This window comes from Phoxinus phoxinus (assembly GCF_949152265.1).
Source record: "Phoxinus phoxinus genome assembly, chromosome: 8".
In the NCBI taxonomy this organism is placed as follows: Eukaryota; Metazoa; Chordata; class Actinopteri; order Cypriniformes; family Leuciscidae; genus Phoxinus; species Phoxinus phoxinus.
In genome coordinates, this window is record NC_136883.1 from 2,186,292 (window position 1) to 2,258,380 (window position 72,089).

At 37.9% G+C, this 72,089-nt stretch overlaps 2 protein-coding genes across 7 annotated transcripts; one reads left to right on the plus strand and one right to left on the minus strand.

Moving 5' to 3' along the window:
• The first annotated feature begins 2,455 nt into the window (after window positions 1–2,455).
• LOC307002879 (uncharacterized protein) lies at window positions 2,456–11,026 on the plus strand. 3 transcript variants are annotated; one of them, XM_079620826.1, is made up of 19 exons: window positions 2,456–2,483; window positions 2,875–3,304; window positions 3,666–3,783; window positions 4,072–4,164; window positions 4,307–4,517; window positions 4,837–5,006; window positions 5,102–5,200; window positions 5,380–5,612; window positions 5,701–5,879; window positions 5,967–6,060; window positions 6,218–6,562; window positions 6,776–6,893; window positions 6,970–7,062; window positions 7,170–7,287; window positions 7,548–7,664; window positions 8,264–8,455; window positions 8,679–8,831; window positions 9,647–9,843; window positions 10,028–11,026. In XM_079620826.1, exons 2-14 carry the CDS (start codon window positions 3,203–3,205, stop codon window positions 7,187–7,189), a joined length of 1,875 nt encoding a protein of 624 aa, XP_079476952.1. In that variant the 5' UTR covers window positions 2,456–2,483; window positions 2,875–3,202; the 3' UTR covers window positions 7,190–7,287; window positions 7,548–7,664; window positions 8,264–8,455; window positions 8,679–8,831; window positions 9,647–9,843; window positions 10,028–11,026. The 3 variants fall into 3 exon arrangements, with proteins under 3 accessions (XP_079476952.1, XP_079476951.1, XP_079476950.1); XM_079620825.1 differs by lacking the exon at window positions 2,456–2,483 and having other exon boundaries at window positions 2,838–3,304; XM_079620824.1 differs by lacking the exon at window positions 2,456–2,483 and having other exon boundaries at window positions 3,061–3,304; window positions 3,666–3,735.
• A 3,161-nt stretch (window positions 11,027–14,187) lies between these two features.
• On the minus strand, window positions 14,188–22,688 carry LOC307003463 (uncharacterized protein). Of its 4 annotated transcripts, none has more exons than XM_079621874.1 (9): window positions 21,117–22,688; window positions 20,249–20,755; window positions 19,525–19,690; window positions 18,089–18,445; window positions 17,191–17,247; window positions 16,284–16,325; window positions 15,568–15,635; window positions 15,266–15,309; window positions 14,188–14,928 (listed from the first exon to the last, which is right to left on the minus strand). In XM_079621874.1, exons 2-9 carry the CDS (start codon window positions 20,459–20,461, stop codon window positions 14,865–14,867), a joined length of 1,011 nt encoding a protein of 336 aa, XP_079478000.1. In that variant the 5' UTR covers window positions 20,462–20,755; window positions 21,117–22,688; the 3' UTR covers window positions 14,188–14,864. The 4 variants fall into 4 exon arrangements, with proteins under 4 accessions (XP_079478000.1, XP_079478003.1, XP_079478002.1 ...); XM_079621875.1 differs by having other exon boundaries at window positions 14,268–14,407; window positions 14,862–14,928; window positions 20,249–22,688; XM_079621877.1 differs by having other exon boundaries at window positions 14,189–14,404; window positions 20,249–22,688.
• Window positions 22,689–72,089: the final 49,401 nt, after the last annotated feature.

Here is a 72,089-nt window from a genome sequence, read left to right on the forward strand (position 1 = left end):
CACATTTGTGTAAACTGATCTCCATTTCAATCCTCTCAAAAGCTCATATGTTGACAGCAGAGCACTCGGAGAGCATCACTGCCCACACACACCAGCTATTGTTGAGTTTGTGGATTTATTGGCTATTGTAGGAAGAGCCTTTGTCTATGTCCATAAGAACTCTGTGAGCTTAGTATTTGTAGCTTTCTGGCTCTAAATTGTGGAATAAACCCGCTTACAGCTTCACTAGTTCTCTCTGTGAGCATGTGTGTGTGTGTGTGTGTGTGTGTGTGTGTTTGTTTGTGTCTCCTCGGCTCTATTGTTTGATACGGGTCAGTACAGAGCTTCTTCTTTGCCTGCAGACACTACAGCACCACTTCTGTAGTATTTATAGCACTAGAGCATTCTGGGATATGAATCATAGATTGCGTATGGGTCCACGAGTATCTCTCTATTTGTGTGTTAAAAAGTAGCGTATATATTTCTCCTTGAAGAAACCATGTCCTGAGGTTGGCACTTGAGTCAAACCCACTTTTTTCCCTTTTTATTGCAAGTTTTTCTTGGTAGTTATGTTGCATTTAAAGATGACAGGATAATGAGTGCATTTTATAAAAGGCCTCAAAAGAATATTTTTGAAAGAATATTTCAAGCATTCTGAAAAAAATAAATAAACATGCACAACCTTTTACCATTTGACATGCAAATAGGTGTGCACTTATAAGTTAAACAGCACCAGTCCAGATTTGTGAAAGTAAAGATATATTTGTTATAGTGCACAGAAATTTGCAAGAAGACTAGAGTTGGAAACCGATTCAGAACAGATTCAGTTTTTTGTAATTTTTTTGTAAAATTGAATGCAGTTCAGTTCATAGTTTTTTTTAAATATATAGTCAATATCAGTTGTTAGATTGCTTTATATGCCACCTCTAAAACCAACCCAGTCTCACGGCAGTTCGTGAAATAGTCACGAAATTTAATCTATTGATTCGTGTTCATGGACACGAATTGCCCCATTTTTTCGTGTCACTCGGCACGACTTTCAATCTAATGTATTTCAATGGGACGTATTTTTCGTGCCTGCACCACGTTTTTCTTTCGAGAGCACAGTATTGTTTTTTCTCAATTGTTATTCATTTTGCAAACTTTAAGAGCTACATTACTCTAATCAAGAGATTTTAATCCTCGTTTTTATTGCTTTATATTCGTTAGGCTACTCAACATTAATCTATTTATTCGTGTCCAAGGGCACAAATATCCTTCTTTTTTTTCGTGTCACTCCGCACGACTTTCAATGTATTTCAATGGGACACGTATTTTTCGTGCCTGGACCATGTCTTTCTTCCGAGAGCACACTATTTTTTTTTACAATTGTTATTCATTTTGTAAACTTTAAGGGCTACATTACTCACTCAACATTTAATCAGGAGATTTGAATCCTTGTTGTATTGCTTTCTAATCGGTAGGCGACTCAACACGAATTGATTCGTGTCCTAGGCACGAATTTCCTTCTTTTTTTTTCGTGCCACACAACACGACTTTCAATATAATGTATTTCAATGGGACGTATTTTCCGTGCCTGCACCACGTTTTTCTTTGCAACATAGGCTATGCCGTTTGGTCATTTCCCCCCTCACGTCCAAAGCCGACGTTGAGGGTACCCCCATTCGTCACTTGACAACGGAGAGGGTCGTCCGATAGATTTGAGAAATCCCTCATCTTTGAATTTTGAACTTTAATTATTTAACACTAACTCTTTTTCCTTTCTTTTTTATATAATTTAATACATTAAAATTACACAATTACAGGACGGTATATTTTCTATATGCTTAAAACATTCATTAATTTAGGTGGGATATTTGATAATTTTCGATCACATATTGTAATTTCCCCCTCACGTCCATAACGTCGAGGGTAGCTAGCTGAAACCCTTTTCTAATTCGGTAATATCACGATTTTTCCTCTCTTTTTAATATAATTTTGGACGACATTAAAACGACATAATTGCAGGACTGCATATTTGCTGTAGGCTTAAAACATGCCTTAATTTATTGTGGGATATTTTATAATTGTCGATGGTATTTCAATTTGCAATGGCTTAATTATAGTGAGCCTACTTTGTTGTTTTTTTTGTTTTTTTTGCGCCAAAAAAAGGAAAAAAAGAATAGCCTACTTTTATAGAACTTTCATCTCAATACTGATTATGAAGTTGTAATAAATTAATTATATAGCCTACTGCAGAAATGTTTATATTACTTTATATGGACATATCCTTTGGCAAAGAGATGGATGCATTCTGGGAAGTGATATGTGTTTAAATGTAATGGCTACATACTCGTGTTTCCTTCACTTGGACATTTGCTGACCCCTTTAAAATTTTGAGCACGGATATAAAATATTAAGACTGTACTTTTTAATTATGATTGATATTTTGGCGCAATATTGTGCAACACGTCACTGTGTGTGCGACCTTCGCAGAAACCATTGCCCAGCGCGATTCCACCACGGTAAGTCGCTTACAACAGTCTAATAAGCAAGATGAATTCATAAGCATTATTTACACATCCAAAATTAATAAAATTACGATGTTATTATAAAAAAACATGTTCTAGTCCTAGATATAGGTTCTATATATATATATATATATATATATATATATATATATATATATATATATATATATATATATATATATATATATATTAATAAAAATGAATTAAAAAAAAAATGTTACGCGACTTTTAACAGTAGCACAGGAAATAGGAACAACGTGATATGTATTTATTTATCCTAAGCATTTATAAGAAAATGGGAATCACTCACTATTAGGGTACACTTTTTAAATCTTATATCAACATAACACTACATAATTAACATTTTCTGTTGTTCTCCCTGCAGATCCTGTAAAACATATCACCTGTCTAACCTATCCGAACCTCATTGTCAAAAACCCAAAGGCACTTTTAAGAGCCAACCTCTATCTCTTCATTTTCTATATCTTACATCCTCTCTGTTCTCACTGTATCTATATTTCTGTCCATCTCTTCAATCTTTATCTATCTCACGGTCTGTATCTATTGCTCTTTCTTTCCTCCCTGTCTGTCTTTGTCTACTTGTCTGTCTTACCCATCTTTGTCAGCCTGTCTGTTTGTATCTGTCTGTCTGTCTGTATCTGACTGTCTGTCTGTCTGTATCTGACTGTCTGTCTGTGTCTGACTGCATTGCAATGGCCACCAAGCACAAACTTGATTCAAAGGATCCCCACTACCAAGAGGGGAGACGCATGGCTCTGGAGCTGAAACATGAACACATTCTAGCTGAAGCCAAGGTTAGAGTTTTTGTACACCTCAATCATTTTATAACAAACATAACAAATTAAAGTAAAACGTGATGAGGAATATGTAAGAATGATGAGTGCAGAAGATTGAATACAGGTATATTGCATGATGCATCCTACCATGCTCTGTGACATGTGTTAATAAGGGAATATAATAATAATAATAATAGTATATGCAGTTCCATCCCTCTGAGTTACGGAGACTTGGAGAATCTATTCCAAGGCTCATTTAAGCTGTTCAACACCTTACTAACACACTATGTTGTGTTTTCCTTTCACAAGTTACCTGCCTTTTGGTTACCGTACTTTTATCAACATCAGTCTTACAAGAAATATTCACTCCAATACACAGAAAGCAGCTGATGAGAGGAAACGTGTACGAGACCCTCCACACACCTCTAAAAGAGACTCTGTAGGACGTGGTAAGCCGAGGGGGAGGCGAGGAGGGCGACGCCAAGCCTCCGCTACAGGTTATATCTGGATTATTTGACATTTGTAGGAATTTACTATGACAATGTTGGACCAACTCAAATTAGAACAATGTAATTGTTTATTTAGAGTTTAAAATATTCAAATATCTAAAAAGACATTAAAAAGTAGATAAACCTTTCAGTGACACTAATGTAGAAGACACTACCAACTACCTAACAAAAATATGTCTGATTTCATAAATTGTTTAGTATATAGTTTGAAAAGAAGAACAAGAATAGAGTGTGATAGCCTAACTTGTTCTAATTCTTCTATGTGCTGTTTTACAGCCACATACCCCACGGTTGAGTGCTCCCTGTCATCCAGTGTGGAGGTTCCACTTACTGCAACCTCAACAAAACTAAATCATCAAGAGGAATTTGGTAATTCACAGTGATGAATTAATTTATGCATGTGTACAGTATAAAAAAAGTGTTCATTCTAATACTGATCAGTTGACTTTTAATTGTTCCTTATCTACAGTAAATGATCCCTTACCGCTTTATTTTTGGATTTTCTTTACAGAAAAAAATATGGAGAGGCTCTCTGATATTTTGGCGTCATGTTCTTCTGCTGCTCAGCCTCAAAGTAGCTCTGCATCATCATGGTCTTTTCGGCAGCAGAAAGCCTCTGAGCGCTGGAAAGAAGCAAGACCATACCACCTAAAATGCCTTATTTCAAAAGAGGCTGTTGGTCATCCCCTGTGTTGCCTTTGCAACGAGCCTGCTGTTATTAGGTTGGTTTTCATTAATACCAAACTTCAATTACCCAGGGTAGGTTTGCTGAGTGCCCTGCTTTATAGGCTAAGATGCATGTCTTTTGGGATGGGAGAAGACTTAGATACCCAGATGAAAAACACATTAATGAGAAAAGTACATCTAGGACCTTCTTGCTGTGAGGTGATAGTGCTAAACACTGAGGCACTATGCAATCCTATACAATAAAATCAAACCTAGTAAAAGTGAAATAGCTTAAATATAGTGTACAGTACTTTATATGAGTTATTCACCTGTAATAATGTATTATATTATAATATTGTTTTATTTTCTCCTTAGGTGCAGAGAGTGTCTTCCTGAGGAGTGGTTCTGTGGGGACTGTGATGTATTGCATCACAAAAAACAGCCACTCCACAACAGGGAATGCGTGATTCGTGGTTTTTTTGAAGCCATTCCTCCGACCACATGCATCATTAAAGGGGAAGATGGATATTGCACCCATGAGCAAGGTACGTTCTCATGAAAGCTTTAATTTTGCTGTTCAATGTGTGTCTGCAGACAGTTATAGATAATCTAAATAATTGGTTTTCCTTCTTTTTGCCAGCTTGCATTTTGCCAACTGTGAAGGTGCCAGACTGCTCCTGTGGAGGCACAAACTTTACTGTGTTACCAGGCAAACCAGTGATTTTAATTACCATCAATGGTAAAATATATATATATATATATATATATATTGTAGATTTTATGTTTTTCACACTAGTGTGCTGTGGAACTTGTGCAATGTCTCTCAACCATTCACAATGTGCATAATGAACTAAGTGTTGTAAAATTAAGTATGTGGTAAATGTGTATTATATTTTTAATAATTTTTTTGGTTCCAAGGGCGTTTTGACTTGCATCAGCCACTGTATGAATGTCAAACATGCCAGCAGCAGTGGACCCCTGACTTTAAAGACCTCCTAAGAAGTGGATATTGGCCAGCCTCCATCACCAATTCCACACTTTATACACTGGACGTCTTGAGCTCCCTCCAGGAACTCAAGATCATCTCTCCGGGATTCTCCAGACAAGCCTTCGCAAAGCTGCTGGAACATCGCACTAAGTGTGGAGGAAGAGTAAGTGTAAATGTTATTACCATTTTATAAAAAAAAATTCCATAAGCAGACAATATCAAAATACTATTTCATTCTATATATTTTCCAGTCTGGACCTATCAACGGCGATGCATTGCAGCGCAGCTTCTTAGAGCTTTCGTATGCATCATTTGAGGAAGACCAGCTCTGCTGTAGTGCTCCTTTCACTTGCCCAGCCTGCACGCCGGAAATGTTGGCTGTTTCAGCAGATGGAAACAGAAAGCTATATCGCTTTCGCCGAAACGGAAGGTGATCTTTCTTCCAGTCTTTTTATTGATTTATTTTTTTACTTCATATATTTCATGAATGGATTTTCTATTTTTCTTTCTTCCTCAGCTCTGATGATCCTGGCTTTTTTGAGGGGCTCTTTGTGGCTGAAGACAGTGCGGTGTCTAGATTTGTTGACACCATACAGAAAGCAGTGAAAAATGCAAGTTGACAAAATAGTTGTTACAATAATAAACGTAACCCCCACTTCAATTACTCTTGCCTACCAATTACAAAATCAAATTGAGAGAATAAATGCCATATATTGAATGCCGCCATTGCTTTTATTTGATTTGTCGTGTTTGTTATGTGTGTCATAGACACAGGGAAGAGGCACATGTGGGGACTCCCAGTGGACAGCAGCGAGGGAAACTTCAAGGAGGGCTTCAAAATTGGATGAAGAGGGGATGGAGGTTGCTGTATGTCGCCATGGGTTCCTTTTGAAAGCCCTTAATATGTACAGGGGGGAGATATTTGCCTACCCTCTGTACCTTCAAAGGGAGCTCATGCCAGCCAAGGCACAATTCTTCGCAATGGACGTGGCATGCAAATACTGGCCATACCTGGAGAAAGTTGCTAGTGTCCTTCCTGCTCTTCAGGAATTGACCACTATGAAACCCTTTCTCAGTGTAATGCATGCTCGAGCCCATGCTACTAAGTGTGAGGTGTGTATAATATTTTGGCATCATATGTACATTTGTAATATTTACAAGCACATTAATGATATGAAATATAAGTTAAGCTACACTATATTATCTTGTCTTTTTGCATAACCATTTCTTGCATGGAATGTAATGCCCTTTGATGCAAATTTTGGTTTGTGATATTGGGCTGTATAAATTAAATTAAATTGAATTTCTTCCACCCTTTACTAACAGATTAATTGGAGTGGCAGGAACCAGGAAGGAGCAGGGACAACCGCTGGTGAGGAGGTGGAGCAAGTGAACAGCTACCTCTCACGTTGTGCCCTGACGACCAAATATATGTCCAAAGCAGGTGATCGGAGTTTGCAATATTCGTGTATACTTTTTTTTAGATTGATCATCATAACCTCATTATTTGCTTTCAACAGCACGGGTGGACATGCTTACATTGCATGCAATGGGGTGGAACGAGAAAAAAAAATCTCTCTTTACATCAGGCACTTTCCACAAGATATGTGAAGGTAAGTCTCATATTAATTGTTTTGTGTGTCCTTTTGTTGTGTTTACTTGGCCTGTTGTTAATCATACAAAGTTTTAATCCTGATTATTGTATAACACTGTTCATCAGACTTGTCAGAGACTCCATGATGAGACTGCAAGGCTAGCTGACCAAAAAACAGAGCTAGATTGCACAGATGAAGTGGTGTCACAGTGGCTATCTGATGTAAAGGAATGGGCAGCTGGTGGTAAGCATGACCAGATAAAAGAAACAACAAACATCCCTTTCTACAATCTAAATTTTATGTTTGATATTAAAGAGCAGCAAAAAATAGTAGGCGGATCATCATCTAATGTGATTCCACATGTATGTCAGGTTTATTAGTATATTCCAGTTCCCTGCAGGAAGTGCACATACAAAGTTTAAATAAGTTGGATTAAAATTCAAACAGAGAAACGGTTCTGTGTTGTTTTAACAGTGAATTTGCTTTCACTATATCTTCTACAGAGACACCTGATACATCTCATGCCAGTCAAGGCACAACACACAGAGGAATGCAGCAATCGATTGAGGGGCTCTACCTTAGTGTGAGGCACCGGAAGCAAACCCTCTACCGTCAGAATGGTATAACTATATAATATTTTAGGTGGATCAATTCAGGCTACTGTATGCATCCTACTCCACCAACATGGAATTAGCAAATAATGTAGTAGCACAGTTCAGCTCAATCATTGAATTCTGTTCTTTAAATGACCAGTCTGTAGGATTTAGTGGTATCTATCAGTAAGGTTTGACGATTGCAACCAGCTTCCCTCACCTCTATCTTTCCAAGCTACGGTAGCCGACGAGAAAATGTGAGAGGTACTATTTAAACCCAGTGTTTTTTTTGTCCGTTGTGGGCTACTGTAGGAACATGGAGGTGCAACATAGCGGCCTCCGTGGAAGGGGAGTGTATTTAGATAAAAAACTGCCCATTCTAAATGAATTAATGCACAATTATTATTTTCAGGCAATCATGAAAAGTGTGTGTTAGTTATTCCTGCAAATAGATTCCCCCAAAAATGCTACACACTGGACAATTTGTTTCCCATGTCAGTCTACATTATAATTTTCACATACTTCAATAACTGAAGCTTTGCTTTTCAATTTTTTGGTGCTATAATTTTTTTCTTGTTGAAGAGTTCTGTCAAAAACCTCTGCCTCTGTACTTCATGTCTTTCTAGACAGCAGCAAGTTTCGCCATCGCCTTCGAAGGAAGCTGGCAGAAGACAAAAAACTCCTTCTTCAGGAGATACAGAAATACAATGATCTTGTACTAGACTCTGCAACAACCATTGACGTAGCTGTGGTGGAGCATTCCCTAACTGGAGAGAGCACTGTGTCTCAAATATGGCCGTGGGAGGTTCATGGCAGTGGTATGTCTGTTTTTAGATGCTTCACAGGAATTTATTTACAGTTCTGCTTTATAGAGTATACTGAACTAAGGCATGCATGTTACATATTGAGTGTTGTAATATTAATTTAGTTTAATGGTGTATTTTCAGTTTTCTTATGTATCAATTTGATAAAAAAAGTCAATGTTTGTAGTGATTATGCAAGATTGTCTCATGTATACATATAACTGTTATTGATTCTTAGCAAACATTTCAATCAAGAAACGAGTGCACGACCAAGTGATGTTAACAAGGCGACTGCATGAGGAAACAAGAGTTTTGGTTTTGGAGATGGCACAACACTGCACGTGGTTGCAGAGCCTGGCAATGCTTCTCAAGAACAAGTTGGCTGAGGAGGGTAAGTTTAATTAAAACCCTGTCCATCTAATGTGTTAAAAACATACAACAAAACACATCAGTCACAGAACTTGGATGGAGTAGTACGGTTATGGCTCTCTTTGCCGTGGTCCTTTGGGATATACATAAAAGTTGTTTTATACAGAAGCTAGCCTGGTCCCATGTCAGCGGTACACATAAAAATGCCAATCATCCTGCTTTGATTTGAAGATTTGAATTGGTGATATCTTTTTTACTCCATTTAAGTTATTTGGCCTTATGAAGCAATCTTAAAGGTTGTATCAGTGATTTCAGGTCCAAACATAAATTATCACATTCATCTAATCTTTCCTAACGATCCGCTAACTGACCGCCCCATAAGCAAGCCGTCAAAAAAACGCGTCTCTATAGGCAGCCTCTGAGATCTGCACACAAAAACAATTGCGCTTACCACAACTCAAAACCAAAATACATAGTGTTCCAACCAATCATGGCGGGTGTTGTGAGGTTTTGCGCTCGTGCACGGCTGCCTATGACGGCTGCACGCGAAAACCTCACAACACCCACCCCTGTCGGTGATTGGTTGGAACACTATTTATTTTGGTTTTGAGTTGTGGTAAGCGCAATTGTTTTTGTGTGCAGATCTCAGAGCCTAGGCTGCCTACAGAGACACGTTTTTTGACGGGGCGTTTTTTTTTTACTTATGGGGCGGTCAGCTAGCGGATCGTTAGGAAAGATTAGATGAATGTGATAATTTATGTTTGGGCCTGAAATCACTGATGCAACCTTTAATATAGTTTGTCTTTAATGTAATCTCGTTTGTATTTTGAGACGTAGACCAGGGAAATGAGGGACTTTGCTGTCTCTTAAGAAGAAGACTGTCAGAGGTGTCAGAAAGGTTCCAAGTGGTCCTCCAACAGTACAAGACTGCCTTAGGTCCTGAGGCCTCTGTCCTTCTACATGTTGAAGAGGAAGATCAAAGTGGCCTCAGTAGTCCAGACACCAGTGAGGATGAAGAGGAAAACACAATTTAGGTAATTTATTTATTATTATGTATGTTTGTTTGTTTGTTTTTTGGAATAACCCCCTCTTACTGTTATTCTTAATAATTCATTTGTGTATTTTATTAATGCTTTACACACCTTACTTATTCTAAAACAGCTGAAATTCATCCTCTTATCCTAATTCTTGCTTTCTTGTTTTTCTGTATTTCCCCAGATGGAAGCTGCACGAAGGACTATGTTGAAGGAAATGGACTTGCCCTATATCTGTGTATTATTAGTATGCTGATTGATGAACCACATCAAAATCTTGTTGAAAATTCAAACTGTGTCTTTAGATTTTACAAGCAATTTAGTAAGCACATTGCACAGTTCATTGAAAATGCACAAACCTCTCAGTATAGGTGCACCAATATTATCCAAAAATGTAAACTTTGCATGTATGATATTTCCAGATGTAATTACTGGGCTTAAATGATATTAGGGTAGTGTATACTCTTTTAAGAGAGACTCCCCTTAATTGTGGTGACCCTGTGACCTTTCCTTTTGCACCAACGTTAGGCTAAACTTTTGACTTGCATACAACAAATGTTATGAACCGATTTCTGTAATTTGCTGAGCAATGAATCATGTCATGTTGACCTTATGACATTCCCTGTAGCACAATCATTAGACCAGAATGTAAAATTGAATATTGTCTAATTGGGCAGATTGCCATGAAATCTTGTAAGCACATGATGACCTTGGTGACCTCATGACAATTTATCTATAATCTATCATCACATTTAGGCCTTAATGTAAAAACTCATTCTTGATTGCATTTCTTAATATTCACTTATTCTGTGGTGCAGCAGCAGTGTCTGTGTCAGTCTATGACATTTTGTTTTTCCCCAGAGGAGGCTGCCTATGGATCACTACTTGATTGAGTGTATATAACTGTTGTGTAACTTTATATTATTTACTGCAAAGATGCATTATAGTATGTAACAGAAAAATACACCGTTTTTTATTTTATGATTATAATTTATATTGTATATTATTACAGTTGACAGATGACTTAATTCTTTGTTCTGCTGGAGCTTTTTGCAAGTGAACTTAACCTCACAGTCCAATGTTTTTAAATACAGCCTTATGGCTTGTTTGACAAATATGCATTTGGTGTATTTTCACTGGTATTGTTGTGAAAGACAAGAAATAAAGTATTTCCAAAGATGAATATTTTGTTTTTACTTTTTCATACTTTATTGAAAAACAATATTTTAAATTTTTATAGTTGATAAAAACATCACACTATGGAATCTTGTTTACAGATAAACTGTTTAACATCAAACTGCATTATTAATTAATTACTTTAATGCATGTCTTTTTACTTATTTTCAAACAATCAACCTTGTTTGTAATTAAACAAGATCTATCATAATAAGTAATGTTTATCTGTTAGGTGTATATGTTACAGTTTTTCTCGATTGCTGAAACACTATAACTATGGATTTGAACTCAAATTTCAAAAACACAACACCGTTTATCAAAAAGCACACCCTTTCCCCCAAACTATAAACACTACTCCCCAGTGTTGACACATGAGTCAGATTTGTTAAACTTTCACTGCAAAACTTTACACATTATCCATTTATCATTGCCTACACAATGTTGTAATTTAGAAAGCACTACACAAAGAGTCAAAACTGATCACACAGCAATCAGAACCTTCAACAGATCGATGAAACGGATAAGATGAGAGGGGGAGGAGAAAGGGAAAGGGCAAAGAGACAAGCAGTCTCAGATGAGATTTGTGCCAGCTCCCTAGTTGGGGTTATCCCTCTGTTCCCACAGCTCTATGTTACAGCTATGTTATGCTACAGCTAGTTAGGGTTAGGTTTAGGGTTAGGGTAACCCTAACCCTCTGTGGGAACAAAGAGCTGTGGGCACTTAGGGCTGCGGGAACATAGGGCTGTGGGAACATAGGCACGCTCCCCCCTGTAGAGACGTGCCATTGAACTTGTTACTAAGCGTACAAATCAGCTTCCATACTTGAAGTTCTTCCAGTTTCCAGAGTAGGGTTAGTTTTAGGGTTATACAATTTTAGCTTACAACCGAGGTATGCAGCAAAGCATTTGTGAAGCCACAACACGCACAACCTTGAGGCGGATGGACTACAACAGCAGAAGACCCCACCGGGCCCCACTCATCTCCACTACAAATAGGAAAAAGAGGCTACAATTTGCACGAGCTCACCAAAATTGGACAGTTGAATACTGGAAAAATGTTGCCTGGTCTGATGAGTCTCGATTTCTGTTGAGACATTCAGATGGTAGAGTCAGAATTTGGCGTAAACAGAATGAGAACATGGATCCATCATGCATTGTTACCACTGTGCAGGCTGGTGGTAGTGGTGGTGGTGTAATGGTGTGGGGGATGTTTTCTTGGCACACTTTGGGCCCATTAGTACCAATTGAGCATTGTGTCAACGCCACAGCCAACCTGAGTATTGTTGCTGACCATGTCCATCCCATTATGACCACAGTGTACCAATCTTCTGATGGCTACTTCCAGCAGGATAATGCACCATGTCATAAAGTGTGAATCATCTGAGACTGGTTTCTTGAACATGACAATGAGTTCACTGTACTCAAATAGCCTCCACAGTCACCAGATCTCAATCCAGATCACCTTTGGGATGTGGTGGAACGGGAGATTTGCATCATGGATGTGCAGCCGACAAATCTGCAGCAACTGCAATATGCTATCCTATCAATATTGGCCAACATTTCTAAAAAATTCCTTTAGCACCTTGTTGAATCAATGCCACGTAGAATCAAGGCAGTTCTGAAGGCAAAAGGGGGTCAAACACAGTATTATGGTGTTCCTAATGATCCTTTAGGTGAGTGTATTATATCAACAATCTCCTACAGTTGAAACATACATTATACTATATTTAAATGATCAAGATGAAAAAAAATCGCGAGGCTATCAGGTCATTAAGTATATTTGACTGTTATTGTAGTTGTAGAACAACCATCAGGGCCGTCTCCAATGTACACTATTTACAGTTTTTTTCCAACTGCTTGCACACATTTTCAAAACTATGTCACCTTTTTTCAAAACTTTCCCAAAACTGCACACACAAAATTGTGTGTAGCCTAGTGTTTTGAAAAAAAGTGTTTTATGCAATTGAAAACTGAGTCAAAGGCTGAGAAATAGTTTATTGTTTTTGTAGATGTGGTGTGCAGTTTTGCACTTTGAGTGAGAGGTTTAAAAAAATCGTGTGACATAAAAAAGATTTTGTGTGTAAGCAGTTGGGGGAAAAAACTGTATAAACTACAATTCCCACGAGAGACGCGCCATTGAACTTCTTACAAAGTGTACAAATCAGTCACCATACTTGTAGTTCTTCTGGTTTCCCGACCAGGAATAATGTTATAAATGTTATATGTCTTTACTATTCTATATTAAAAAACATACATTATACAGCCGAAACATACATTATGCTATACTTATATATGAGTAGGATGAAAAAATAAATCGCCAAGACTTCAAATCTGTGGTTTTAGCTGGTAGGCTACAATAGACATGAATTCAAGATTGTCGGCGGGAGTTATGTTACCCTTCAAAGAGCGACTTAAAAAAAAAAAGTTTTATTTAACATTATGTTTATTTATTTAATTATGGCCTGCAAATGTTTGTTTTACCAACTGATGAATGTAATAAACTGCCACTTATAAATATGTCAGCATTAGATGCAATAAGTATACAAACAATATCATAATATTAAAGAATTACAAAATGTGTGAAATAGGCTACTCTCCAGATCAAGACCTTCTCAATAAATCAATATTTGGCTTTTTAACTAGTGACAAAAACTGTTCAGTTCTAGAAGATAAAATCATATATTTTATTTGGATCAATTAGTCTGTTAATCAGATTGACCAATTGCTATAGTTTGTGCTGGTCAAGAACAATAGATACAATTGAACTGCAAGCAAAAACTTGGGGCCACTGTTTCAAATATGTGAGTGGCTCCTCTCCTAACAAATGTAACCTCACTCCAATTTTTTTATAAAAACGTGAGAGCCCTGATTAAATTATATATGGATAATTCGAATATCTAAATTTTACCTACATTTTAATAAAAAAAGAATCCACTTGTAAAGTTAAACAAATTTCACATATAAATATGCTCAATGTAGTCTGTTCCTTTTGTCTCAACCACTTCATCCTCATATTGTTTTGAATTAAATTTATGTATGGAAAAGTAAAAACAAAAATGATCATCTTTTGCAAGTGTTATTGTAGTGTATTTGTGTTCTTTCACAAAAATATAAGTGAAAATATTCCAAATGCTTATTTATTGCTTAATTACTCACTAGAGACTTAAAGAATGATCAAACAAATTTATTGACAAGGTGCATAACAAATTGAAACTATAGTCTTTGGCAATTGGACCACACCAAGACATTCTTTTAAGAGAAATGCATGATATGAAAAGGGATATCCCCTACATGGAGCCGACACTGGTGGTGGTGAAGGGGTGAGTAGCAATGCTGAGATCTAGATGAATGTGGAGCTCTTCTCCTGATGACCACAGTGGAGGGACCTACTGTATGACACGATTGGTTCAAGAGGGTTAAGATGAAATTACATTTGGTTTAAGACATAAAACACCCAGTTAGCTGATGAGTTTGGAGTAGAAGAGAGTGAGAGAGACAATGTAAAAGATATGAGATAATGTGCGAGTATAAAGAAGGACAGTCTTATTTTTTTTAAAGCACAGAAAACAGAACATGAAATCAAATTACACGTCAACTGTAATAAAATAACAGTGCAATTTATAATCATGAAATATGAAACATGCTTTTGAATAACATCTGAAAAAGAAAATTCAGTTGGATTGAGTACATTTCTAGTACATTCCCTTTCAAAATTAAACTCCAGGTCATATTCTTGGAGATGTTCCCCTTTTCATTACTACAGAAAGATGAGATATAACTTCAAATGCAGCACAGAAACAATTTAATAAATAGGCTGAAACCAAAATGGAGTTCAAAACATACATTTTATTTATTTTCATTATTTTGGAGTGAATCCTTTGGCTGCCAGGAATGGGCCCACTGCTCACCACTAAAAACAGAAGGGATTTTTTTTCTGTTACTGGTTGGGGTTTCCAATAAACTTAAAACATTACCGAAATGTCTTTTATAAGTATAAGCTTCATTTTCCGTCTATGAAGGACCACCACCTTCATGCATGCATTAATGGTGGTGGTCCTTCATAGATGGAAAATGAAACTGTTATACTTATATGTTCGGTAATGATGTGTGCTTTACACTTGTTTAAAAGGCTTGTTTAATCTGAAACAGAACAGATTAATAAAAAAATTGTAGCAAAAAAATAAAGTTTAAGTAAATAAATAATGAATGCATTAATTCATAAAGCAGAAGAACAGAATAAGACATACCATACTGGACAGGGCTCCCAGTCAACCAGCATTTCTGCTTTGCCCTAATGTAAGAAAAGACAAAAAATAAAATCCATTCTTAGCATAAGGCTATTATGTCTGATTATAGGCATTGAGTTTCACTGATTTTCAGAAGACACTCCTTCATTAACTGTAATTCAAAAAGACTGAACACATAAAAAGTATCAACCTAACAATTATGGTATGTATAATATGTATTTGCCAAAACACACGGAAGTTTCTAAATCCTATATTACACTGCATACTGCCTACACTCTGCAGTTCCTTTATGACTGTCTAACCTTTCTCACTCTTTCTCTTAATACACTCCTGATGGGGAAAGCCTCTAGGCGAGTATGGTAGGAGCAATCTGTGAACATCAAAAACACATTTCAAATATTTTTTAGATAGTTAGATTAGAAACAAAATAAAACAACTATGAATACTTAAGTAGTGACCAGACTTGCAAGGATGACAAGTGATGTTTATCACTAATCAAAACATGTATCATGGAACCAAATTACTCTCGGTTCCAATGTGGTATGCTTGCTTGAATAACCATACTACTGCTAAGCCACAGCTCACAACTAAGAACACTGCTGCTACTTCTACTACTTGGCAATGCATTTTGGTCAAATTTGACTAATTAAGCCTGTTGGATTTTATAGCTTGTCAATTGTAATAATCTCAATAATACTAATTCCTATTCTATATCTATTATGAATAATCATGGTTATGTGTGCTACGCTGGACTAGCTGGACTGGTCATGACATTTACATACAGTATTGTTGCCCTGTTGTTGATTTGACTGTTTGTATTGTAAATATTGTATTTATTTGTAAGTCACTTTGGATAAAAGCGTTTGCTAAATAATTAATTAAATAAATAAAATTGTGACTACCGGAAATTGTCTGTTGTAGTAGTTTAAAAAAATAAGCAATTGAACTAAAGCGAATTAACAGGGGTTAAGTTGCAATGTTTAGCAAAGTATGAATCATTGCATTTACATGCACTTACTCTTTTGTGGCCTTTTCCTTTCAGGCATATGCCTTGGTCCCCCTGTGGGATATAAGATTACAGTCCAGTCATATATCCACTCAGAAAAAAAACAAAACACATTTACAATAATTAGACAGAATGCACTTTTTAATGTCTTTTCAACATAAATATGTGTCCCTGGTATGTCTAGACACCCCTGAAATATGAGAAAAGACCATCCTCTCAGTTAATGTGTGTGCAAACACGCTGTTTAATTTGGCTCCAGATTTTACATCACATGCAGGCTCATTGGAAAATAGTAATCATAGTAGGCTTTTAGAATACTCCATCTAAAATGACCTGTTTCAGATAGGGTCTGCATAAAGGACCAGTTTAAGATAAATAAGGACTTTTTTAGGATCATGCAAAGCTACTCTAGTGGAGTATCAGAATACAAATATAGAACTGGAAATTAGTATAATAGGTCCCCTTTAAATTCTATTTAAGTAATTAATTTACTTATTAGAGAATCTGCTTGACTAATGAGTTTCATAGTTACCAAGCTATGGTAACAGTTATCAGAACCACCAATAATTACCCTAATAATAATAATAATTCATTACATTTATATAGCGCTTTTCTGGGTACTCAAAGAGCTTTACATTGAAGGGGGGATCTCCTCAACCACCAACAATGTGCAGCATCCACCACACACCAGCTTACTGGTGGAGAGGAGACAGTGATGAAGCCAATCAGTGTATGGGGATGATTAGGGGGCCATGATGGACAGGGGCCAATGGGCAAATTTGGCCAGGATGCTGGGGTTACAACCCTACACCCCACCGCACCCTACTTTTTCGAAGGACACCCATTTTTAATGACCACAGAGAGTCAGGACCTCAGTTTAACGTCTCATCCGAAGGACGGACAAACATTATTTACATACCTGACTTTTTTTTTTTTCGACTTGCGACTGTGCCCCTGGCTGAACCTGTGAAGACAGCTGTGGGTTTGGAGAAAGAAAATTACTCGTATACCAAATCAATATTTAACTTATTATTTAAAATTCTTGAAGATCACAACATCGCACAAGTGTGGCAGTACATGTATTAATAGGTGTAAAGTACATGCATTCTTATTGCGATTTAATTAAGGTTGCTCCATTAACTCCACGTGTTTCATTTTCTCATTTATGTCCATCCTGTTTGTGATAATCCAAATTTGTTTTTAACAAGCGCTGATCCTGTTCATGGGAGACTGACATTCCCAATTATTTTGAATATTTGAATTATCCTAATATCTTTAATAATAAAATTTGGCCTAGTAATTTCAGGATTTGATTAGTAGTACTTATTTTACTTTTAGATTTATAATGGACTCACAAAATTACTTCCAACAGCCCTAGTACAGAAACAGATAGACCTATCATCTATCTAATTATGTAATATCAGATCAACTTTTCTAGAAGATTATCCATTGAAAATGAGAACCCTGTAGGTGATGAGACACAGGGCCCACAACCCATCTAAATTATCCAGATAGAAATGTGTTGCCCATTTTCAATGTGAAAGTGCCCAAGGAACAATCACTCGGCAAGATTGCCCAGCAACATTGCTCAAAAAGTTGCCCTGTGTATCATCACCTAGTGAGTTTTACTTTTTCAAGCAGCAAAAAAGTTATAGCATGGTGTGTTTGAGTTCATTTCGTTGAAAAGAGCCCTGACCTGCATCAAGCTCTATGGGGGAAAAACACAGGAAGTCAAGTAAAGTTAAGGTAACCCATGGGTCAAACACTTTTGGCCTTTACAAATATAAACTGTAACTCTTTAAATTTGTTCTAATTACCTTGCCCCTCCGTGGATTCTGGCTGCTCCACTTGCCCCTCCGTGGATTCTGGCTGCTCCACTTGCCCCTCCGTGGATTCCGGCTGCTCCACTTGCCCCTCCGTGGATTCTGGCTGCTCCACTTGCCCCTCCGTGGATTCCGGCTGCTCCACTTGCCCCTCCGTGGATTCTGGCTGCTCCACTTGCCCCTCCGTGGATTCCGGCTGCTCCACTTGCCCCTCCGTGGATTCTGGCTGCTCCACTTGCCCCTCCGTGCATTCTGGCTGCTCCACTTGCCCCCCTGTGGGGCTCGCCTCGCAGGGTGTGAGCTGCAGAGTAATCAGCTGATCCTCATTGCCACTGGAATCCTGGGTCCATCCTGTGCAAGTTAACAAGTATTGTGTTTTGCTTATTTAAAACATAGAGGTTAACCATAAGCTTGATCTGTACCTGTTTTAACTGTTAGGTAAATGTGTACCAAATTTTCCCCAACCAGATTTGAAGGCACTTTTGATTGCAGGAGAACTATTGAGAGTCTACTGGATGTATTAGATATCTGTAATATATTTGATTGATTTTCTATGACGATAACCAATATATCTTTAAGTCAGGAAAATAAAACCCAGAGTGCTCATAATATCTATTGAAAAAAATGACAAGTATAATGTTTGTTTACAGTCTGGGTCAAACAATTCAGTTAAGACTAGACTGTGTGCGCTAAAAAACTTTGGGCTTTATGCCTCAAAGTTAGTAGCAGTGTAAGTTTGTGGTGTATCCAGCAAAAATTTGATGGTTTTCTTTTTCTCTGTGTTATTTCCGTTAATGATCTACATTTTAGCACTGTCCTCGATACTGTTTCAATGAGTATAGATTCATCGTCATTTAATTAATTGACCCAGTGACCAAAACGGGTCTTTGCTAATGTAATGTGTTCAATTAGTATGTCACTACAAAAAATGCTGTGGTCAGTGTGCCTAAACATTAAAAAATATGGTTGTATGTGGGCTGAAAACCGATATGAAATATGGCTCCTACAAAAACATACCAAACATAATTCTAAAGTTGACAGTATATGCTTGAATGCACTTAACTCTGGGTGCCAAATCCCATTGTAGACCAGTGTGCTGCATGCTATTAATACAAACAGGGCTCAATACACTTAGAATCTACATGTCTACATCTGCAGTTGCAGGAAACTACTGTTTTAAAACAGTTTACTTCAATTCCCATAATCAATTGCCAGGTGTGAATTTTTATGTTTTTCTACCCATTTGCGTCTACATTAAATGTGTTGGTAGAGACGTCACATAGAGTAGACTATGATCATACAAGCATTCAGCAGCAGAGGTGAATTTTAGAGGTGAGCCATTCCTTTAAGATTTAAACATTAATAAAATGTTTTGCGTTCTCAACACAAGTTGTGAACTGTGACTTTAAGATACAGTGCATGCATCTCACCTTCACAAAGGTATTCATAAAATGAACCTATCTTCTGTAGGTAGTCCTGGGCAAAGGTGGAGAGTGTGCAGCGAGGCGTTAATATTTCGCACTTAATTTCTTTTTTTTTGTTCTCCTTTCCGAGTAGCAGAACAGGTTTGTAGCCAATGGCATGGAGTTTCTCAAGCTGCAATGACAAAATTGTGTGTTTGCTGTTTAAAGTAATAGAAAAACAACATAAAAAATAACTAAGAATATTAATTTAAATTACAGTATGAATGCAGTTCATGTGTTATTTCTCATCCACTCGATAAGAAAGTTTGATTATTAAATTGCACCTGTAATTCCTTCATAATGCATGCCTGTATATGTTATGAACTCAAGAATTCCTGAGTTTCAATTATATTTGCTGTGTGTTAAAATTTTGCTCTGGTAGATAATTTAGGTATGTGATGTATTACGGTGAAGATGTGATAACTTTATGGTTGTATTACCACCACTAAAATAAAAACTACAAATCACAATTACGTGTGCCTTCAAAGTTGATAGTTAAATTATACTTTTAAATTGATTCTGATGACACAGGGAGGACAAAGTATCATTGGGGAAAAAAATATTCAAATTTATCTATATTGGCAAAAAATAATGCCTTTCTGATCTTGCGCTGGCATGCTCAATAACAAATGGTACCACTGAATGTACTTCCTAGATGATCGTTTACTGTCATGTATGAAATTGTACGTACCATGATAGTGGCTTCATCCTTGATGGATGCAGTGTTGTGGTTTTTCTTACGACCAACCACCCATTCCTCTCGCTTCTCATCAAACCTCTGAAGCTTCTTCTTGAGGCGCTGCTTGAGAGGCTGCTCCTTCTTACAGTGTGAGCAGATTCTTTGAGCACAAAATATTATTCCCTGACAAAAGGGGCAGATCTTTTTTGTAGACCCCCCTGGCATTATAGCAAACAGTCAAATACAGACAGACAGACAGTCAGATACAAACAGACAGGCTGACAAAGATGGGTAAGACAGACAAGTAGACAAAGACAGACAGGGAGGAAAGGAAGAGCAATAGATACAGACCGTGAGATAGATAAAGATTGAAGAGATGGACAGAAATATAGATACAGTGAGAACAGAGAGGATGTAAGATATAGAAAATGAAGAGATAGAGGTTGGCTCTTAAAAGTGCCTTTGGGTTTTTGACAATGAGGTTCGGATAGGTTAGACAGGTGATATGTTTTACAGGATCTGCAGGGAGAACAACAGAAAATGTTAATTATGTAGTGTTATGTTGATATAAGATTTAAAAAGTGTACCCTAATAGTGAGTGATTCCCATTTTCTTATAAATGCTTAGGATAAATAAATACATATCACGTTGTTCCTATTTCCTGTGCTACTGTTAAAAGTCGCGTAACATTTTTTTTTTAATTCATTTTTATTAATATATATATATATATATATATATATATATATATATATATATATAGAACCTATATCTAGGACTAGAACATGTTTTTTTATAATAACATCGTAATTTTATTAATTTTGGATGTGTAAATAATGCTTATGAATTCATCTTGCTTATTAGACTGTTGTAAGCGACTTACCGTGGTGGAATCGCGCTGGGCAATGGTTTCTGCGATGGTCGCACACACAGTGACGTGTTGCACAATATTGCGCCAAAATATCAATCATAATTAAAAAGTACAGTCTTAATATTTTATATCCGTGCTCAAAATTTTAAAGAGGTCAGCAAATGTCCAAGTGAAGGAAACACGAGTATGTAGCCATTACATTTAAACACATATCACTTCCCAGAATGCATCCATCTCTTTGCCAAAGGATATGTCCATATAAAGTAATATAAACATTTCTGCAGTAGGCTATATAATTAATTTATTACAACTTCATAATCAGTATTGAGATGAAAGTTCTATAAAAGTAGGCTATTCTTTTTTTCCTTTTTTTGGCGCAAAAAAACAAAAAAACAACAAAGTAGGCTCACTATAATTAAGCCATTGCAAATTGAAATACCATCGACAATTATAAAATATCCCACAATAAATTAAGGCATGTTTTAAGCCTACAGCAAATATGCAGTCCTGCAATTATGTCGTTTTAATGTAGTCCAAAATTATATTAAAAAGAGAGGAAAAATCGTGATATTACCGAATTAGAAAAGGGTTTCAGCTAGCTACCCTCGACGTTATGGACGTGAGGGGGAAATTACAATATGTGATCGAAAATTATCAAATATCCCACCTAAATTAATGAATGTTTTAAGCATATAGAAAATATACCGTCCTGTAATTGTGTAATTTTAATGTATTAAATTATATAAAAAAGAAAGGAAAAAGAGTTAGTGTTAAATAATTAAAGTTCAAAATTCAAAGATGAGGGATTTCTCAAATCTATCGGACGACCCTCTCCGTTGTCAAGTGACGAATGGGGGTACCCTCAACGTCGGCTTTGGACGTGAGGGGGGAAATGACCAAACGGCATAGCCTATGTTGCAAAGAAAAACGTGGTGCAGGCACGGAAAATACGTCCCATTGAAATACATTATATTGAAAGTCGTGTTGTGTGGCACGAAAAAAAAAAGAAGGAAATTCGTGCCTAGGACACGAATCAATTCGTGTTGAGTCGCCTACCGATTAGAAAGCAATACAACAAGGATTCAAATCTCCTGATTAAATGTTGAGTGAGTAATGTAGCCCTTAAAGTTTACAAAATGAATAACAATTGTAAAAAAAAATAGTGTGCTCTCGGAAGAAAGACATGGTGCAGGCACGAAAAATACGTGTCCCATTGAAATACATTGAAAGTCGTGCGGAGTGACACGAAAAAAAAGAAGGATATTTGTGCCCTTGGACACGAATAAATAGATTAATGTTGAGTAGCCTAACGAATATAAAGCAATAAAAACGAGGATTAAAATCTCTTGATTAGAGTAATGTAGCTCTTAAAGTTTGCAAAATGAATAACAATTGAGAAAAAACAATACTGTGCTCTCGAAAGAAAAACGTGGTGTAGGCACGAAAAATACGTCCCATTGAAATACATTAGATTGAAAGTCGTGCCGAGTGACACGAAAAAATGGGGCAATTCGTGTCCATGAACACGAATCAATAGATTAAATTTCGTGACTATTTCACGAACTGCCGTGAGACTGGGTTGCTAAAACACACTTAAAAGTCTGTGTAACAACATGTAAATGCATGTTTTGCAATAACTAAAATTTTCTTTTTACTATTTGTTGTTTTATATAAATTGTTATAATTTGACCAAGCATATAGTTTTGACATCACAAAATTGTCTCATGAATATTCATTAGGTTATTCTCATTATAACACAGGCAGGAGTTACATAAGAGTTACATAAGTGATATATAAAGTTATATTTCTTCATAAAAGTGATTGGAACTAAACCGCTCATGGCAAAAAGTGATGAGGTCGTGATAATGTTCCCGTCGTCCCGTCTGTGAATGACGTGTCGGTCTCCCGTTGTTAACTAGACTTCCCAGTCCTCCCAGAGCATCAGTGTAAGTGTGTCTCCTCGCAGACACACTTGACAGGAGTCATTTAACGTCCCACCTGCACATCTGCACACGCGTATGTGTCCTTGAGTGTCCTGTTTAATGAGACTCATCCTTTCTTTTACTTTACCACGACGCATTAAAAATACACTAATGCATGAACAATTAATGATACACATATAACACAATAAAAGCTTCAGTAGCAGACACTCATTACATACAATCTGCGCACAAGAAAACCTTCTCTCCAGACAACTGATAATCTAGACGGCCATTTATAGATATAATACTGATACCTGACAACTTTAAATTATCACTATCAAATCAAAAGTTTCCAGATTGTGTTCTGATTATCTATTAGCAAAATGTAAATTGTGAACAAGTTTTATTGATGAACCTTATGGGTTCTGTCAGGCATTCATATATAGAACCTTTTAGGGTTTCCCATTATGGCATCATTTTATGCATTTAGTTCGAATTAAAAAAATTTTTAATGTTAATTATAACAGCATGCATGTAAGCATACTTTATTACTATGGAAATTAAATAACCCATTAAACATGAAAGTAGTATGCCATCTTTTAAGACATATCTCCTTATATAGAAAATATTTGACATGAAAGTTTCATTACAGTGACCATAACATGAAAATGGCGTGATCATTTACTCACCCTGTGTTGTTCTAATGCAGTTGACTCATATAATGTCAGTGAATAGTGACCGCAGAACGATCCTAAACACAACAAGGCTGTGAAGCAACTCGTGAATAGATGAGTTTATGTGTTCGGCTGATGACGTGTAATGTCCCCGATGACCTCTGCAGTCACATTTAGACAGTTGTCAGCGACTGCTTTTTTCAAGACAAGTATAAGTTTAAAAAAATTTAACAGATGTATTTGATTTCGTAGAATAAATCTTGAAAATATCTTGAGCTTGTGTTAACTACAGACCTTATTTCAGGCATTTAACCAAAAACCCATTCAAGAAGCGATGGAACCGGAAGTGCTGAAATGCAACTCGTTTCTGGGTTTTGGCCTACAAAATATGTCATCCCTGCAGTTTCCTGCGACTTGTCAAAATTTTAAAAAAAAAAACATTGTCGTGAGAAATCAGGATGAATAAAAAACGCACCATGAAATAATGAAATTTTGGGATAGAAATCCCAAAAAAGAATGTGCACTTCCTTCCCTGAGTATTGTGCCTTTGATTTCGGACCGGACTTCAGCCGTGTAGAAGACCAGCTGTCAAGGTGTTCTACAATTGTGTAGAAATATGGGGAAATACATATCACAGTAACACTATGCCTTTATTTATGTTGCAGAAAAGAGCCATTCGCATTATTTTCAAAGCAGGATATAGAGACCACACAAATCCACTCTTTATTAGGTCAGGATTATTAAAATGCAAAGACATTGTAGAATTACAAACTTTATTAGTGATGTTTAAAGCTAGAAGCAAAGCTCTTCCACATGACTTACAAAAGTTATTTGTTTTTACTTCTGAAGATGGAAATCAATCGTTGGTCTGTTGCTGGAGTAAAAGTCTAAATCTTCTAAGGAAAGATTTAAAATGTTGTAAAAATATTTTGGAATTTAAAAATAGTTATAAAAAGAAACAACTTGAATTATATCAAACTGAATTTTGATTTGGACTGTATGTGGACAATGTAAAAAGTTTAAACAAATATCAGATATGTTGGATATTGGGTGATGGTGGAGGGAACAATGCTAATGACCTCTACTACTTATGTTAATACATTTTGGGTGATGGTGGAGGGAACAATGTTAATGCCATCTACTGTTTATGTCTATAAAGGGGGCAGATAAATATAATATTATAATATTGGTTTGTTTTTCACCAAACCCTATCGTAAACCCCCAGAACACACGGGATATACGCCATGTGTCACATGGGACCATTCTGTGATGCTTTTACTTCTTTTACATCTCTGTCGCTATTCAATGCCATTATGTGGACGAGCACGAAAGGGAATTGTTTTTTCTTATACTTCTTTTGCGGTCCGAAAAAGAAAGACGGGGATACGGCATTAAAACAACAACAACAGGGTGATTAAATTATGACTTCATTTTTATTTCAGGGTTAACTAACCTATTAAAATGAAGTCAAGAACCCTAAGGTTGGATATAGAGAAACACTACTGTACAACATCAGTGCTTGATGAATCACTTGACATGTCTAAATCTGGCAACCCTATAAATAAGAGACAATGCACAATCCTATGTTGCGTGCATTTCCCCCTCTGGATTATAATCGACTGTTATTATGTATCCGGGCGTTGAGATAATCCTTACACTTAACCTCTGTCTGGTTGCAGCTTCGCCTGACAGAAACACACGTCTAATCTCTGCATGATGTACATGGAAAACATCATTAATTCCATTCAATTTTGTGAATTTTAATCTCAGTGGATCTAGATGAGACAGTCTCAGTAATTTGTTCTGAGAAAACTAGATCTGGAGAGATGATATGATTCAGTACACTTGTATATGGGGCATTATGATGAAAAGAAAGGTGTAGTGCAGGCCTTGGATTAAAGCAGGAACGCTCTCTCTCTCTCTCTCTCTCTCTCTCTCTCTCTCTCTCTCTCTCTCTCTCTCTCTCTCTCTCTCTCTCTCTCTCTCTCTCTCTCTCTCTCTCTCTCTGAAGCTGCTGCATTTTAAGAAAGACCATTTTAGATTCATCTGTGTATATCTCCATAGAGTTCATTCCTGTTTCGATTTAAGCTGGTGTAACAGTTTATTAAATGGTCAGAATGTGTATAATTGAACTGAAACCCTCGAAAGTCATTAATGTAGTTTCATGGTCATTACGGTTAGAGATTTTTAACCACTAGTGGCCCCCTGAATTCAGAGTTGTATATCCCCAAACAAATATAAATAGTCTGGATTTTACAAGGCTGTTTATTCAAATGACAGAATAAAACACTTATTTACATTCATGCTTATATTACATTGCCTCAGCATTTTACCATACTATAGTAGTAAGTCTAAAGCCATGTGAAAATGAAGTGTCCTTAACTGAACTGAATGTGTGCTTGTTGTGTTCAAATCTTAAAAGTATATTTAAAACACAAACTACTTGCAGAAAAGTTTATATTGCTGGAATTATATATGCAAGGAATAATGTACATCCAGCCGGTTGTTATCTCAGAATAAACCCAGACAGGGTGATTTACGGGTCTTGCATTAGCCTGAAGGGGTTTATTCTGAGATCACACACACACACACACACACACACACACACACACACACACACACACACACACACACACACACACACACACACACACACACACACAAACACACACACACCTAAGGGTATTTTACCCAAAATTGGGTTAAAACAACCCAGCATTGTTTGTGCAACCCAGTGCAGTCATACCACTTATTACACGGCATTTCACCACATAAAATATTTATGGAGATAAGATATATTGAATTCAGATTAAACTGTTTTAAAATCATACCTGTTTGTATCTTATAATCCAACAGTGTACAAAACAAAAGTCACAAAATGGCAGCAGCGTTTGTATGAAACAAGAGAGAGCGAGTCCACAATACTGGATGGCATAATTACATAACTGTACACAAAATATTGATTTGACAGAGTTTTAATATTTTATTAGCTCACCAAATGCAAAACATCCACGATGAGCTGGAGGAGCCTGCGTTTCTGTTTTTAGCGGTTGTTATCTGGCCGCTGGATAGCGCGATTGACCAATCAGAATCAAGTATTCCACAGAGGCGTCTAATATATATATATATTATTTAAGTGCACTTAAAGGGAGTACACTTTCATGACTATGTTTCTTAATACACTTAAGTACACTTTTAAAAAGTGCACTTTGTAATTTATGTATACTCAACATTTAAGGTCTAATGGAATTGCTTCTCTTAAAGCACACTTTCAAGTGTGGCATCTCTCAAGTAAAATGATTAGAACCAGCATTGGTTAACTGTCAGAAAAAAATTAAAACCACATACAATTTTGAAATAGTTCTGATGAAATACTCCAGCAAACGAGAACATCTCATCTCATCTCATCTCATCTCATCTCATCTCATCTCATCTCATCTCATCTCATCTCATCTCATCTCATCTCTCTGCTGTCACTGTCCTCTAAACCATGTACACCTGAGACACTCACATCCATCACGGCCTTATCACTGACTCCACAACATTAGCAACAATATGGCAGTAATTACTCACACCCGTCACGACTGAGGAGACTCAAAAACAACCAGCTTCTCTCGGTTAGGAAACATGCTGTGCAAATCACCTTCCTCTGCTTCCCAAACACAACTATGTGGGACTTTTATATTATTGATCTTCCTGCATTTACAGTATTATTTGAGAACCGAACTCTTTTCTCCAGAGCGGCTGTACAGATAAATGAACTAAATTAATAAAAAATTTACAACAAAAATGAACCATCACTGAACGTACTTAAGCTGGCCTATGACACTATTTCTTCTAGATCTGCTGCTTTAACAATCTGTATAGTTAGACATTTGGTGTTTCAGGAACAAAGTGGCCAGGATGAATTACCTAGCAAACAACTGTGCGTTTAAAAGACGTCTAATAACTCCCAAGACGGTCCAGACGACTGGGCTAAAACAAGGCAAAATTTGGGCTGACATAAAATGTTTTCTGTTTTTAGTTTAAAATGGTGTTGTGTAATGACATGACATTCACATACACATTGCACTTTGTACCTGAATACTCGTATGTATTTTATTTATATAAACATAAATATATAAACCCCAAACCACAAAATCCCAAGTGTTAATTTATGCATGAATATTATATCCTATGAATAAATGGCCACATTTAAACTGCATTGGTGGGCTTCGGTGAATCATTTATAACTGATGGAAAGAAATAACATTAACATTTAATCACATTTTGTTCCCATGGATACAAAACCCAGAAATGACAGAAAAGGACATGTGGACATTCCTGCGGTGAAGTGTCGTCTGAGTGTGTGGGAGAATGTCATACTGTATATGCATATGGCATTTTTGCTTTCCTGATTGTCAACAATGCTAATCGCTGTGTTTAATTCCATCATGCCTAGCAGCGCCGGCGTCCTCCAGGCCTTGTGTGTCATTTCTCAACAGGAACACTATGTCTGTGATATTTACAGGACATTAAGGAGTGAGCATGACGTTCATCACGCTGATTGTAGGTACATGTAAATACTCAGAATGCATGGAAAGAGGCTGTTTGATTTCGCAACAATGTACATCAAACCAAAAATGATTCAGACACCAGATTATGACATCTGCAGTGTGTATTACATCAGTGTGTGAAGCGTGCAGTGTTGGCTTGCATCACACACACACACACACACACACACACACACACACACACACACACACACACACACACACACACACACAGTAAAGCACAGGCCGCGCCTGCAGGTAAAGGTGTGTCAGGACAGCCTGTTCTCACGTAAATGCGTCTCTATCGCACGAAGTGTGTTTATCGTGCAATTTATACGCGAAAATTACTTTTTACGTGCATATGATACGCAGTTTTCACGTGCATTTGATATGCACTGCATTGCGTGTAATACACATGCACCCCACACCACTAATTCTAACCAAATGTATAATACACACGCACCCAACACCCCGTACCCTAACCAACCCATGTGTATCTTATGCACGTAAAAACTCATTTTCACGTATAAATTAAACGATTAATACACTGCGTGCTATAGAGAAGCATTTAGTGTGATTGGGTGTGTCAGGAATGAAGCGCAGATGAAGTGTTGTGAAGGACACACACACTTGTGGCTCTGGCTCTCGTCCACGTAAACACTCTTTCACATGTGTGAACATCTGGATTCGAACAAGTGTTCATACAGTCAAACCAAAAATTAGATATAGACACCAGACATCATTTTTTATATGGTTTTACTAGTGTGTGCAGAACACTATAGTTTATTTATGTAAGTGAGGATAGAAAAATAAAGTAAAACTGTGACATATTATACCCAAATATTCTTCATACAGTGACTACCAGTAACATTTAAAAAAAATTGGGACTAAAAATTATTCAGACACTTTGAGCTGATCATGTTTTCTCAAGTGTTTTTTCTTTAATTGCTAATTAACCTTTTTACACCACATACTGAACAATATTAAGCATTGCTTGGTAATTGGTTGAGCTAAACTGGGTATTATCTAACTGTGTACTTAAATTTAACAGCTGACAGATATTCAACATAATTCATGTGAGACAGTCTAACAGAAGGATGGACAAAACCACTCAAATATCAACTGAGTTCTTGTCATATTGTATTACCATTTTCTAAATATAGCGAATAAACTGATAATGTGAGAGATGTTGAAGGAGTCTGAATAAACTTTGGTTTGACTATAGCTGAGCTTCATCACTGATGGTGAGTGTTGGGAAAGTGCCTTTATAGAGGTGGTGAGATTAATGTTACTTTTTTGTTTTGCTGATCTTCACATTTTTGTTCCTTAGATCGCTGGATAGGTCAGAGACCCTTTGGGAGCAACAGATGATGAAATTAGCATCAGCGCCAGGGACTGATCGAAGCGGAACTAATTTGAATTTGTTAAATTTAACGTTAAGCAGTGAGGGCACTTTTTGTGCACATCAAATAAATGAGGGAATTGGCTAAATGAACAGGGTTTGAAAGACTCAGTGCATTAGCACATGGATACATGTCAGCTTGTGCAACACAAATCCAGTCAAACACACACACACACACACACACACACACACACACACACACACACGCACACAATCCTCTTTGACTTTGTTTTCCACAACAGCCCTCCATCTCTCGCTTTCTCTCTTTATTTTCGCTCTCCCAATCAATATCACACAGAAATGTCTAATGTATCATTATCACGATCTATGAATACAAGGTTTGTACACAATGAGTCTATGTAGCAGATTGAATGCCTAGCAACTAAGAGATTGGGCTCCGAAAACAAAAGTACAGTAAATCATATTAATTATCTAACTGTACCTATAGCACATAGTATACAGTCATGGCCAAAATTGTTGGCACCCCTGGTAAATATGATCAAAACTGGCTGTAAAAAATAAATCTGCATTGTTTATCCTTTTGATCTTTCATTCAAAAAATTGCCAAAATTCTAACCTTTCATTGAAGCAAGAGAATTGAAAGTGGGGCTAAATCACATTATGAAATAAATGTTTTTCTCCAAAACACGTTGGCCACAATTATTGGCACCCTTTTATTAAATACTTTTTGCAACCTCCTTTTGCCAAGATAACAGCTCTGAGTCTTCTCCTATAATGCCGGATGAGTTTGGAGAACACCTGACAAGAGATCAGAGACCATTCCTCCATACAGAATCTCTCCAGATCCTGCAGATTCCCAGATCCATGTTGGTGCTTCTTCTCTTCAGTTCAGCCCACTCATCTTCTATAGGGTTCAGGCCAGGGACTGGGATGGCCATTGCAGATCTTGGTTTTGTGCTCAGTGACCCATTTTTGTTTTGATTTTGATATTTGTTTTTGGATCACTGTCCTGTTGGAAGATCCAAACATGGCCCGTTATAAGATTTCTAGCCCCGGCTGTTAGGTTTCGATTTTTTATCTGTTGGTATTTGATCCAATCCATGATGCCATGATGACAAGACAAGATGTCCAGGACCTCTGGCAGAAAATTAGGCCCACAGCAGTAAAGATACAGCAGAGTATTTCATTTTACACATGGGGTACTTTTTTATCCCTGTGTGCACCAAACCCATCTTAAGTGTTTGCTGCCAAAAAAGCTATTTTTGTGGTTCCTCTGTCCATAGAACGTTTGAAAAGTACCTGACACGACTGGCACTTCAAACGGGATGGGTTCTAAAGGAGGTTGCAAAAAGTATTTAATAAAAGGGTGCCAATAATTGTGGCCAACGTGTTTTGGAGAAAAACATTTATTTCATAATGTGATTTAGCCCCACTTTCAATTCTCTTGCTTCAATGAAAGGTTAGAATTTTGGCAATTTTTTGAATGAAAGATCAAAAGGATAAACACTGCAGATTTATTTTTTACAGCCAGTTTTGATCATATTTACCAGGGGTGCCAACAATTTTGGCCATGACTGTATATATATATAAAAAAACTGTAACAATTGTGAAATATTATTACTATTTAAAATATCATTTTTTATGTAGATATATAGTAAAGTGTAATTTATTCCTGTGATCAAAGTTGAATGTTCAGCATCATTACTCCACAGTATCACATGATCCTTCAGAAATCAGTATAATATGATGATTTGATGATCAAGAAACATTTATGATTATTATCAGTGTTGGAAACAGTTGTGTATAATTTCCTATACTGACTCCAAACTTTGTGAATAAAGCATCACAATGATGCCACAATTATTGTTAAATGTAAAAGTCTGTCAGCTAGTTGTTACCGTAAATATAAAAATGCTGTCACTGACCTTTTAATACATCTTGTTTTATGCCCACTATAACCGTACAGTCAGTTTCCACAGAAACATCATTCAACTCATAAAGTCTAACACATCCATCCATCCGAATTCACTGACTTTCCACAAATCATGACAGATTTTGACAGGTCGGTGAAGTGCCCTCGGCGTCCGTGATGTAGTGTGCCTCCCGTATTTTCAGTTTCACAACACGATTCCTCGTTTCGTCAGAAAAATCCATCCCATGTGCAACCAGGCTCTCCCCAACACAGAGCCGCCTTTGGCACGAGGAATCCGCAGGAAAAATGAACACTAGTAATATTGACTTTGTTTGTAAAAACAACTGATGTACATACTATACTCAATGCTATAAATAATGTAGTTTGGTCATGCTATATGCATGTTGCTGTGCAATTTCTCTTCTAGCTGCTGAAAAAAAAAAAAAAATCAGTGCAATAATAATATTCTGTTCCAATCAAGGCAAGTAAATGTCACTTATTCATGCTGTTGTTTTCTTTGTGCAGACAGAAGCAGACACACACGACTGCCTCACCATGGGAACAACTCAATGACACTTCTGAGCCGATGAGCAACTAACTGGAGGAGACGAACACGAGAGACTCCTGTTTAACATCTGACTTCACTTTCTCTAGCCGTGGAGTGAGACATCGAAAGATCCATGATCCAGAACACATGGTGACTCCTGCATGCATCTGTCATGCGACCTCACTTGTACATATTTTACGAGATGCCCAATTCGTTAGCCTGGTTGACACCAGACCCTTGTCAGCTGTAACTCTGGGGAAGGTTCGTTCACAGCCCATTTCCAAAGAGAATTGGATAGACCTAAAACCCATCAGAGCGATCGTCATCGTGTAAAGCCCGCCTCAACGTTTGTGATTGGCGCCTCGATTTTGAAAAATTGGAAATGGGCTAGAATGGGCTCTTGGCCAGATGGACTTGCAGAGCAAATCTCAAATTTGCCGGAAGTTCGTCAGGGTTTTCCCAGGCTACTAATTTGTATAAAATCATATACCTGCCTACGCCCCTAAACCTAACCATCTCGTGGGTTTAGACAAATCGTACGACTCTTGCGTATTAGCCACCTTTTACTCATTTGTACGCATTGGTCGTGAGACAGCGGTATATTCCCCTCTGCACCGCGAGTGATATGACTGGCTTCGGACACTGATCTGAGACCAGCTTTACTTTCAGTTCCTGCATTCATCTCCATAATCCCTTGAGGGACTATCAGCTTCAGATCCGACTGCATGTCTCGGAGCGACGGATCACTAGTGTGAGCTCAGATCTGATGGTCTTCTAGAACAAAAACAGAGGAATAATAAAGAGTGTCAAGTCAAGTCACCTTCATTTATGTAGCGCTTTTAACTAGATTGTTTCAAAGCAGCTTTACAGTGATAATAGGAAATTAAAATAACAGAGATTGTTTTGGCTTTACAGCAACTCTAGAATAAAGTTATTGTCCAGCTAAAGTTAGTTTTGATTGATTTACTTTCGTTGTAAAAATCATTAGATATTAACTTAGGGGGCGCTAACACGACACCGCTTAATGTGTTCTGGCCGTTCATTTGCACGGAAAGGGTGTTTGGTGCTCCAGAACGCAATCTTTGAAACAGGATCCAATGTGGAAGTTTTACATTTTTTTGAAAATGTTCTCATCTCCATAAACTTCATGGGGATACACACTGCCAATATGGATGTTAATACTAAGACTTAACAAAGCCGAAAACATAGAAACCAAGGGTTGTAATTAATATTATCTGATTGTATTAATGAATAATAATTGTAATATGAATCAATATAATAGCATCTACTCAGGAGTATTATCGTTAACTTAAACCATTCGAAAATAAGTTAAAAATAACACATTTTAAATTAATTCTGGGAATAAAGACGTCTGGGAATAAAGACGACAACATTTAGAAAATGTGAATTGAAACAAAAGGAAATGTATAAACCTCTCATTTTTATTTATTTTAATTTGAAGTACTAAAATAACTAAAGCTAATACACTAAAACTGAAAACATTTAAAAAAACAATTAAAAAAGGACAAAACACAACAAAATTACTAAAACTTTAACTAAAATTCAAATTCAAACAGAAAATAAAATATTTTATAGATATTTATAAGATTTAAGAAATATAAAGATAAAAATTCAATATTTCAAAATATTAACAAAAGTGACAATAGTACATCAATGATACTAAAATACCACTGCATCCACTACATAACATAATAATTTGAAACTTATTTTTTATTGATAAATAAATAAATAATGAGTAACAAATATAAAAATATTATTATTATAATAAATACATCTCTATATAAAGGTAGGCTATGTATTTATTTATTTATTCAAAATACAAATTACATATATTTCATATTATAGCAGATGTTCTTCCTGTGATTTTTAAACACTAAGTGTGAAATGTTCTTCAGTTTTTGACTGTGAATGTTGCCGTCAGCAAATCAGCATCATAATGATGTCATTTTTATAGAGATGAATGGTAATGCTAACGTATAGCTTTCTCCAGCGATTACAGACTTGCTTTATACAAGCACATTCACTTCCAAAAACAAATAAAGGCGTCAAGTATATCCAGCAGAGCACATTCTTCACCAACGCCGCATATTTTATATAACCACATGAAAAAGCAAAATTAGAACCTCTCTCTTTACCTTTCCCCCAAAGATACATTTTAATCTAATTCATAACTCCTACACATTGTCTTTGTCTCTTTCATTCCCCTGTCTTAGAGAGAATTTCAATATCCCAGGATACACAGTTCTGGATCCAGCTAAAACCCATTACACCGCCACTCATAATTGCAGCCGTTGAAGTGAGATGTACAAAATGTCACATTGTCATTTAGTCCCCATAAGTGACTTGCAAAGGCACTTTGGAGTGCAAATTATATATATTTTAAAATTAGAGTTTAAATGGGCAGGATGGAAAATCCATTAAAAATAATTTATCCATTCAAAAAAAGAGCCCTCTAAATTTTTTTATTAAATTGCATGCAGCCGCAATCATTTCCAGACATATATATGGTAAATAGGTACATTCATATATATATATATATGAATTTACCTATTTACCAAATCTTAACAGACTCAAGTAGCATAAATCCAAACTCAGTATTTACCAAGCGGCAACCTTCCAGTCTCACTCTTGAATCCAACACTGAGTGACTTAATCTGCAGTTCATCGACTGGCCACTAGAGTCCGGCTCCAAAGAGAGTCAATCCCATAGACCCGCATGTTAAAATGCCCAAATTTACAGCAGAACAAAACATGTTTACAGGCTGGTACAAAAAGTGGTTTTGGTCTATATAGCTAATTTTGCCCTTCATGACGACTGTGAGAGGGGGATACTTTTTTTATAACTCATCCGTTTAAATTGTGTGCGTTTCCCATACAACTATATAACTCGCTGCTTAACTACCATAGTACGATGCATCGTTGGAGAAATCAACTAGCTAGTCACGACCGTATGTCGCAAAGTATCGTTCAACCACGTTGGTTTATGACGTCTCGCACGTGGTGGACTAATAACTTATTTTAATTAATCTGTTTGAGATCGAATTAACGCTAGATTTTGGCATATAAGTTACAGACATGGCATCTGAAGACCATTTCTAATTTTTCTCAGTTATTTTGCTTTATCACCAGACTCAATATTTGGCTTGTTCTTACACAGTAGAGCACGTTCGCACATGCACAGTCTTCAAAAACGACACTTTAAAGTTCTTGACAAACTAAAAGACGTAAATTACATTTGTATGTATTCTAAATAAATAACACGGGTTGTACTGAATGTCAGCTTGCTTATTTTGCTAAAGATAAGGATTTATCAACGCATTCTCATCCTTGGGCGTCATATACTGACACTTTTGACATTTCGTCTACATCCAACGCACATGGCACCCTTTATCGTCAATATGACACGCACAGAGCTTTGTTCGGTTATGGTTGGGTTTAGGTCTGGGGTAGTGTTAGGGTTAGACCGCTAGGAGGCGCCTTCTGGCCCATATCTATCTGTGTCTCATATTGACACTAAAGGGTGCCATGTGCGTTGGATGTAGACGAAATGTCAAAAGCGTCAGTATATGACGCCCCAGGATGAGATCGGGCTGGGATTTATTCAGTCTATATCTCATGTAGAAACTATGCTTCTAACAACTGGCCGAGAGCTGTAGTTCCAACCACACAAGTTTGCGATGCTGTTTGCGAACGTTCGTTGGAACGATGGTTTCGGGAAACACCAAATCGTTAAACTGCTGATAACGACGGAACTTGTGACTAACGATGCTTTTGGGAAACGCACCCCTGCATAATTAAGGGCGTGGCCACTTGAGTGACAGGTGGATTGCCGCTGATGTCACTACTAGCCGTTTGTCTGCTGTGTGTTAGCGTCACGTCACCTCAGCTAATCCGCCTCGCTGCACATTTCCGTGTATCCGGGAGTGACGCGCGGCCAAGATGGCGACGACCGGCTCCGCCCACTTTGGGCTTCAGAAATGCTCTTCAGAAACACTACGGTTGACGTCACGGACACTACGTCTTTTACAATCTATGGTATTTACGCATATGAATGCTTGCCATTTATTGGGTATGAGATCATATATTTGTTAAACGGTCAATAATGTTGTTTTATTGAATTAGTTGCCTTGGGAATATTATAAATGAATGGAGACCCCCCGCCCGACTCCTCCTGTGTCACAGCAAACCTCTACACTTTAATGCATACCAACGAATAAACAATGTCTTCCCATGGTGTGAGCGGTGTCTGCTGTTACTGTTTTCTGCTTTGCCATTCACACTGTGCTCTATGTAAATGTGACCTGATTTTTCAGACTGAAAGGGGCACTTAGTGAAGCTTTGTAGGACTAAAGCTGAATAACCAGACACCGCAGCAGTCGATAGGCACATCAAACCGTTTCCACTGGGCATATCAGGAACACGCTTAAGCCTCTCGTACTATTTTTATTCATAGCTATCATTTAAAATTAATCTCTCATTTACTTTAAGGCTTATGGAAGGTGCGCAGGGGCCAGCGTCTGGTGTGTGGACGTGACAGATGCCGTTCCCACAGTTCGGCGTGCATGTGGATGCATTTCATTTGCATTATTGAGATTGTTTGGTTGGAAAATGTCTGTCTTTTAGTTCTACAAAGTTTCATTCTCCCCATGGGATCTTCAGGTTTGTGAGCGCTGCCCTACTTTCTGTGCGCTTGCCATGCAACAATAGCTTCTGAACTGTGTATAAAATAATAAAAAAAGCCTTCTGAAAGTGGGGAATACGTCGACTTAGGGCCGTCAGGAGATGGATTAATGGGAAAATTCATTTGATTGCAGCAGATTTCAGAGCGACTCGTACACCACTGCAGAACAGTGCAGGAGAGAGGCGGGCAGGAACAGAGACATGCTAATTTTAGGAGAGGGGAATATTTTTCCCTTGACTTCAATGCTTTGTCCTCTGCATGATCACAAGCACCGGCGTTCTCAATCAGGTCACAAAGACCGTTTAGCTTAGTAATTGATAACCCAGGGTCATTCTTAGCCCTGGTTGAGCATAACCCCGGGTTACCTTCTTTAACGTTTCATACTTTAGTTTCACGTTTTCTCATTGTAGACCCTGTAAGCACTTTTATTTGCATATTCATGAACACGCAACAAGCATGCAGCCTGTTGGAGTGTGTGTCCATCTGTCGACATGTAGATCCGCTCTGGTGGTCTTAAAGTGATGAAATATTAAAACGGTCGTCTCATCCTCCTCGTTTTCCACAGATGCTGAAACTATCCACCTTATTTTATAATGCGGAAGTTATCTATTTTCTGGGATTGTGCAAGACTTCCGATTCATCGGCGCATATAGACCCATTTCGAGCCGACATCACAGTTACGTCACGATGTTAGCCGGAGGCAAGACATTTTATCGCGTATTGTTGTCTAAATTATTGTAATTGTTTGTGAATCATCTACTGTATGATTGTATACATTGTTTTGATTGATTGTGACTAGACTTTTTGAAGAACCTGGTAAGAAAGGGTAATCAAATACATAGCTAATAAATTCATATCCTGTATCTGGAATTTTTATTTCTAGAAAATATTCACATTATTAAAATCGCACCGTAATGTCACTCTTTACATTGTCTTCTTCTGGTCTTGGCGCTGGCTAGGCAGAACCATTCAGCACATAGTTGTAGGCATCTGAAGATTTACACGCTCTCAGTTTCTCTTTACGCTCAGTTTCTCTATCGGGTCGGTGTAGAAGTCATGCACTCGACCGGAGGAAGAGTTAACGTTAATCCTGTCAGATCGTCCATCATTGGCTGAGTGTGTGCGGGACGGCCAATCTGGTTCCGTCCGTTAAAATTAAATTTTGCAAATAACAATCGCGGTCCTGGACAGTGAGTGACCTTGCACATTAAGATAGAATCGGATTTTATCCAGTCATTGTTAAAAAACAAGCTAACTAGCGTTAGTGATGCGGCCAGAGGGATCGTTCTGCCTCCACCTAAGCTCCGCCCACAAAAACCGTCATCATGTTTACTAACTGAAAAGGGATCTATATGGTATTAACTAGAAGGATAACAATGTGCAGTAAACGGTTCGAACACATCGGTGTGTCTGAAAGTGCATACTTTAGTAGGATAGTGCATACATGAGTAGGTACTACATTTGAATTTGAACTTACTTCACGGCTGTTAAAAAAGTATGTTCTACATAACATGAATATGATATGGGGAGTATGAATGAAATTCAGATGTTCTACATCCGCCATGTTGTTACTGTCATACTAGCTTTCAGTTGCTTTGTGGCCTCATGGGATAGTAAAGTGTCAATCGAATGTGTGCTTCATAATCTCACTGGAAGTAGTAGGTCATCCTGGCACTTTTCGCCTACTGTTTTTTTGCATACTATATAGTAGGGAAGTATTCGATTTCGGACGCAGCACATGTGTTTAGAATTATGACAATACATTACAATAATATGGTGAGAAATACCAGTTTGAAATGTCATGAACTATCAATAACAAGCTATTTTATACAGCTAAAACTGTCAAATATAAGGTGGATAGAGTGAACGACAGTGTTTGCAAAAATATGAAGCTTATGAATATATAATGAGGTCAAATCTGGGGCTATTTTTGATTGGTTGCCTGTTGCTAAACACCTTGCTGTAGCATTCTAGCACCACATTGATCATTGTAGTATATTCTTTGAAGTTGCAATTCAGATCTACCAATGCAAAAGAACCTCAGGGTTCAGGGTTTCGTAACACAGGTGTTCAAAAGGTCTTTAACCCGGGTTAAGTGTAGTATAAAAGGCATTTTTGGCAGGTTTGACTTTCTTTTTCATCGTTTACGATATGGCTTAGCTGCTTGGCTAAAGTCAAAATTACTATATCCATTATTGAAGAGATTAATAATCACAGGTTAATCGCAATCAAAGGGTGTAAAATAGATGCAATATGTCAGTTCGTCAGATATTGATGGCTATAATTTAATGAGGTGACTGTTTTAAATGCATACAAATAACATGCTGACAGGTTTAAATCCATCAGCTGGTTAAAATACTTCTGAAAACTAATGAGTAATGGCTTACAAAACAAATTACATTCTTCAGCTGAAGGCTAAGGCAGTAAAATTCAACTGCAATCTTTCCGTCTTAACAAATGAATCTGTCTCGCATCACTGCTTTACCCTCTGATCAAGGACGGCATATCCATATATCCGGTGAAACTCGGGCTCCAAACAACACACATACTGTACCATCTCAGGCTTTTCCGTTAACTTAATTGATTGCTCCTCGCGAGTTGAGAAAGGATCTATATCTGGAAACATCTTTCGGAATTGCCTCTCTTATGTGTTTCTCTCTTTCTTGCCCTTTAACAAATCCATTTAACTTCTGCAACCTCTGTAGTCACAGACATTGATGGGATTTTAAGCTGGACTGAAATTTTGGATCAAAAGCGCGGGATAGATTTGGGTGCGCGTCCTCCTGGCTGTCTCTGATAGCTTGTTTTGGGAGCTCTGGTAATCTGTTAGCGTCATCTATCACTTAGCCGCGGCCTTCATGCCTGTCAGAACGCTGGAGTGTTGAGTCAATAGACAGTCCTTGGTGATGTGGACGGCACCCGATAGCTCACAAAATCAACCACCTGGAAAGCATATTGGGAAAGTTTGAAAAGCTCAATTGAACATGTCATTTCGACATAAATTCTAACGAACTCTGATTGATATTAAGCAGGTTTAAAATATGATCAGAGCTCATTTAGACAACTTAATACTGGGTGATTGTCAGATATTTTGTTGAGATATGGCGCTGAAGATTGAATGCACCAGTGAGATTTTACACACAACCTAGGATCTTTGTGAAAACGTACCTATACATACAATTCACTGCAGTTACCAGCTAAAATGAAGACTAGTGGCTGAAAAATGCCAACTAATTTGATTACTTTTCACACAAATTATGATTCCGATGGCAAATACTGATGAATAATGACTTTCCTCGTGGTTCCTTGCTCAATGGCGTCAACACACTTTTACCATAGTGTATGATTTGTAACCTAATATATTTTGATGTTTTCATTACATAACCAGCTCCATATGTTTGGCATTTCTGAATAAGTAGACTTGCTCAGAAGTTCACCGGCATTTCCCTTTGAAAGTGTTCCTAAACAGATTTGTCCAACGACTGGGTTAAAAAAAAAAAAAAAAAATCTTTAGATGAACTTTATTCAGTTGTGGACTGTATACTGTAGTTCCACACAATGGCAATATCATTACATTGTAATGATACGTCAGAATTACATTTCTGTGTTGTGTCTTTCATCAGGTCATGTTTCAAAGCTGAGATGCTTATTAATTATACAGTAACAAACATGACAACCGGATCTCATGGCAATTCGTAAGAATTTTTTTGAATTCACCTTGAATTCGAGGTGGCTTATTCGTACGAATTAATATGGCCTCACTCGTACGTAGAGCCCGAAGCCATTTGTTTTGAGAATAATGGCTGACTGATGAAGTTATTGGCTGGCTAGCCGGCTCAGCCAAAACCTAAATGGCTGCTGCAGCGGCCAAACTTTTCATAGCTGCAAATGGCTGAAGCTGCCACTTCATGTCTACAGATGTCTATGTTATACTGATTTACTAGATCTCAATAAGTGTAGTAAAATAAAGACCTAAATGTGTATTTCGGACTTGTTTTAACCACAAGTCTGAAAGAAGACATGTTATTGAAGACAAATATCCTAAAATTTCACAATTGACCAGTAAAAAACCCCGATGTTTTTGCCTGCCGTGTCTCGCCTTAATTAATATAAACAGTATTCAGTATTCATTATATATCAGTATTATTTTGGACAAAGTTTTGCACATTTCACTACAATGTACACTGAAGCATGCGTTGTGAATTAGCAATGTGGAAACGGTGGTTTGTTACTGCAGTAATATCACGTTCAGTGCTATAAATCTCTCCGTTCCAGAATATTTGGTTCATAACATCAATCTTTGATTCAGGTGTTTGTGCAACAGTGCCCTGAAGATTTAACAAAAGTCTGGGTAGGCCTAAGTAAAAAAAAAAGTAAGTAGGAATTAGGAAAGTATGTGAGAAGGGAGATCAAAATTACCTTGCTTGCTTCTTTCCGCCATTTCACCTCAGTGCGAGAAAAAAATGCATCGCTTCTTCTGTACTGAAAACGAGCAATTTTAATTGGTCGTCAATTCACTGTGAGTCTGTGTATCGTAGCAACGAGCACAAGACTGTGCTGTTATGAATCCAGTGGGAAAATAGATCTCGTGTATTGTTTATATATTTCGTGTGTGTATGTCTCTATGTGATAGAATTATAATTTTTATGCAAATAATTCTAGCCGGCTCAGCCAAACTTTATCAGATGGCGGCTCAATTTGGCTTACGGAATTATTGGCTAGCGGCGGCTGAAATTCGAAATGGCGCAAATGCCGGCGCCTAGCGGCGGCTTCGGGGTCTACTCGTACGAATCCGTAAGTTTTTTGCTAAATCGTACATATTTTTACGAGTTGCTTAAATCGTATTAATTATACCTACACCTGACCCCGCCCCTAAACCGACCAATCACGTGGGTTTAGAAAAATTGACAAATTCTTACGAGTGAGTCATACAAATTCGGACTAATTAGCCACCTTTTACTCACTCGTATGAATTGGTTGTGAGATAGCGTTGAACATGATCGCTTCATCATCCCAAAACACGTCACTGTGGACGTAGGATTAGCTCTGCATCTCATTAATTACTGCACAGTAGCTAATTATTGTACTTGTACGTTCCTGCACTGAAACAGATGTTCATGCGTCCGCCTTGTCCATCCTGAGGATCCCCAGATGTCTGGTTGTTTAAGTTACAATTGAATTCTAGCCTTCTAACAAGCGGTGGTGTTTTTGCAGGCCTTCCGCTTCACCTCATCGCCTTCGCTGAGCAGAACATCAGTAATTCGTGGCGCGCTCCTCCGTGTATATGCTAATGACTGCATTCACATGCCGAGTGCAATACCTGTGTGGCTCCGCTCCACATGAGAGCCTCTCTTTCACTTCCAGTTGATTGTGTGAAGAAGCCCAAACTGACAGGAGAGTCTCTCTCACATGGCCACACATTCCCTCGGTCGCACACACACACACACACACACACACACACACACACGCACACACACACACACACACACACACACACACACACACACACACACACACACACACACACACACGCACACACACTGTAGTAAACATGCATTCTCTGTCTGTTACTTCCTCTCCACCTTTCCTCGCCTTTGAATGATTAAATCATGTCCTCAAGTGTATCCTTGAACTAAGGGAAAAGTCAAGCAGGCTGCAGAAGTTGGTTCAGTTTTTCAACAGCACTCCAATTTGAATGCACCGGAGAGGTCATTTCTGAGCGAACGGAGGCTGATTAAAAATGAACAGAGCAGAGTTTCTTTTGCTTTGTGCTTTGGACATGATTAGGGTTGCCACCCGTCCCTTAAAATACGGAATCGTCCCGTATTTACAAGTAAGATGATGCGTCCCGTATCAAATCAATAAGGGACGCGATTTGTCCCGTATTTTACATTAGGCCCACATATAGTTGAATAAAAACATAAGGATTTTGCAGTATGGATAATACTAATAGCAAATAAAAAGAAATCAATTTCTTAGTAGAGAAGCTCATTGCGTGATTGCATTTTAGCGTCTTTGTTTCTATAGCGACTGAGTCTCGTGAACATGCGCTGTAAACCTGCACGTTTTTTAACCCCTTGTAGCGCGCTGTTCGGGTCTTTTCGACCCCAAATGACGTTTGCTGAAATAAATAAAACATTATATTTGTCCAAATGATGTGAGACTTTGCACGGTTGACAACACTTTCTACATCTACAAAAAAAAAAAAAAAAAAAAAAATTTGAATAATATCTGTTTTTTATGTTAGTGTGGGGGGAAAAAGTCACACTTGTGTTGTTTCAACAAAATGTCATTTTGAAACATAATAGTTTTTTTTTTATGATTTATTATATATTTTTTTACTTTAGGCTATATAAATTAATATTTTTTAAACAAAAACAGTAAAAAAAAAAAAAAAGTTAAATTCACTTTATAAAAGACCCACATTTCTAACGTTCATGGATATAGATAATTTGACATGGTTTAGTGTAAGATTTTTGCCCATCTTTTGGAAAATGCTGTTTTAAAAAGTAAAGAAATTATCACTTTAGTAGATGGCTGCAGAGCTACACCATTTGCTATTTGACTAAAATACATATTTTCAATAGCTTTTAGTTGGATTCATATCTACATATTATGAAATCACAATTATAACAATAAAAAATTAGCTTGAGCATTGGGGGGGGGGGGGGGGGGGGGGGTGAATGGGTGTCCCTTATTTTGCCACACTGAAGGTGGCAACCCTAGACATGATGTTGATCCTGCCAAGCATGCAATCCCAGAGCTGAGATCTGAGGACACGGAATGTTCTGCATGTCAAAAATTCATTGAAAAGTAGATATTAGCCAACATTTTGAACGATTTAGACATTAATTTGTTTTCAATAATACGGTTGGGTTAGGTTAGGTTAGGTTAGGGTTTCTACCGGTTAAAATACTGGTGCATTTTTAAAATGTAAATATCAAATGTGTATGAATTGTGAATTTTAAAATGCAAGGTGATCTTATTAGTAATCATAGGTATTCATAAAGTGTGGGTCTTGCACACATACATTTTGGCACTTCTCCATAGACACTGAAATGTATGTAATGACAACTTCGAAAATGCAAGCACTTTTGTGTATGAATACTTTAAGGTTCATAGAATAGTGAATTAATTGAAGTTGATTTTATTGTATTTCATCAATAGATTTAAATAGAAAAAAAAGCTATTTTGAAATCATTGTGATTTCCAGTGTAGTATTAAATTTATTTAGGAATATTATTTATTCCATCATCTTTTACCTTAAGCCTGAAAAAAAATATTAAATTGTCATTATTTAATTATTACTTAACTTTAATTAAATAAATATATTAAGATTAAAAGTATTGCATTGCACATTTAACTGCACATTATATTATTGTTGGGAAAGCTTAGGTTAAAGGCTCATTAGAGGCCTAATTCAAACTTCTAGGTTGTGTAAAGATTAATACATTGTTGTGAATATGTCTTTATTGTATGTCTTACTCAAACATACACTAGACCAGCCATTCCCAAACTGTGGTCCGCGGACCACTTGTGGTCCGTGAGGGTACTGCAGGTGGTCCGTGGAAAGGCAAAATTAAATATAAAATAATATTTTTTTACATTCATTTTACGAGGAAATTCCCATAAAAAAATGTTAAATAAAAAGAATATGTACTAGGCATATATAAAATTTTAATTAAATTGTCAAGTTATTGTGTGATCACTAGTGGCGCTCGGCCATGACGTTCAAGTTCAGTGCCGTTAGAATCACAATATGGATCGGTGGATAGCAACAGGTTCTCTGAAGAGAAAAGAGGCAGATATTGATAGTGAGTCGGAGGTATCTACGTCTACAAGCCAGATTCCTCATAAAAAAACTAAGAAAAGGAGGATGAAGAGAAAATACTGCGAAAGCTACTTAGCATTAGGTTTCAGCTACACCGGCCCCGAAGACGAGCCGTTGCCCTGCAGACAGTTGTATTCAGCGCGCTGCGCGCAAGGACTGAATTGAGCTCTCTTTCGCGTCTAAATGGACAAATACACACAACGTTATGTCTAAATGTCCGTTTTGGAGAGTATTCGCGTAAACAAAGTTGGTTATGTCTTTACAGAACGTACAGTTGTGAGAATATCGGATGTGCATCAGCAGTGCTGGATCTGCACACTCCTGTCTTAAAATGACAGTGCGTAAACAACCTATTGCCTTCTGTACACTTAATATTGATCAAACAACAAAATAAAAAGAGAAAAGCATACACTGCTGTTTAATAGCTGTAATAAGGATTAATTATATTTAATTTATACAAATAAATATATCTGCTTGAAAGAATAAAGAATGATGTATGTAAGTTAAAGACTGTATAATCATTCATTGGAGGAAGAAAAAGACTGTTCTACTTTAGAAGTTTAAGATATTATTTTGTTTCACAGTGCTAAATCTGTGTCTGTGTTGCATGTTCAAATTTTAAAAATGATTTATATTAACAGGTTAATAGATGTTTTCTGCAGGAATATAATGGGTTTGGAAATTTTAGAGAAATTTGAAATTAATGCATTACAATTGAACTAAACCCATTCTATTTTAGTCGACTAAATCTACTGTAGATTATTACAGCTATTAAACAGCAGTGTATGCTTTTCTCTTTTTATTTTGTTGTTTGATCAATATTAAGTGTACAGAAGGCAATAGGTTGTTTACGCACTGTCATTTTAAGACAGGAGTGTGCAGATCCAGCACTGCTGATGCACATCCGATATTCTCACAACTGTACGTTCTGTAAAGACATAACCAACTTTGTTTACGCGAATACTCTCCAAAACGGACATTTAGACATAACGTTGTGTGTATTTGTCCATTTAGACGCGAAAGAGAGCTCAATTCAGTCCTTGCGCGCAGCGCGCTGAATACAACTGTCTGCAGGGCAACGGCTCGTCTTCGGGGCCGGTGTAGCTGAAACCTAATGCTAAGTAGCTTTCGCAGTATTTTCTCTTCATCCTCCTTTTCTTAGTTTTTTTATGAGGAATCTGGCTTGTAGACGTAGATACCTCCGACTCACTATCAATATCTGCCTCTTTTCTCTTCAGAGAACCTGTTGCTATCCACCGATCCATATTGTGATTCTAACGGCACTGAACTTGAACGTCATGGCCGAGCGCCACTAGTGATCACACAATAACTTGACAATTTAATTAAAATTTTATATATGCCTAGTACATATTCTTTTTATTTAACATTTTTTTATGGGAATTTCCTCGTAAAATGAATGTAAAAAAATATTATTTTATATTTAATTTTGCCTTTCCACGGACCACCTGCAGTACCCTCACGGACCACAAGTGGTCCGCGGACCACAGTTTGGGAATGGCTGCACTAGACAACACATGTGTGTGCAAACATTACACATTCTCATGAGACCTGCAACATTAGATGTGATCAGTACAAGGTAAATTCAGCTCCTCATGTTCAGTATAGGCCACGTCACACAGGAATGGAAAGACTGCGAACATTGGGAAGGGAGAATAGCTGATTTCCACTGTAGTTTCACTGTCAGTGTCCAAAGACATCCGAACTGACAGCTTGTGAGGGATCAGGTCAACCATACGGCTGAATAACGCAAACACGTAAGTGATTCCAATTGAATAAATGTGAAGCTTTTGATTGTCCTTGCATTACTTCTCGAATCTGTGCTGTGTCTCAGGGACCTCGTGCTTCGGTTCTTATTATCTGAGATCCTGGTCATCAACGGAGGGTAAAAATGCCATGATATTTATAGAGGCCTGGACTGACTGACACTGAGAAGCAAAGCAAGAGTTATACAGCTGTCATGCTTTTCCTGGTATTTCAAGGTTTTCTGACATTTACAGCTGTGCGGTGACCCCAAATCCCAGAGGTCACATCTTCCTCTCTGCTTGCATCTGTTCTCTCACAATCCTCTTTCTCTCTGTCACCTTTTGTTTTCTCTTTCTTATGATAAGAAGACATCTTTGCAGGCAAATGTCGCCTTTCCAGGCACTTTACAGAAAAAAATTACCATGATTTTAACGGTAAAAGACTGTAAAATTGGAAACCTGTTAATTGGTTAACAGAAAGTTTCCATGTTATATACGGTGAATAACTGTGATAGATCTAACTGTACATTTAATGTAATTTTACAGTAAATTTACAGTTTTTGGAAGTAAAAAAGAAAAAAAATCATTGTATAATTTACAGTACAAAAAAGTAAATTCACATTCCCACAATTCCCTGAGTGACACTTCACATTTGATGTATTTCTGTTGAATTAACATGTACATTAGGTTTTTATGTAATGTTGTTAAATAAATGTTTATTGCATTTCTAAAATGTCATGTATGTTACCATGATGGTGTTTATGTCACGCTTTGGCGGATGAAGAAGTTTTAATGTAAAGCAGGTGAACAGGACGCCGCAGCGTGTTTAACACAGACACAAACGATGACAGACAAGCGACTGAACTGAACGGGGAGATTATATACACACGGTAAACAAGGGAACTAACTAGACACAGGTGGATGAAGGTTAACTCAGGGACTCACAAGAACAGGTGCAGACAAGACAGAACATAATTGTGACGGTTTAGTGCGAATGACACTGTGCAGCTTCTGTATATTAATATTATAGAGTTAGTTCACCAAACAATTAACATTATCCCATGATTTACTCAACCTGAAGCCAGGTGTATATGACATTCTTCTTCCAGACGAATACAATCAGAGTTATTTAAAAAAAAAAATCCTGGGTCTTCCAAGCTTCATAATGAGAGTGTCTGTCTTTGGAAGTCTATAAAAGTGCATCTATTCATGGTTAAAGAACTCAACACGGATCTGCGGGGGTTAATAAAGGCCTTCTGAAGTGAAGCGATGCATTCGTGTAAGAAAAATATCCATATTTAATACTTTATCGACTAAAATGACTAGCTTCTGGCAGACGTCCGTACGCATCGACATACGCCACAAGAGCAACACTTGAACTCGACGCACAACGTAATGATGAACGCGGTTGCCCAGCCCTGTTTGTTAGAACCGCCAGAGGCGTCAATTGCCGTCATTACGTTATGCGCATACATGTCACATACACCTAGGATGGCTTTAGGGTGAGTAAATCATGGGATCATTTTCATTTTTGGGTGAACTATCCCTTTAACTTTCTTGTGGAAAAGCTGCTTGTGATGATCTTCATCATGTGACTCATCACCACTGTGATTGGTGGTTTTCAGTGTATTAAATTGGTACAAAACAGATATTAGTACTTCAATATGTCGGTAAATTTACCCTTCGAAAAATTAAACGATTCATTATTTTTTCAATCTCAGACTCATTGGCTTTGGCCCATTTTCTGTGAAAAATATATATCAGAACACATTTTCAATGAGCACACACTGTACACCCCCTCTACACATTTATATTACACACAGTATGTTCGGGTCCACTGGACCCGGGGCTAATAAAAGTGTGGAAATTGTATGTCATGTGTACCTCTGTCCTCCTCCTGTCAGGGCCTGCTGTTATTGTGTGTGTGTCTGTGTGTGTTCTTGTACACTGTAAAAAATATGTTCATGATTTGTTATCACAGCTTTTTATTCTTTTTATTATTGTCAAATCAACTTTGATAACTAATGTGTGAAGATAACATACTATTTTGAGTTTCTGTTTATTAAACCATTCTTCTTCATTGTATTAACTAAAAATTGTAATTACAACAAACTCTAAATTTTAAGGCAACAAGGTAACTTGCTTTTTTAAGTTAAAAACTTGCATTTTTTTACAGTGAATATGGTTTATGAGGACACAAATGTGTATAAGGACATGGGTATTACAACGTAAACATGGTTTAGAGGACATCTTCAACGGCTTTAAAAACATACTAAGCCCGTGTGTCCATCAAAGCGTTTTTTCACGCGGCTGGCGTGTTTTTTCAATTGTTTTCAATGGGAGCGCCACGTTTTTAGAACGCCACGAGCGTAACGAGGCGCTGAGCGAGTATTTAACACTCAAGCGCTGAGCGCTCGGCGTTTTTTACAGGTCACCGAGAGTTGAAGAATGTTCAACTTTGGGTAAAACGCTGCGCTCATCACTGTTACTTTTTAGCCAACCGTCCAATCACAGTGGAGGAGGGGCGGGACTAATACCACACGGATCAATGGGTATTCTGTATCATAGCAACGATGCTTCTCAACAGAAAAAAAAAAACTGCGCTGCCAAAACGCTCTCAAGCGCCCACAGCTCGGCGTTTCCAGCAGAGCGCCTAGCGTTTTCAGCTGGCTAAAAACGCTTTGGTGGACACACGGCCTTAATGGTGTTTTTTGAAATTGTGTTCAAAAGTGTTTGTGATTGGTAGATTTAGGGGTGGGGTTAGTGTAGGGGGATAGAATATACAGTTTGTACATTAGAAAAAAACATTACGCCTATGTGTGTATTTGTGTGTTGTGTGTGTTGTGTGTGTGTGTGTGTGTGCGTGTGAGAGAGAGAGTGTGAGTTTTGTGTTTCTACCCCTGCCGTTCCCGCACAAGATTGCAATTCTTAAATGTGATCTATCAAAGGTAAAAATAAAATATTAACCATATATGCTGTTTATATTGCTTGTAATTGGGATGAAGTAAACATCTGTTGAGTATTTTAACAAAAAATGGTTTGATTGTGTCGAATTAAAAACCCAAAAATGCAGCGGGTCCACCAGACCCACGAACACTGGCTGAATAACAACTGAATGACACCACATAAGGTTAACATTATATCAGATTATGAAATAAGTTTTTTTTTCTGTAAAACCTAAAATGTTGCTACTGTATTTTTTACGGTATAGTTCTGGCAACCACAGCTGCCGTTTTTTTCATTTAACATTTTTTTTTTATATAGTGCAGTACCGTTTACTGAAGATGATGTCTCATTAACTTACTCAACTTAGGAGTGAAAAAGAGACTAAATTATACATAACACAGCAATACCCAGAAATACAAAACCTGGAACAAGAGCTAAATGAACAGTGATGATGCAAGACTCCAAGAGGCAGACTTCAGGCACTAAGGGCCAATCCCAATTCTACCCCTTACCCCTTCACTTACCCCTTCCCCTCTGTTTTGCTCGTGCACGTGAAGGGGTAGGGCTGTCTCGATTATCTTTTGGTTGAAGGGGGAGGGCTAAGGGGAAGGGCCAGATAGCCCTTCAAACGAAGATTTTTCGGGACCACACTTCAAACGAAGGGGTATGAGAAGTGTCACTGCATACACCGGCTACAGACGCAAAATGGCTGCCCAAGCAAAAAATTAGACCATAAATGTAAGAATTGTTGACTTTAATAAGTATTTTAACAACAAATAATGATTTTGCTTTATGTTACATTCAATCTTGTGTTCATATTTATGGTCAGTTCCTTCAAAGAAACGTTTGTAAAAAAATCTCCTCTCCCCCGAACAAAGCACACAAGCTATTGGTGCGTTCAAGTCATCTCGTAAAGATCGTATTTATGAGTTGAACGCACATGAACGCCACACAATGTCGTATTTCACACAGTTTAACACAGTAAATAAATAAATAGGTCAAAATAGGACAAACATAGGTCTGTACCTCCAACGTGTTAATACAACACCACAGAAAACAAGTCCTGTGCATCTTGGAAGTTTGTGATAAACATCGGCGCATCTCCTGTGACGTAGGCGACGACGTATAATGACGTGTAACGGTGTAGTAGTGGTGTCCCATTTCTTAGGGGAATATTTTCACCCCTATGCCTTGCCACTCTGTTTCAGGGGTCAAGGGGAAGGGGAAGGCGAAGGGTTAGGGGTAGACGAAGGGGAAAGGGGTAGAATTGGGATTGGGCCTAAGAGTCAGCGATTAAGAGACGATCTGGAGAAAAATAAAGCATTATAATTACACATATGAGATACTTAATATCCCTTAAGATGCCATTACATCTGCAATTGGCAGATTTTAAGGTTTAATCGCTCGGTTAAGTCCAGCGCTTCAGTCTCAGGAAGCTTTCTTGTTTAATGTGTGAAAGTTTATTCAGATTTATTTTTATTTTTTTCACAGATGGAAAATGAATGGAAACGCTCTCATGCAAAACAGGAGACAAAGTAAACTAATTTGATTCTCTCTCCAGTTTGGCTGTGTACATAGTGCCAATCAATTCTTTCTCATATTGAGTTGAATGCTGAGAATAGAACAAGCAATCAGAAAACACATCATCAGCCGAGAAGGGAAGGAAGGAACAGACTGATTTAATAAATCAACGATAGGTAGAAGTAACAAGTAGTGCGGTTGTCTTTCAGGTCTAAATTGATGCTTGTGCTCAAATGTAGATGACAGTAGATTCTTTACATGAAAGGTCTATATTAGTTTCAATACATTTTATTTTGTGTGGCATCCTAGTAACCAATGCCATTATATATATATATATATATATATATATATATATATATATATATATATATATACACACACATTGCAGCTAGATTGTCTGGTAAAAAAAAACATCATTCTTCACTGACAAGTAGTGTTTAAATCATAATATTCTCATTATATCATCTTAAAAGATACATGTTTCACTGTCCTTGTGTCTGAAATCAATGCTAGTGAGCAAATATGGCACATTTCTGCACTTGCCGAGCATTGAAAAGAAGGAAAATGTTAATGAATAGCTTTATCCAGGTATCTTTGCATTACACTCCTAGTGGCCAAATGTTGTCTGCTTTGATAATGCCATTGTGTTGTGCATCCAAGTGTTATAAAATACTATGTGTGTCTTAAAAACGGCCTTAAATGTAAGTTGTGCTCGTCTTTTCTTTCCTAATGTGCCGTATATTCGAGTGAAACACTTCTGGAACAAGAACAAATGTGGGCGGGGCTTGATTTTGACCATGAGGAGTTGATTGGCTGGTTGGATGGTTGTGGTTTGCTATAGGCCATTATCACACTGATACGTATTTCTTCCGCATTCAGTGATCTTTGTGCACTGCCACTTCCGGTGAATCACTCTGGCAAACCCATGATGGACGACCCTAAGTTTACTTATACCATAGACAGTATATGACTTATACTGCATCCCTGGTACATTTGCCCAAAATAACTTTTTCTGATGTACATCGACTAACTGAACAAGACTCCATCATAGCGCGCTCCAAAGTGGACAAGGGATACAGTTTCTTTTTCGAGAACTTCATCTACGACTACGAAGTTAAGTGGCTACTAGCTACATACATTACACATAACATAAGCTAGGTAGGTTTGCTTATGCTAACGTCAGTTTGGCGTCAGCTCAGATGTTTGTATGGTTATAAGGTGTTTAAACCCTCTGGGGTCGGCAAACGCGCCGGCGCGTTTTGCTTGATTTTTTTCACATAGCAGCAAAATAGACTTAAAAAAATCTGTAATTTATGGTCATACAGACTTAAGAAATATGAAAAAATAAACTGTTAAAAGTCTACTTTTTATATGTCCACTTACAAGCGAAAACAAACCATTGTGCTTTTGTAAAATAAAGAAAATAAACAGGGTGTGCTTTCTGCCTCTCCGTCTCCGTGAACTTTTGGGAGCACGTCTCTATACTTAAACAAAACTCAGCGAATACTCTTCACCCAGGCATAAGCTATATATCTTTATAATCATTTAAGTGTGTACTTTTAAATGATCTAATTCAAAACTAAATCAAATATTCTTCTGTTTATGTAATCTGTATGAAAAGAGAAAGATGTTAAACCCAACTAAAGTAAGATTATTTACCTTTAAATGAGGCTGAGTCAATTCACCCATTACATTTATATTCTGATAGGAAGAACGTTAGCCTCGTCAGTGTCAGCTAGTCAGCATACGAGTGTCTCTTTTGCTAGAATGAACAATCCACAGTAAAGAGCCGGCTACAAACAAACGTGCTACCATGTTTTATTTTAAAGTTTGGCCCTTCATCCCGGCGAACCGCTTTAATCCACTTCTTTCTTAGACTCAGTTCAGTCGGGAATCCATAAACACTTAAGTAGGGTTGGCCTTGTTTGTTCGATTTATAAAGTGGAACAGAGCACTGACATCTAGCCTTCGTTTTAGCCGTTGTTGAACTGCGCCGGAAGTGGACATGCACAAAGTTGAAAAATCCCGCCCATGAAACCCGGAAGCGTGATAATCCCCTATTGGTGGATCTCATGTGAGTGACAGGTTGCCCCGCCCTCGCAGTGGCGATTCTAGGGGGTGGCCTGGGGTGGCCAGGGCCACCCCTGAAAGCTCATTGGCCACCCCTGTGGCCACCCCAGATCTGATAGGTAGTTGTATATTCGTCAAGACAAGAAACAAGAGATTCTGTCAATGATGACAGCTGATCAACTGATTAAACTGATTAAAAATAAATAAAACTTGCGTGCAAATGAAAGAATGTAATGCTGCGGAACTACTGTTAGATACGTGGGTTATTTGTGGACACCTAATCTGTAGCCCCGCCTTAGCTAGGTTTGTTTACTTTCGCCTGCCTCCGCAGCGCGAGCCTCCGATGACTGCGCGCACGCCTCCCCAAATGGACAAGGCATTTCTTCGCGCTCGCCGGTGTAGGATACTATTCTTTGAAACGACAGGGTGTGACTCGGTGTAATTGTCCTCTAAACCATCAGGAATCAGCGGCGAGAAGTAGTAAGGTACATTCGTGAATGTTTATTTAAGTACACTTTAGTAGAGCAAAACCACACTACAAAAGAATCGTGTAAAGCAGTAAACCACATTATTCCGTGACATTAGAGAGAAAAAAAATATATGAGAACGTAACCTACAACTAAATTGACGTTACATATTTTCTAAACATTTTTATTTAGTTTTGTGAACCTTTTTATAAAACATGGCCATTTATTTTTATTTAAAGGGCTTATGTCTGCTATTGCAGGCTCATTTTGTTAATTTAAGCAACTAATTTAGACGCAAGGATTAGGGGTGGGGTTAGGATTAGGCAATCAGCACATAAATAATAGATGCTGTATTTTCAGTTTTATGGATTGTCTTATTTTGTTTACAAGTTACAGATGGAGTCTGGAGATTATGTGGGGTACTTATTGTTTACTGTTTACATCTTACTTTACACACTTCAGGGCAGGTTGTTGCAGCTAGATCAGGGGAGAGACTGTATGACACTAGGTGGTACAGACTGAGACATGCACAATAAAATAAAAATGCCTTCAGCATTTTTTTTTTGCTTTTCCCTCCATTGTACCGAATTCGTACCGAACCGTGATGTCTGAACCAAACCGTGACTTCTGTGTACCATTCCACCAGTTGGCATCATTGGACTTTAAGTCTTGTCTTGTGGCCTATGTGAAAGCATTTTGTAGCAGGAGAATGAGCAAAAGCAAGAACTAGCTACCTCTATTGCACTTTGTTACTATTATTAGAATCCTCTATTGTTCATGCGAGTTTGAAGGTTTACATAACATTACTTTATAGTAGATATGGCCACCCCAGACTAGCTTTGTGTCCCATCTTGGCCACCCCAGTAAAAATGTCCTGGATACGCCACTGCGCCCTCGTCATCAGAGAAGAGAAGAGATGCAACACGAGGGACGGGAAATTATTCAGATTCAAGATTATGATTAAAAAAAAGATAAAAAAAGAAGATGTGCATGGATTAATCATTTAGAATAAACACTGCAATATTGTCACTGTTGGTTTCATGGTGACTTTAAATAGCAGTATTTGTATGAAGGGCAAGATGTCTTTGTTTTGCAGCGGCAGGACTCTCTCAGATGGGATGCACATGCTGTGATGTGTTGCTGGCTTGACAGCTGCAAAGAAGAGGGAAATTTAGGACAGGACACTATCAGCCCTGGACAGACCAACCAGTGGTCATTTGCTGAGTCAGACAATGAAGGCACTTAAAACAAAAGAGCCGAGCACAACACTCTTATCATGCACAGAAACGACAAACTGTGTACGAGCAGAGGCATTAGAGACTGTAGACATTACTTTCAATGATGACATTCAGAGAGAGAGAGAGAGAGAGAGGGATAGAGAGAGAGAGAGAGAGGGAGAGAGAGATGTTGGGGGAGGGAGAATTAGTTTACATGTGCGTAATTTAATTTCTGCTCTAAGATGGATAATATTAATATAACGTGCACCACTTTCTTGGTCCCAGTATGGAATACACAGTAATTTTTAATCAGTCTGTGTTCTCGCAAAAGTAATTAAACAGTCTGTTTCATTAAAAAAGCATGATATGGTACCCATATCTACAATAACAGATATCCAAAATGACAGTTTCATATATAGTTCTTTTATATTCAGATTTCCGTGCCAAATTCATTAAGCAATATCACAGCAGTAAGAGTGCAGTTGTATGTCGACATATACACAGCATGCATACACTATAGAGTACACTTTTTAGTAATTTTGTAATATGTACTTCATGCTAGTACATGCTATGATAGTTTGCGATGTGGGATGCTGCTAATGAAATGTCCCAGTGCTGTTGTTGTCTTGGAAATGCTGCTTAACCAATCAGATCAGAGCACTGCAACGAACGGTTGTGTAAACGGGTAAATCCCCCCTGAACATGACTAATGGAGTGACTAATGTCTGTATGGGTACACAGTTGTTTGCAAAAGCTAATACAGCTGTGCAGTAACATTACTGTGAATCCATCATCCGCAGCGTCAGCTCTGCTGAGTTTAAAGGTCATCGTATATATTTGAGATGGACTTTTTCTTCCTTGTTAATGTATCTAATCAGGGGTTAAATTGGGCCAGAACTGTCCAGAACGGTGTGCAGGCAACTTCACATGAACAATTATATTCACATTGATAAATTATTCACAGTTTATCAATCCATTGCACTTCATGTTTGCTCCGGGTCTTTTTTAAAACCTGTACATTCAGTCTCCATTTAGTAAATGTACCTGCTAAAAACCTTTAACACTATAACGCCTGGCATATTAAATAATAGTCTGATTATTTTAATTATAACAGTATAGCAGATAATTACATAAAATGCATAGAAATATAAGTCATCACTCCATATCTGCCAATAACATGCCGATGTAAGATCGATATTTAAAAGCTTAGTTTTATGATTGAAGCTCTGTAGTTTTAAAACATGTAATGCAATACAATGATGATTGAGATATGAACAAATATACCTTCCTCAAAAGCCTGATGATTATATTTGACACTTACATTTGAACATGATTTTTCTAATATAATAATAATAATAATAGCAAAAAGACATGTGAACCACCAGCTGAAGATGGACGTTTGTACAATTATATCCATCCATCCATCCATCCATCCATCCATCCATCCATCCGTCTTTTTACCAACTATATGTAAAATTACTTTTTGGGGGGATGGAGATCTATATCTCACCAATGGCACCTGAATGACCATCAGATTTTACAGTTCCCCCAATTTCAAAAATCCCAAAATGTTACCCCCTGTATGCAATTACAACTGAAGGCAACAGTATGCCGGCAGCAGCTGCTATCCTAACCTGCTAATGAACTATAATAATCGCCACTGCATCACAGCATAGTTAATGAGGTGAAGAGGACATACAGTATGAGGCGTCGTGATATAAACCATGAAGCTGCACACCGTCCTTACACTGACAGTCACGGTGGGAGACGTATGTTTCTGGCTGAAGCCTGAATGACAGATTGTCAGTGTAATCCTCAAATTACAGTGAGTTGTTCTTGTGTATGCAGACGAAGGACGATGACTCATCACTCGCTCACAGTTTCTGAGTGTTCCTCCTCACTGGTGCCATAATTGGATCAATCCGATGTACTTGAAGTCATTGCACATGAAGATTATATTTACATTAAAAATGTAAAGCGTACCACGATATGTGATAAAGTCCAATGGGAATGAATACCTTTAACTCCGGCCTCAATGCTGTAACACCATGTGAGTTCTTACAATAAATGTGAAAATGCCTATAAAAAGTATTAATTTTCTTTGGACTTTATCACATTTTATCATACATTATAGATGACGGAAAATAATTGACTGCATAAGTCCTCTCAGAGTTAATACTGTGTAGAAAACGCCTTTGGATACACTCTGAGTAAGTGTCTATCCATATTATGCATGTTCACTCTGGACTTATTGCCCATTCTTTTTCATAAAAATAGTCCAAGCTCCATCAAATTGGGAACAAGACACTCCAGGACATTTTCCTTTTTGGTTTCAATGTGTTTTCCTCCACTAAGTTTCTGCACGTTATCCCTTCTCCAGATCCATCCATTTGTTCTCAGTCCTGTTTGTCACCAAATCCTTTCGGCACAGGGTGATCCTGCAGCTCTGTGCTTCACTCCAGCGATGAGATCTCAATGCAATTGAGAACTAAATACATGTTATAAGTAACCAGCCCTGAGTCACAAATGTTAGTAATTGGTCTTAATAAACTTTACAATTGCATCCCTTAGGACATTTAATCCGTGAATCGTTCACATGCTTTTGAGCAAAAACTTTGGTAACACTTTAGTATGGGGAACACCTATTCACTATTAACTCTTATTATTAATATTAAGGTAGTTTTTGTAGCGTTTAAGTTTAGGTATTGTAGGATTAAGGGATATAGAATGTCATGCAGAATAAGGCATTAATATGTGCTTTATAGTTAGTAATAATAAATAGTTAATATACTAGTGATATGCAACCTAATAAGCAACTAGTTAATAGTGAGAATTGGAGGCTGCCCCTTTCACACAGAGATTTCAGAAAATACACGGATAATGTGTCCCAGGATTTGTCCCAGGTTCGTTTGATTTTAGTTCATTCACACTGCCAGTGATTTTCCGGGATCTGGGAGTGCGTTCACACACATCCCGGTAAGATCCCGTAAAGACACATGACGTCAGGATGAGACGTGTAACGTACGCGTCGAGAACATGTACACTAACGCATAGTGGAAATAAAGTGTCTATTGTGTTTTGAATAATAAAGTGTTTATCGGTTAGGGTTAGGTGTCCCAATAAAGCGATATGAATTTAACAATTTTTATAAATATAATAATTAACACTGTTATTATTGCATACAGTTTAATCTACAACAACACTGAGGTGCAAATAGTATCTGCCACTATTTATAAGTATAAATAGCATACTATTTTATTGCAAATAAACTATCGCTATTTTTGCATAGTGTAAATAGAATCTATTGCTGTTAGATGTATAAACTTATTGTAAAAAGCTACAAGAAAGTGTTCTATTTTCACAGTGTAAATAGCCGATGCCTTATCTTTATTAGTCATTTAATCATTAACTCAGCCAATTCATTCAAAACGCTGATTCATTCAAGAATGGTCAGTGAATCATTATGCCGTTAGATTTGTTTACATACACTACTAATTTATCCAAGGCCGAAACGAGCAAGTACTTTTGCACAAAAACTTTTATATTCACAGTCCTAGGTTTTGCTAGCTGTGTTTGTAACTCGTTGGCGGAGCAAAATCAGTTACTGGCAATATTGTGTATAAAATGTTAGTATCATCTTACTGAACTGTTTTAAAAAGCTATAATATACAGTACCTACCTCGGTTACTCAAGAACGCCCCAAAACAGCGGTCGCCATTTCTATGCTCCCGATTTTGAATCAGTAATGTAGAATTTGAGAACATCTTTTGACCTATCGACGGCAGATCCAGAATATGGGAGAAAGAAAGTAGTTCCTCACATAAACTGGTCTTTGGAACATATTTTGCATGTCTGTTAAGTATGTGTGTGATCATATACAAACTGATATCTTTTTTTATTAATATGTGTTTCTGGTTCAGGCTTTATCACAGGGTTTCTCAACCAGATCGCTATAGATATCTCAATAATCTGACACTCCTGCTAATCTGACAGAGGAATGGATTATGGATTGAGAAAAGCCTGCTTTATTGTATCAGTTGTTTACAGTAATATGTCTCACCTTTTTCATGATGGACATATATTGCTAGTTTTATTAAATTCGAGTCTTGATTTTCCCCCCTTTAACCATTCCCTGTTGGCTATTGTTTTAAGAACCTTATCTCAAATCTGTTTACAGCGCTCGTTGATCGTCACAGAATATTGGTTCCTTGGAAATTCAATTAGGGTTCTGTCTAGACACATCTTTATTTTCCTGAAGTCATGTGAGACACCTCCGCTGCTCAGCAGTGAGACTTGCAGGACAGTTGGACATTTTAGAAGTACATCTAGCCAATGATCATGGATTTTAGCTTTTTTTTTTTTTTTTTTACAACTTTATTCAGTATTTCATTAAAGTGTTCGATGTAACATGAACATTTCAGAACAGACTGTTATTTATGTCATTGTCACAGCGAAATGTGAACAAATCATTGAATCGGTCAGATTTGTGAATGGAATAAACCAGAAAGGATGATTTGTTCATAAATTGGACATATGTATTGGCAAATAAAGTTCCATTTGTTCACATTAGTTAACTATAACATCATAGTAAATATAATTTTATATTATTTAATGGTTCTGAGCAAACATACAGTAAATTAGCAATGATTTTTTCTTATTAAGAAATTGTATGGCTCATTGTTCATGTTGCATTAACCTTAAAGTTAACTTACAGTATGGGACCTTAAAGGGTTAGTTCACCCAAAAATGAAAATTATGTCATAATTTACTCATCCTCATGTTCCACACGAGCCAATGAGGTTCAATACCATGTTACGCAGCACGTTTGAGCTTCCGCAATGACTAATGAGTTGAGTATTTGAAGAAAGAAATAATTTTAATTCCCATTATTATTTATAATATTTAACAGTTTCTGCTTTAATTTGAACTGTAATATTCATTTTACCTTTACACATATTTAGTGTCAGTTAATGGCATGGTTTCAAGCTGCTATGTGCAGGACTCAGTTCCATTCATAAGTACAGTGTACATTAGCTGCTGTTCCAAGGTTGAGGCAGGTAATGTGCCAAACAGAAAGCTATTTAGTAGCTGTGTTCTTTTCAAATTCATTATTAATCTTACCCTGATGTCCGGTGGCTCCAGAGCCTTAGCACATGCCACACATTTCATAAAGTCAAGGCTTGCTTTCAGTAATGCTTCACCATACATTTTTGAAGTTGAAGTAGTAACTTTAATGATGTTTTCAAACCCACACCAACCATGACAGAAATCCTTCAGTGTATAAACAGTAGTTTTTGTGCAAACCAACTATTTATGAGAGCATGGAATATAGGAAGTATCCGTGTGAAGGCTTGAATGGTCATTCAATATGACACTCATTCAAAATTTAGATTTTTTTTTTCCCCCAGCATCCTTTGGAGAGCTGGAATAAATCTAACATATACTTTCCTTTCGTTTTTAAACCCGGTTCGTATTATATAGGGAGCAGAATTGTGAAACCATCCATTTTGAATATTGCAGAGTTTACCCATCTTAAAAAGACATTTAAAGACCTACAATCATTCAAAATGAAATTTTCCTGAGGTTTGTGTAAAGAAGGAACTAGCACTGCTGGAAAATACTGTATACATAATGATTTTGATGCCCATGTTTTCAAGGATGTGCATATATGAGCTGCTTTTCAGATTCATTCAAAGGCGCTTTGTTCTGCTAGAAAGTGTTTTAATCAATGTAGATCGCATCAGAATGAAACGCAACTGAACAAACAAGCAGACAAAACAAACAAGCAAACAAAACAGCATCTAAATACAAACGCAAATTAACGAGAAGGGAAATCATGACAGTTTTGATTACAGTTCAACACAAACCTCATTTACATCTTCACAGTGTTGACTATTTCCACCCAGCATTTAATTGTATGATGCTATTCAATAGTGTTGGTGAGTAACTAACTAAAGTGATGCTACTATGTTAACTCAGTGTAGTGTGACGGTAGCTCAGTTGTTTTCAGTGTAGCATGGAAAAGCAGCGGTTCTTCATTAGTGTGCAACGGAGGGATTCCTCGCGCTGTCTGACTCCTTTACACAATTGATAAACTCTTCACGAGTTCTCAGGTGATCAAAATGGCATCATACGTACAAACATAACAAGCTATGTTTTGATTTCGGTAAGCTCCGTCACAAAAAAATACCTTTTTTTATCTGTATAGGTTCAGTCTCAAAAAACTCTTGGAAGGTAACATGTTGAAGAATTGCGTGATAAGTGAAAGATTAGGCCGAAATGCTCAGACTGAATGAATCTGCTACCCAGTGCAGAATATCTGCTGTCTGCTCAGCATGCTGTTTGTGAGTGTGTGAAGGCTATTCGTGACGAGATGAGCAGGTGAACTCTGACTGACATCTTCTCTGTTTGTTTGTGTCACTTTGTGTAAGTGTGGGTCCATGTTAGTCGCAGCAGTTTATATGCGCTGTGACTTTATTCTGAACTGTAGCATCCAACATGGAAACGCCACACTGACTATCTTTTACATCCCAAATAAAACGACAGAACTTTTTTTGATCGGAACACTTTCTTCTGAACCTTGTAAAATCAAGGCCAAGCTGCTGATTTCACTCCACATTGAATCACTGTTTATTTTTTTCTTAAACATTCAGGTTGATGTGCACCATTGAATAATTTATCTCTGATCAATTCACCTTTGGCTAAGCCCCGCCCCCCTTAGTTACTGTTGCTACCCCCGACAACTTCATCTGGGCTCTGGTTTGGTATCAACATGGCTTATGCTGTGACAGCTCTTCCTGCTGAAATTTTATCAAACTTTTATAAAGCAGCAAATAAAGTGTCCGATAGAAGTAGGCAGAAGGGGCTCAGTGTGCGTTTGAAGGCTTTATTCAAGACATACGGTGAAACGCAAGCAGCAACAAGGCATCCAAATACGTTACAGGCAAAAGCATAAGTTAACGGTCACAGTCAAAAAATGAACCACCTAATATCCTAATCGAGACGGAGGCTGTGACTAACAATATCAGGAGAAACACTGTTCATACAAAGCTGGGTAGGTCTCTATTCACTTCTATAATCGTTATTATTTACAAAGCAAACGGACTACGCGAGTATAAAGTTGTATGTATTAGCAGCGTTTGCTAGCATATCAACAATTAGGGCAGAGAACCGAAATCATAACCTAAACAGCATAAAACTGTCTAACTAGTATCCTATAACTTCACACACAGTAAGGTTAAAAGGTAAATGTATCTTAGAGCAAAGGTGAGCTTGTTGATCCTTGAGGGGTTTCGCTGACTGAGGACGTCCACACAGTTTAATCCAAAGACGACACTTGTCAGTATTTAACTTCGGTTTTGGGAAGGGGAAAAAACGGACACCCCCTCCAACCTCTCTGGGAAACGCGTATCTGTTTTACAAATGCCCCAGGCACAACGTTTAACCATATTTTTTATAAAACGACGACGTAATAGCCTGCCGAGACCAAAAATATGAGCCTCCTGCGTTGAAGTCAATGGAGCGCCATGAAAAAGTGTCGGACCCTCTGTGGGAGCTCGTTCTTGGCTGCGCTGTGATTGGTCAATCTACATTCTAGGGCGTGGCTTAGCCAAAGGCGAATTAAATAAAGACTTGAAATACAGCCTAATGGGAAAGTTAAATGTCTTGGGATTTCTCCACAAACTTTGTTTTGCCACAGTGCCTGAGGTGAGCTTGTGCAGCACATCCCAACACATTTAATAGAAGATATCACAGGATCGAGGTCTGAAGGCTTGTGAGGAGCGTCTGGGGAGGCCTTATCGTGAGTGAAACACATCGGCGAGGGCGCAGAGCAAACTCGCAGGACTGCTGCATCGGGGAATGGGGCGCATACAGGGGAATTTATATCTTTAGGTGTTGCAGTTTTGTTGAGTGGCCATTTTTATTCACTTGTTTTCTGGTCAGTGGAAAAGTGTGTAATTAAACCATCTGGGTGAAGTCATGTTGATCAATCAGAGAAATGGATTTTTGTGTATGAGCCTGGAAAACATGGATTTAGAAAACATTTCCATTAACTCACATGCAGAGATATCAGAGCACTTTCCAAACAGAAAAATAGTGGCTTCTAATTTTATTATTGGTGAAATGATTATGCTTTATCACAAACAAGGCCCTGTTTCCAAAGCTGCTTTGCAGGAAATCGATTTCTATGAGTTGTTTTTCCTTACGTATAACAGCCTTCTGATAAATATTAGAACAGGACAGATTCTGCTGTGTCATTGATTGGTTTTCTTACCTAACCACCCAACATTTACTACTTCTGCATCATTGCAAGAACCCTGCATTCGAAGAGCAATTGTTCCATTCTTATGATGCATTAAAGCAATTATTCCAGGTTTGTTACAAGTTAAAGCAGCACTCAGTAGGTTTGGAAATGTCTTCGCTGTTTTCTCGCAGGTTTCGTTTTAGAGCTCCCCCTATAGTTTCGGAATAGATATTTGAGAAAACTGTCGTAAAACCATTGGCAACTTTCCCCCCTCCCATCTTCTCCCTCTGGTCACGTGCATTTGTTTTCAGAGAAGCCGCCGGCGAACGCACGGAGCCATGTCAACTGAGGTATGTATGATACTCAGAATGATATCATATAAATGTACGTTTGCAGTGCCGTACAGCAAATCGTTACATCGCGAGACTTGATATCACGTGATACTTTCTGATGCGGAGGCCGGCGGCCCGCCGGCCCAAAGTTGCAAGTGTGGTTTTTCCGCTCACAGGCGCTCGGGGGGTGCGAGACGACCACCATTCAACCCGAAAAAAGTCATATAACTATTCCAATGACTCCGAAGCTGTTCGGTTAACGTAAAAAAAGTTACTTAGAGCACCTTTAAGCTCAAACGACAACACTTGTTGATTACCATATCATTTCTACTTGTCTTTACCTTTCTTTAAAGCAAAAATCTGTGTAACAGTGGAGCAGTTACAGTGGAAGTAAATGTTAAAATGCTCACTGTTTCGATAGTATAGACACAAGAAGTAAACAATATGTGTGTTAAATGATTTGACTGGGGGAAGAAAAACATGCCTGCTAACCTTTTCATGTGAAATTGGCTCAATGGCTGCCGGTCCGTTTCCGGATCGAATTTAAACATTTCTTGTTTGTCTTTAAGTCTTTGAACGGGTTGGCACCAAAATCCCTGGAGACATTAGTGAACTGGCCCTCCTCTGTGAGGACCATGAGATCCTCTGATCAGTTGCTCTTAGTTTCTTCTTCTTCTTCTTCTTCTTCTTCTTCTTCTTCTTCTTCTTCTTCTTCTTCTTCTTCTTCACTTGAGTCTTTGGCAGCCCATAGAACCACTTGTGGGAAATGTATGAAATTTGGCACACAGATTAAGGACAGTCTGAAGATTAACCACAGCAAATTTAAAGTCTCTAACTCAGTCACTCTAGCGCCACCAACTAGTATGTTGAGGCTACTTGCTATATTTCGGCATGGCGCCACCTACTGGTCATGAATCATGAATCAAAATGACTATTTTTGCTTATAACATCTTAACGGTTTGCCCAAAAATCCTAAAACTGGTCTATGATGATTCAGTGCAGCAAACTGATACTAGCAATTGGCTCAGATCATCTTCAGACCATGCCGGCAAAAAATTATTAAATGCTTTTTGATTGACCAAACCTTTCTCGAATAATGCATCAACAAACTTGATGTCGCTTTCCTGTAGCTCAAACAGTAGAGCGTTGGCGCTAGCAACGCCAAGGTCATGGGTTTGATTCCCAGGGAAAGCAAGAAATGACAAAATGTGTACCTTGGTCGCTTTGGATAAAAGCGTCTGCCAAATGCATAAATGTAAATGTCATGATGCCATACCGATTCTGAGGCTGTAACTCTGCAATGCTTTGGCATATTGACACCCAACTTGTCAGTCATCTCACATTGACCACACGGAATCAATGTGGTTACAGCGCCACCAATTGGTCAAAAATAATAAGCAATTACTATTTTTGATTTCTCATCCGTTTTACTCATAGTTGCAGTTGGTCTGATGCTCCCAGCCATTCTTACATAATACATCATGCCTTTTTTTGTGCTCGGCCCCTTAATATAGCTTGCAGCTATATTCATTTTTACGATTCTGTCGATTAAGCTTAACTTGTATCGAACACTTAATATTCCTTTGGGGTATATGCCGTCTTCAGTGTTCTTGAAGCCTTCAAAGATGTAATATTGTCCACCCAAGCACACGTATTTTGAATAAATCTGGAAATAATTCTCAGCTCCATGCATCTGTCACAAGGCTCTGTACAAATATCTCAGGATCTCATCAAATCCTGTCATTGAAGTTAGAAGAAGGTGGAAAAAGTTTCAAATAAATGGAGGCAATGAGAAGCCTAATTTCGGTTTTCCCTCAGCATGGAAGAAGGAACGGCCTTTGATGGCGATCTCCCACTGGACTCCATTTGCCTCACAGATGCTTCAGAGACATCTGCTTCTTTCTGCAGAAAAGCATTTAATAAGCGAACAGCAATTAAACCTACTGCATAAAATCTGCTTAAAAGCCAAAGAAAAAAAACTTGGACTGGAGGTTTATTGAACTTTGAAAATGGACTAATTCTATTCAGATAACATTGAGTTTGATTGCTCAGTGAGATTGTTTTGAAGTCAGGCCAAAGGAGAAGCCATGATTTGTGTTTTGGAAAATGACCCTCCATTGACTGCTTTCATCATTTTACTTTAAGAGAACATCAATTTTGTGTGAAATACAACTGGAGCGCAGTGGTTGTTTTGCCTCTCTGTGACAAATGAAGGTTTAAGGCAGAAACAACATTTGCTGTTGCTCTTTAATTAAGTCCTCTGTATGGAGAAACAGGGAGGTCTAAAGTGAAAAAACACAAAGCCTGTTTAATGCTGTTATCTTAAAATGCAAACTTTTGCCTGGAGCAGCCATCATTCCAGAGTGAACCGAAAACACATTTGTTAAATGAACAATTAGGCATTCACTCATGCTTATGCATTCACAAATAGGTGGCAGTAATTACAAATGTATGCAAATGTATTTTTAAAACATGATAGACTTATGCAAATATATAATATAAAAGAAGTCTAATGGCGGTCATTGCTTGATAAGGTAATTTATTCTTGTTTTTGGGGAAATATTGTATATATTCACAATACATTATTCTAATAATGATGTATCTCACAAACAGATATTAAGAGCTTGGGATATCATCCATCATCCATCCATCCATCCATCCATCCATCCATCCATCCATCCATCCATCCAAAAATAAAATGGTGTAGAAACAAGTTTCACTCAGAAATGATCTATTATGTGAGTCTATGCAGAGAGAGCGAGAGACTGTGAGAAATGGACATGTGAAGAGGTTAGTATGATGTAAAGTATGAAAAGTTTGACCTTTTAACAACTTAATAACATGACAGAGGACCAGCAGATTACCCGAGGGCAGAGAGAGAGAAAGAGCAATCATCCTTCACTTTCAGGTCTCGTTCTTCATCCATCTGTAATCCCCTGTGCGATCTTTCTCTCCACTCCACTAGCTCCAGGGTCCCTGCACAAGCCTTTCCAATCCTGCTGAATCTTGGGAGGTCAGAGAAGCTGCTGACAGTCAAATCCTCGGCATGAGTGGCCTTCGGTACAGATCTCACTCCCGTCACCGAAACAATCACTCCGTGTGACGCTTCACTGTATGCATCTGCACCCCATGGCCACCTTTCTAATACTGTAGGACCCTCGAACGGTATGACATTGATTGAAGCATTGCTTAAAGATTCAGGGAAAACACTGACATAAATAAAGTTCACATATTGCTGCACTAGCATCACTCTTAAGTGCATCCACACTGCTGACATGTGTACTTATCCATGTTGAGCCCATGAAATGTATACTGACACAGTCTAAATGTGCCATTGGAGAAGCACTAACTGTTTTAGTCAATTATTCAGCCCTCAAAAGCTATATTGCAGAAATGTCAGTGCATCACTAATGTAAGCGGTTTTTAAGATTCACAAACACCCTTTAGCACCAACAATCATTGAACGATCAAAGCCGACAGCAACTGAATCTATGCATGCTTTATTCACGAGAGTTGTGAATGTGATTGGCTGATTACTAAGATGTACTAAGTAAAGCAGCTTTCTTTTTCGACCATACAGTGTAAGCAACCAATTGCATCCAAATCAACATTTGGACCCCATTGGCTTTTATTGCATAGACACTAACGTTGAAACATTCTTCTAAATATTATGTTGTGTTCCACAAAAGAAATAAAATCATACAGGTCTGGAACTACATGAGACCGACCGACCATCCATCCATCCATCCATCCATCCATCCATCCATCCATCCATCCATCCATCCATCCAGCCATCCATCCATCCATCCATCCATCCATCCATCCATCCATCCATCCATCCATCCATCCATCCATCCATCCATCCATCCATCCATCCATCCATCCATCCATCCATCCATCCATCCATCCATCCATCCATCCATCCATCCATGTTTGGTTTTGGGTGAGCTATTGCTTTAAAGAAATCAAATCAAACCATCATTCAACATATTACAAACATATGAAGTCCATTCCTAAAGCATTAGCAGTTTATTTCTTGACTGTAGTCGTGAGGGGTCTGACAACCCTCAACCCGCAATACAAAACTTATTTGGCCTTAGAACAACTTTCTCTTCAAATTGAAAGCAATCATCACACTGGTCAGGCTTTTAGCTTTCATCAGTCTGAAGGAGAACGGCAGGATTCTTACTCTAAGCTGCTGAAAGCAAACGGTCAGCTCTGCAATTTCAACCTGGCACATATACAGTATGACATCTCTCCCTCACTTAGACAGGGGAAAATAGCTATATCAAAAGGTCAGTTTTTGACGTTGATGTGAATAGATGTTTATTTAAGTTCAGATGGCATTGACGATAGATTGAGCAGGAGGGCATGAAGAGGGGACCGTCAGAGAGAACTTATTCTACAAAAGGAAATCAATCAAACTGCTGAAAAAGGTTGGGTTTTTTCTTAAAGAATCTGTGAACGGAGAGCTCACCTTGGAAACACTGCATTTGTCAACATACAGTACTGTAATATAGCTACTATTTAAACATGCTGATCTAAAGCATTATCAACATGACATTACAGAGAGAGAGAGAGAGAGAGAGAGAGAGAGAGAGAGAGAGAGAGAGAGAGAGAGAGAGAGAGAGAGAGAGAGAGAGAGATGGTCGATTGCAGGTAAAGAAAGCAATTTCACAGGACTGTGTTTCTATCATGTTTTTTCTATCATGTTTTCCGACACATAAAAAGAAAAGGGAATTTTAAGAAACCGTTGAACCAAACATGATAATTCAGCCATTATTTGCGGTTACACTTTATTTTAAGACGTCTTTGTTACAGTGTAATTAAACATGTAAGTACTAAGTCATATTAATTAACTACATGTACTTACTAAAGGGTTAGGGTTTGGTTTAAGGGTTAGTTGCATGAAAGTATGCTTAATTTATGGTTATTACTGTGATAACTACATGTAACGTGTTTAAAAAAAATGTTGTAAAAAATGTTGTATACACTTTATGTTGCTTTGCCATTTTGGAGGTTGAAAAGATTAAATAACTGTTTCTGTTTTTGTAGGGGTGAACTGTTCCTTTAATTCCATGGTTTCTATACAAGTATTTTCAAATGATTAAAGCACATTTGGTGGTTCAGGAGACCAGACAACGGTGTAGTCCAGCCTGGCATGTCATTGCTGAGTCTGAATGTGTTGTTTAGCCTAAGGGCAACACTTTACAGCAGAAACCCTGACAGAGGGGAAGAAAAACATGACAGAGGGTCCCAGAGAAAGTTTCTGGGTAAAACTGTACTTGTGGGCCGAATGTACATCAGATGCTGCGTCTCGGACCGTCTCATTTAGAGGGAGCGTGAGCCTGGCGACCCCATTAACTCCAGTCTTTTCCTCCCATCTGTCAAACCGCACAAAGTCACTTGGCACAAATATTACAAACCTCAGCGACAGGCGCGTTCGGCCAGCCCGAGTTCATCTTTCTGCTAACCTCCATTTAACCTGCAGAAAGCCTCGTCTCTGTAAAGCACGCCTCGACGTCCATCACTTCTGCATTTCCTGCAGAATCTGTCTCTGAATGCTCTGTAACCTTCTAAAACTAGGAAGATGTTTTTCATGGAGATTTATTCCTCTCGACCGATTCATGCAGAGATGAATTGCTTAGCCATTACCATTTGTTTAAAGGGGGGAAAAAAGCCGTAAAGCAATATTGGAAAGCACAGGAAGTCAGCAGATGGTTTCTGAAAACCTGATATGCATCCTTTTGTGTGGAGTTGACTATCTCAGTCAGTGTCAGCAGTTCGGGATTGGGATTCTCTCTCTCTCTCTCTCTCTCTGGGGTATTAGATTTCAGGAACCTGTACTATCTCTGTGCATGCCATAACCAGATCTTCTCTAATCTCTGATAATGCTGCCAGCAACAGGAAAGATGAGCAGATTACCTGATAGACAGCGCAATTAACCATCATCCTCCGCTGTAATGTTTTCTTTATCTCTCCTGCACTTTGCCTGTACTCTGAAATGCCATTTTATGTAACGTTAGGTGAGCATGCTTTCATTTCTGAGGAAATCGAGAGATGAGCATAATATTCATATCCCAGTCAGAATCGCTATCTGCACCTCTTGGGCATCAGTCAAGGTTTTCATTATTATTTGATTTGTTTGTTTGTACTGTGTTCAGAGTCTGCCTTTCAGTTCAGGGACTGCAAACAGAAGATCTTAAAATAACCAACAGGCATTGTTTTCCAGGGAAAGATTTAAAAGTAATATAATGATTTTAGGAATGAAGACATTTTAAGTCTGTGTTACACCTGACAATTCAGTTTCCAACCAAATTCACATACAAATATTTAACTAAATAAAATATTTGTATCTGTACACATGAAGAAGAGTCTCGGCTAGTATTACGTCACATCTGTACACATGAAGAAGAGTCGGCTAGTATTACGTCACATCTGTACACATGAAGAAGAGTCGGCTAGTATTACGTCACATCTGTACACATGAAGAAGAGTCTCGGCTAGTATTACGTCACATCTGTACACATGAAGAAGAGTCGGCTAGTATTACGTCACATCTGTACACATGAAGAAGAGTCTCGGCTAGTATTACGTCACATCTGTACACATGAAGAAGAGTCGGCTAGTATTACGTCACATCTGTACACATGAAGAAGAGTCTCGGCTAGTATTACGTCACATCTGTACACATGAAGAAGAGTCGGCTAGTATTACGTCACATCTGTACACATGAAGAAGAGTCGGCTAGTATTACGTCACATCTGTACACATGAAGAAGAGTCTCGGCTAGTATTACGTCACATCTGTACACATGAAGAAGAGTCTCGGCTAGTATTACGTCACATCTGTACACATGAAGAAGAGTCTCGGCTAGTATTACGTCACATCTGTACACATGAAGAAGAGTCGGCTAGTATTACGTCACATCTGTACACATGAAGAAGAGTCTCGGCTAGTATTACGTCACATCTGTACACATGAAGAAGAGTCGGCTAGTATTACGTCACATCTGTACACATGAAGAAGAGTCTCGGCTATAGGCTATATTGTGTGAGGATGTTGGAGATGTATAGCCTTTTCTCACGGCACTTGATATAATTAAACTTTTCAATTTGATGGCGGATCCAGAAAGGTTCAAACGACAATCACCAGTGGCGAGAATTCACCCGTTGTAAAATGCGAAAGACTTCGGAGTGGCTACAGAAAATAAGAGACCGAACCGGCCCATGCGAAAACAAGGATAAATATCGGAAGGGCTTTTGAACTCTGTGTTTTGAAGGCGTTCAAAACGGACGCGGAGACGGCTTTTTCTGCTGGACAAGTAAGACATTTTTAAACGGTTCAATTAGCGTTCTTGTTCGCTTAATTCCTTCAGTTACGGAGTAAGCTACAGAAATACATGTAGTCACGCAATGCTGATGTTGTTAACATTAACAATTTGACAACAAAGTATAATTTGCGCGGTTTTACATGATATGTTAAGCGAACGTTAGATTTAATCAGCGCGATTTACTGCAATACTTTTTTACCCTTAGTTGGTCAGAACAAAAGTGGATGTTACTTACTTGTTCAGATGAAATTTTCTGGTGAAAATTATTATGTTGGTCATACTTCCAAAAAGTAGAATCTGTGATTCTAAATGACAGTATCCACACCGGCGCGGTGATTGACAGCCGCACATTCTCCTCAAAACATTGGATTCATCCGCGCTGTGCCGTGCCGAGGCACAAATCATGTACAGTTAATAATTCCGTGAATAACTGCAATTGCAGATTTCAAACAGAGATGGAGACAAAGAGGAAAAGCTACAGACTGCAGCTTTTAATAAATGACATCTTACCAGGGCCCGGTTCCCCAAATCATTCTTATCGCTAAGTAGTTCTTAACCTATTCCTTAACCTCTCTCTTAACGCTATGGCACGATTCCCGACACGTTCGTACGCTAAGTATATCTTCTGTAAGTCACACTTTCGTAAGGTTGGTCTGGACCCGGTTCCCCGATAACGCTCACTCTTAGCGCGCTAAGAAGACTCGGAAGATATATCTTACCAAAGTGGTTTATTTTCCTAAGTGTGTTCCCCGAAGTGTCCCTTAGGAAGTTTCTTAACACGCTGCCTCTTAAAGTGTGTATGTCAGGTTAACATTTTTTTTTAGATATATTAAATAAGGTTTAGATGTCTGAGTGAAAATGTAATTATCATTAAAATTATTACTGTAACTGCCCTACAATAAGCTTTATAGCCATTTCTGTCAAGATCATATTTTTAAAACGCAGCTGAGCTGTGACGTCATACAAGGGAGACGTGCCAACAAAGTTCTATTCAAGTATGGAGAGTTTTGAGTCTGAGGAGATGCAAAATCCCCCTCAAACCTATACGATGGCCCACAGCCATACAATTTTGAGTCTCCCAGGCGGGAGACAGATGAGGAGCCAAACAGAAATGTAAATAATTCATATCGAAGAAAAAACATAAATATCTGGTGTGAAGAAGAACCAGTGGAGAGTTGGTCAGGTGTCTGGTAAGTATAGGCGTAACGGTATGTATTCGTATTGAACCGAAACGGTACGGGTGTCACGGTTCAGTGCATGAATATACACGGAGAATACACAGTATATATTAAAAAAAAATTAAACTCGCGTGCAAATTAATTAATGCGGAACTACTGTTAGATACGCGGGTTATTTAGGGACACCTAATCTGTAGCTCCGCCTCAGCTCTGAAGCTCCGTGGCTATAATGAACAGGCTGCGATCGATGTCAATATTGCAATGCTGGAATATGTTGGTTGGTGTGTGTGTGTGTGTGTGTGTGTGTGTGTGTGTGTGTGTGTGTGTGTGTGTGTGTGTGTGTGTGTGTGTGTGTGTGTGTGTGTGTGTGTGAGTGAGAGAGGGAGAGAGAGGGGCGCGATCGACGTGCTTCTACTACAGTAGCATACAC

Excerpts from the sequence above, each read along its gene's own strand:
- LOC307002879 (XM_079620826.1), top strand. The coding sequence starts at position 3,203 with ATGGCCACCAAGCACAAACTTGATTCAAAGGATCCCCACTACCAAGAG. Across the intron at positions 4,518-4,836 it reads AACGAGCCTGCTGTTATTAG|GTGCAGAGAGTGTCTTCCTG; the intron begins GTTGGTTTTCAT and ends TTTTCTCCTTAG. Across the intron at positions 5,880-5,966 it reads CGCTTTCGCCGAAACGGAAG|CTCTGATGATCCTGGCTTTT; the intron begins GTGATCTTTCTT and ends TTTCTTCCTCAG.
- LOC307003463 (XM_079621874.1), bottom strand. The coding sequence starts at position 20,461 with ATGCCAGGGGGGTCTACAAAAAAGATCTGCCCCTTTTGTCAGGGAATA. Across the intron at positions 18,446-19,524 it reads TTATGAATACCTTTGTGAAG|GATGGACCCAGGATTCCAGT; the intron begins GTGAGATGCATG and ends TAACTTGCACAG. Across the intron at positions 17,248-18,088 it reads AGAATCCACGGAGGGGCAAG|CTGTCTTCACAGGTTCAGCC; the intron begins GTAATTAGAACA and ends CCAAACCCACAG.